Consider the following 72,089-nt stretch of genomic DNA (forward strand, 5'->3'; position numbering starts at 1 on the left):
GCAATTCAATAGAAAGGGGATTTATTTCGTATGTTGAAAGAACATGCAGTTATATAGCCAGTTTGGAGCAAATATTCTTGCTTATTTGTAGGAAAGCTTTAATTGCCAGAATGCACAAGAAACATTCATTCTCACCAAAAAACAAAACAAAGCAAACCCAATAAAAGAGTGTTTCCAAAAATAGCATCAATTCAATGTCATGGGATAATTTCCAGTTGTAGGTTTCTCTTGTATTTCTAGCCAACAAAATTTTAAAGTAGGTACATGGAAGAATCCATTGGAGTAATTGTGTTGCTATAATTCCATGTTAGGAATTTGTATTGGAACATTAACTTATAATAATTATCTTCTTGGCAAATGTAAACATATTTTTAAAACATTTCTGAGTGGTAAATCAGCTTTCTTTTGTGGAATCTCAAGAAAGAACTAATCTTTTAGTCTAAACTGTTTTTTTAGGAAATGAGAAAGCACAAAAGTGTTTTGAATGTTATCACTTTTCTTATATCACAATATATGTTATATAGAAATCTTCTGACGGTATGAAATTAAATATGAAATCTGGAATTACCAGTGCATGCTTCTTTTTTAGTCTTTTCCAGCAATTAGGTCAAAAACAAATGGCCTGCAGAAGAGAAGACATGCCTATTTCCACTTATACAAATACATTCACAACTGGCATACTCTACTGAGCTGTTCAAAGGTCCTTCAAAATTTATTCATTTCTGATGAACACTCCTGATCTGAGTGATAAGATCACAAGCTGAAACAAAAGTTCATAGGCCCAGATAAACTGTTGTCACATTGTAAATGTTAATACTGAAGCATAACTGATTTTTTTTTATGTAACTACATTAATTTTGATCTGGAAAACTACTAGCAATTAGATTCTACATTTTCTAGTCAAACAAGGTAACTTTCTCTATGACAAGTGGAGACATACCAACTCCTCTACCTCACAAATCACATGACACTCTCCACCGTAATTAATTAATTAATTAACTCAACAACAGTTGCCTCCACTACATATGCCCCTTTTTTTGTGCATGAAGTGAATGATAGGACAAAACGAGAAAGAGGAAATTAAGTGTTACTATCTCATGTATGACTAAGGATAAGAAATTAAACATTCAAAGTTTTTACTATCCCTAATTTTTATCACCAAAGATGCATTTTCTTGTTTCTTATCATCAAGTTATTACCAGAAAAATGTGACTTATTAAAATATGTTTATTAAGCAGCATTCAATGTTATTTCTTGTTATAGCTTTATCAAAGCTAGATGCCAATCTCAGCACTTGGTCGGAATGAGATCACCACTCTTACCACATCAATTAAATTCTACCATCAAAAGTGATGATACCAGCTGATAACAATCTTATTAATTGCAAGTAAAAACAATATTTTAGTAAGTCTGTTGGTCAGGAACACAGAAAAATAAAAATAAAAACAAAAGGAAATAAAAAATAGCACTTTCTGTGGGACAGGCACTATGATAAGTGATAATTTCATTGAGTCTATTCCTTCAGCCAAATGAACTGAATGCTGATATTATACAGATTTTACAGATGAAGAACTTAAGGCTTCAAAATGTATCCTCTAAGATTCTAGATCTAGCAAGTGTGAGATATAAGCTTAAAACACATGCAGTCTTACTACAGAACCCCATACCTTTACTCAGTAAGATACATTGACTTGTATAGATTTATCACAGATTTCCATTAGCTTTAGAAAATCTTGACAATATCTTTAAAATTCACAATGTTAACTTACAATTCTTACAGGAATCAATGTATGGAACTGTTTATTCCATAACCCTCATTTTTCACTGAAATAGTTATTGGTTTAAGAGACTATCTGGAAGTTCTTTATTAAGATCTTTATGTTTGTTTTTTGCTTTTGTTATTGATTTAGGTTTTTCTAATGTGAATAAGCTATCTGGCAGGGGCACAAGTAAACAAGATCACATGAAGAAAAATTTTCCTGCCAAATAACATTAAAGAGAGAATAAGAAAATTAAAAAAAAAATCAAACCTCTGCAATATATGAAATTGGAGCTCCATTTTACAAAAGTATAAATAGTTTGAGAAGTTGATAATACTACAACTCTGCCCTTTAAAAAAAAAACATTTTGGCCTTTAATGTGTTCTATTTCACAGACAAACTGTTGACATAAGTAAAATGACTTTCATTACAACAAGACCCATCTATTTTTAATTGCAATTTCCTTTACTTTGGATGCAACACTTATGTTTACTTTTTTATGACAATCTTTCAAACTACTTTTGTGCAAAGCTAACAGAGGCTTTGATACTAAATATATTCAATATAACCTTATTGATGATTGTAAACCATTTTGTTCAATTAAATTTTAGCTCCAGGGTTTATGCTGCATTCACTCATTTGTAGGTCATTAAATAATCACTTATTGATCATGTTTTAGACATTATTCTAAGCAATGGGGATGCAATGAGGTAAGAAATTAAAGATAAAATCTGTCATTCATGGTCTTTATTGTTTCATAGAACAGACATATATTTATACAAACAATTGTCATCAAATATGGTACATTCTATAGTAGAATTTGATATGGGATAGTATAGGAACACTCAAATGAAGGGAGCTTGTTTTGTTTTGTGTTTGTACAGGGTTGCATAATTGCCCCCCCAGAATTCATATTGGAACCTCAGAATGTGACCTTATTTGTAAATAGTCTTTGCTAGTGTAATCCATTAGTTTAAAATGAGGCTGTACTGGATTAGGATGGTTTCTAAATCCAATATGACTGGTATCCTTATTATAAAGAGGGAAATGTGGATACAGAGACAGAGGGAGATGTCCTTTGAAGAAGCAGGTAAATATTGTAGTTATGTGTACCAACTGGAGGAATGACTGGGGCCATTGGATACTGGAAGAGACAAGGAAGGATTCTTCTCTAGGGCCTTCAGAGGGAGCCTGGCCTTGCTTACACCTTGATTCCACACTTTAGCTTTGAGAACTGTGAGATAGTAATTTTGTTGTGTTAAGTCTCCTACTTTAGGGTAATTTTTACAGTGGTCCTCAAACACTAATGCAGATTTTGGTATCAGAAGTTGGATGGCTCTATAACAAATACCTAAAAATGTGGAAGTAGCTTTGAGAATTAGGTAATGAGTAGAAAGGCTGGAAGAATTTTGAGGTGCATGATTGAAAAATCTTAGATTGCCTTGATGAGAAAATTTATAGAAATGAGTTTTAGAGGTAATTTTGGTGAGGGATCAGAAGAAAGTAGAGAGTAAGATAAATCTATTGTCTTAAAGAATTATGTATATGATCATCAACAGAATATTGATGTAAATATTAGCACTAAAAATATTTCTAGTGAGGTATTAGAAGGAAAGAAGAAACTTGTAATTTAACATTGGATGGCAAGGGAGACTTGTCATAAGTAGCAGAAAACTGGCTAAATTCAGTTCTAGTATTGTGTGGAACATACAACTTGCAAACTATGAACTTGTGTTAGCTAAGGAGATTCCCACCAAATTGTGTAAAGTGTGGCCTGGTTTCATGTTAAGTTTATAGCAAAATTCAAGGAAGAGAGAAAAATAGAGGAAAGAATTTATAAGCATAAACAAGCAAGTATTTGGTGATTTGGGAAATTTTCACCCCACTTGGATAGAATGTTCTGGAAATATGTCCAAGGTTGTGGCTTAAAAAACTTTTGCTGAAGAGATGATGTATGTGACACATAGATATAATCACCCATCTCAGGAGGATCTAGGAATAGAGATAGGTTGTATGGGTAAAATCTGTAGAGAAGCTTCTAGTATAATGCTATGGATTCCATCAACATACATGGAAGACTGACAGATTTTTGAGAATGTTCTATCAACAGAAACACTGCCAGCTTGGACTGAAGGGACCAGAGATGGGGTGAAATGAAGGTAGGCTGTTGGATTCTGGGATTCTCTAAGCAGGAAACAAGTTGATACAACTACTCAGGGTAGCAGCATGTATTACCCTCAAGAAAAAAGAAAAATGTACTTCCCTCAAGGGAAGAGGCAGAGGTCAGGTAGGTAGGCAGGCCTAGAGGCATGGGATAATGGGAGTTCTGTAGGCAGAGAGGATGAGGTGATGAGGCCATATTGCACCCAGAAGACAGAGCCTCCATAAACCCAGGGGTGGATTGAACCACAGAAATTTTTCTCAGGGCTTAAAACCTAATGGAATTTGCCCTGTTGGATTCCAAATTTGCTTTACATAAGTGACTCCTTTCTTCATTTTCTCGCACTCAGAATATAAGTGTCTATCCTATGCCTGACCCACTGTTGTACTTTGGGATCAGATCATCTGTTTTCCAGTTTCACAGGTTCCAAGATGGTGACAAATTTTGTCCCAGAATTGATCATACCCAGAACTTACCCATAGATGATTTAGATTATTTAGATTATAAAATTTGGAACTTTTTGATTTGATATGTATATGAGATTTTGGATTTAGAGTTAATACTCAAATGGGGCTAAGCCTTTTGGGATACTGGGATTAGCTGAATGTATTTTGTGGGATGTGGGATAGATGTAAATTTTTGGTGGCCACAGGGTAGATTCCCCTGGGTTGAACAGCATCTCCTCAAAATTCTTGTCCAGGACTTCAAACTGTGAGCTTACTTGGAAATAGGGTCTTTGCAGATTTAATTAGTTAAGATAAGTTCAAATTGGACTAAAGCAACTCTAAATTCAGCATGACTGGTGTCCTTATAATAATAAGAGGAAAAGTGGATACAGAGACACAGACACATAGGGAGAAGGCAGCCATGTGAATGCAGAGGCACAAATTAGAGTTAAGCAACCGAAAGCTGGAAGAGGCAAGGAAGGAGACTTCTTTAAAACCTGTGGAAAGAGCATGCCCCTACTAACACCTTGCTTTCAGAGTCTGAGCTTCCAGAACTGTGAGAGAATAAATTTCTGTTTTTCCACCAAGTTTGTGGAAATTCATCATGACAGTCTTAGTAAACTAACACTATGGAGAATACATTAGGGAGGGCTTCACAGAGGAGGAAATATGTGAATTGGATTTTGAAAGATAAATATGTATTTTATAGGTAGAAAAGAGTAAGATGTGTGAGATAATAAATGGAGGCCCAAATAAAAAAAAAATAGAGAAGTGAGAAGCTTAATTTGGAAAGCAAGTGGTGGCTTCAGGAGTTCACAAGAATAACGCAAACAGAACAATATGTCAACACTGTTCAAATTTTTAAAACTTTATACCACTTGGGCAAATTTGTCACAGAACCCCTAGCAATGTGGCCTTTGTATGTTTGAACTTTTTAAGAAGTTGCCAAACTGTTTTCTAAAGTGACGGTTCAACTTTTACAGTTCGTCAGTTATATTGAAATATAACAGTTCCAATTTTTCCATGTCCTTGACAGTGGGTGGTATGGTCACTCTTTTTAATTTTAGCCATATTAGTGGAGGTGCAGTGGTATCTTACTGTGATATTAATTTGCAATTCTAATGGCTAATGATGTCAAATATCTTTTTTTGCCTTTGATATTTAAAAACTAAATAAAGTAAGTTAAAGTCAAAGATAAGACTTTGACCTCATTAGAGGTAAAAGGATAAAAATAAATGTTCTTACTTATCATGCCCAGTTATTTATCTTTCACAAATTATTTTTTTTTCCCTCCACTCCTCTTGATCTAAACTGCCTGCAGAGGTTAGCACAAAAAAAGTGAAGACACGAGTGAATATCTTTACAATTGAGGAATTGCTCTCATTGGTACACTTGAATTCTCAGTTTGGACCCTTTCTGCCAGGTTATATTTTGGATTACATCTTGATTAAGTGCTAAATTTAGATTATGTCAAAGAAATTGGCAGATTATTCTGAAGTATGTTGGTGTCACAGCTCTTCTAGGATTAGGTGACGTACAGCCCACTATCATCTGTATTAACAATACTGTCATTCTCTAGTATGCATTTGAATAGAACCACTAAGTGGTATTATCTTGTCTTTTTATTTCATTCCATCCATTGCATTTTCTGTAATTTTGATGGACAAGTGCATGAGTGATCTAAGTGCTATCACTTTGTGGCTACCTATGGGAATGATGATCAAGGCTCCCTGTCTTCAAATTCCATCTCTGCCACTTACTAGGTGTGTGACTTTGGGTAAATTGTGTAATTCCTCTGTGCCTCTGTGTCCTCATTTATAACATGGAGATTATAATGGTATCTGCCTTCTAAGATAATTAAGCATATTCGATAAACAACATACATAAATCACTTAGACTATATAATATGTGCTAAGTAAATGATATTTTTGTAGCTCTGCTATAGAAAACAATGATTTCAACTTCTGGAGATTATTGAAGGATTAATAAAATAATATAGAGGAAAGTACCTGGTCGTGGTATTTCCAATAAGTGAAGTACCTCTCTTCTTTACTGTCCCATTTCCATTGCAATAAAACCCAAGAGTTTCTCAAACTATGCTTTTGTGGCTGGATATGGAAAATCTGGTCATTATAAAGAAAGGATGATGCAGAAAGAGTTGATCTATATTGTTTTCTATTGTAAAGGCAATTTAAATTATAATAAGTTACATTTTGATAGATTTTCATTATTCTCTTAATACCCCTTTAGTTCAGCCATATGTGGCTAAGTGTCAATTCCAAAGTACTTCCCAGAAGGTCGGATCAATCAAAGTGCCTGTGTTCTTCACCTACTTTTTTGAGTGAATATATATGATACCACAAACAAAATAAATGAAAAAAATACCAATCTAGTTTCTTGATTGCTAAAGGAGTTGTAGCTTTGCATTCCTTAACTTATGTACACTCTTAAAGGTCAGCCATCACACTATGTATGAAAGAATGAATATACACAGTAAAAGGATCGGTGGTTAATTAAAAGTAAAAGAGAAGAGAGATATTTAAATTTTTACTTTCTTTTTTACTGCATGGAGGGTTCTCGTCTTTTAATAAGTGGTTAGGACAAATGCTTATTGATGCTAGTTGATAAAGGCATTGAAAGAGAGAATGAACTTTATTTGAGAAAAACATTTCAACTGGAAATACCTCATATTGTTTCCCCACAGGTAATTTTTACTTACAAAGAGCTCTGTAAAAAATGTATTTTTCCAATTTTAATTATATGACCATTAAGAAGAATGGTTTTCTCTTGCAGGCAGCTAAGAGAATTTCCAGTGCTTTAATGTGTATGGAGAACCCAAAACGAGTTATTATTTTATTTTTAATTCAAACTTGGCTTAGATTTGGTCCTCTAGGAGACATACTGGAAGACATTTGGTTTTGAAAAAATAATAAGAATAACAATATTAAGAGTTTATGTTATCCACTAATTGTTTTTTTTTCCCCATACCCTAACGGCTGAAAATGTCTCTTGGTGAATTTTCCAAATGTTTGCAGGTGCCTAATGCATCAACTTTGCACCTGCAGATTTACATGAATGTGCTTTCAGTAAGCTTCACGCTGAACAGTATATGGTAAGTGCAATAAAAACAGATGGACCTAGGGACAGCTGGAGTCTAGGAAGAAAGATGAAAATAACAACAAAAGCAACAGCCACAAAAATCTGGCAAATATATCAATGAAGTTCTCTTTCATTGGATTAGGGGGTGCGGTAGGTGTTTTCAGCATAAAATCACCAGCAGCTGAATTACAACTGGGAATAGAGTTTGCACAGGCTCCTCAAATCAATAACCCAGGTAAAGAAACATAGAATGATGATGTGTAATCCCAGGCACTTCTACAATAAACTAGGCACAATTCTCCGAGGGCCTCAAACTGTACCATTTATCTTGCCTTCTCTAAAGTCATTATGTGTTGTTTATCTTTTCATCAAGTTCTATAGATTCTTCCTTCAACTTGATTTTCTAATTACAGAAGTTACCCATTCCCATAGCCAGCAATTAGCCTCATTATTTCAAATCTGAGAAATTACAAAGACTTCTTGCCACTGGTAAGGCAAGATGGTGTCATGGAGACCATGCATGATTATTTTTAATGTAGTTCTGACCCTAACTCCAACACTTACTTGTTTAATCCTTACAAAGCTTAGCTACCTGATTTAAAAATAAGACTAATAATTCCTTCCTCCTACAACTGTGGAGGAATCAAAAGGATAAGACAAATGGAGTCTAAGTTGTACAGCTAGAAATACACTAAACTTGGCACCAAAGAATCCACTGTAGAACGTGGGACTTAAGGTTTCTTCCTGTTTCTGACTCAAATGCAAGACTGCTTTCACAAAAAATATTCTGCATCTTTTTTCCATTGAGGGTGAATAAAAGTCACATGTATTAAATATTGATTAAGCCTGTCATAACATATATTGTAGTTATCTTCCACTGCCTCTCCAGATCTGTTCCCATCATTCTCTAAATTTTATCTGCCCTGGGGTAAGAGGAAAGAAAAGTGTCAAGACAAGTTAGGAGGATATCATCATGGTTCAGACAATAGATAATGTAAGGATCATTTGAACTAAAGCGGGTATGGTGAGAACTCATGCAGTTTGAGAGGATATCAAATGCGAAGGAAAATGTGAGGGAGTGGGAAGTTTCCAAGATGATTCCTAAGATTCTTGTTTAGAGGAAAAAAAAAACATAGAAGGCCAAGTGATTTAGGAGTTTCAAAACCATAAGAGAACAAACTTAGGGGGTAGATACATATAATATCTGGAAGGAGATAGATACAATAGTTTTTTCATCCATATTGCATGATTTTAAACAGATTTTACCTTAATCATAGTATATCTGAATTTTTTGGATTTTAATGAGGATGTGTGTCTTTTATATTAATGTTAACAATACATTGCTTTTTATGCTGTCAACAAAAACAGACTTTATTTTTTTTAATTTTATTTTTTATTTTTTAAAATTTACAATCAAATTAGTTAGCATATAGTGCAACAATGATTTCAGAAGTAGATTCCTTAGTGCCCCTTACCCATTTAGCCCATCCCCCTCCCACAATCCCTCCAGTAACCCTCGGTTTGTTCTCCATATTTATGAGTCTCTTATGCTTTGTCCCCCTCACTGTTTTTATATTATTTTTGTTTCCCTTCCCTTATGTTCATCTGTTTTGTCTCTTAAAGTCCTCATATGAGTGAAGTCATATGATTTTTGTCTTTCTCTGACTGACTAATTTCACTTAGCATAATATCCTCCAGTTCCATCCATGTAGTTGCAAGATTTCATTCTTTTTTAACTGTTTTTTGTTTTTTTTTTTTTTTCAACGTTTTTTTTTTTTTTTTTTTTTTTTTTTTATTTATTTTTGGGACAGAGAGAGACAGAGCATGAACGGGGGAGGGGCAGAGAGAGAGGGAGACACAGAATCGGAAACAGGCTCCAGGCTCTGAGCCATCAGCCCAGAGCCCGACGCGGGGCTCGAACTCACGGACCGCGAGATCGTGACCTGGCTGAAGTCGGACGCTTAACCGACTGCGCCACCCAGGCGCCCCAAGATTTCATTCTTTTTGATTGCCAAGTAATACTCCATTGTGTGTGTATACATATATATATATATATATGTATATATATATATATATACATATATATATATATATATATATATATATATATATATATATGACATCTTCTTTATCCATTCATCCATCGATGGACATTTGGGCTCTTTCCATACTTTGGCTATTGTTGATAGTTCTGCTATAAATGTGGGGGTATACGTGTCCCTTTGAAACAACACACCTATATCCTGTGGGTAAATGCCTAGTCGTGCAATTGCTGGGTCATAGGGTTGTTCTATTTTTAGTTTTTTGAGGAACCTCCATACTGTTTTCCAGAGTGACTGCACCAGCTTGCGTTCCCACCAACAATGCAAAATAGATCCTCTTTCTCCGCATCCCCGCCAACATCTGTTGTTGCCTGAGTTGTTAATATTAGCCGTTCTGACAGGTGTGAGGTGGTATCCCCTTGTGGTTTTGATTTGTATTTCCCTGGTGATGAGTGATGTGGAGCATGTTTTCATGTGTTGGTTGTCCATCTGGATGTCTTCTTTGGAGAAGTGTCTATTCATGTCTTTTGCCCATTTCTTCACTGGATTATTTGTTTTTTGGGTGTTGAGTTTGTTAAGTCCTTTATAGATTTTGGATACTAATCCTTTATCTGATATTTCATTTGCAAATAACTTCTCCCATTCTGTTGGTTGCCTTTTAGTTTTGCTGATTGTTTCCTTCGCTGTGCAGAAGCTTTTTATTTTGAGGAGGTTCCAATAGTTCATTTTTGCTTTTGTTTCCCTTGCCTCTGGAGACGTGTTGAGTAAGAAGTTGCTGTGGCCAAGATCAAAGAGGTTTTTGCCTGCTTTCTCCTTGAGGATTTTGATGGCTTCCTGTCTTACATTGAGGTCTTTCATCCATTTTGAGTTTTTTTTTTTTGTATGGTGTAAGAAAGCGGTCCAGGTTCATTTTTCTGCATGTCGCTGTCCAGTTTTCCCAGCACCACTTGCTGAAGAGACTGTCTTTATTCCATTGGATAGTCTTTCTTGCGTTGTCAAAGATTAGTTGGCCACACGTTTGTGGGTCCATTTCTGGGTTCTCTATTCTGTTCCATTGATCTGAGTGTCTGTTCTTGTGCCACTACCATACTGTCTTGATTATAGCTTTGTAGTATAGCTTGAAGTCTGGGATCGTGATGCCTCCTGCTTTGGTTTTCTTTTTCAAGATTTCTTTGGCTATTCGGGGTCTTTTCTTGTTCCATACAAATTTTAGAATTAATTGTTCTAACTCTGTGAAGAATGCTAGTGTTATTTTGATAGGGATTGCACTGAATATGTAGATTGCTTTGGGTAGTATTGACATTTTAACAATATTTGTTCTTCCTATCCAAGAGCATGGAATCTTTTTCCATTTTTTTGTGTTTTCTTCAATTTCTTTCATAAGCTTTCTATAGTTTTCAGAGTACAGATTTTTCACCTCTTTGGTTAGATGTATTCCTAGGTATTTTATGTTTTTTTGTGCAACTGTAAATGGGATTGATTCCTTGATTTCTCTGTCACTTCATTGTTGGTGTATAGGACTGCAACCGATTTCTGTGCGTTGATTTTATATCCTGCAACTTTGCTGAATTCATGAATCAATTCCAGCAGTGTTTTGGTGGAATCTTTTGGGTTTTCCATATAGAGTATCATGTCATCTGCAAAGCGTGAAAGTTTGACCTTTTCCTGGCCGATTTGGATGCCTTTTATTTCTTTGTGTTGTCTGATTGCAGAGGCTAAGACTTCCAATACTATGTTGAATAACAGTGGTGACAGTGGACATCCCTATCTTGTTCCTGACCTTAGGGGGAAAGCTGTCAGGTTTTCCCCATTGAGGATGATATTAGCATTGGGTCGTTCATATATGGCTTTTATGATGTCGAGGTATGCTCCTTCTATCCCTACTTTCTTGAGGGTTTTTATCAAGATCAATATCAACATCAAAGGATGTTGTATTTTGTCAAATGCTTTCTCTGCATCTATTGAGAGGATCATATGGTTCTTTTCCTTCCTTTTATTGATGTGATGAATCACGTTAATTGTTTTGCAGATATTGAACCAGCCCTACATCCCAGGTATAAATCCCACTTGGTCGTGGTGAATAATTTTTTTAATGTATTGTTGGAGCCGGTTGACTAATATCTTGTTGAGGATTTTTGCATCCATCTTCATCAGGGAAATTGGTCTATAGTTCTCCTGTTTAGTGGGGTCTCTGGTTTTGGAATCAAGGTAATGCTGGCTTCATAGAGTTTGGAAGTTTTCCTTCCGTTATTATTTTTTGGAACAGCTTCAAGAGAATAGGTGTTAACTCTTCCTTAAATGTTTGGTAGAAATCCCCTGGAAAGCCATCTGGCCCTGGACTCTTGTTTTTTGGAGATTTTTTATTACCAATTCAATTTCCTTACTGGTTATGGGTCTGTTCAAATTTTCTATTTCTTCCTGTTTCAGTTTTGGTAGTATATATGTTTCTAGGAATTTGTCCATTTCTTCCAGATTGCCCATTTTATTGGCATATAATTGCTCATGATATTCTCTTATTATTGTTTTTATTTCTGCTGTGTTGGTTGTGATCTCTCCTCTTTCATTCTTGATTTTATTTATTTGGGGGCTTTCCTTTTTCTTTTTGATCAAACTGGCTAGTGGTTTATCAATTTTGTTAATTCTTTCAAAGAACCAACTTCTGGTTTCATTGATGTGTTCTACTGGTTTTTTTGTTCGTTTGTTTGTTTGTTTGTTTGTTTTGATGGCATTAATTTCTGCTCTAATCTTTATTATTCCCTCTTTTCTGCTGGTTTTGGGTTTCATTTGCTGTTCTTTTTCCAGCTCCTTAAGGCGTAAGGTTAGGTTGTGTATCTGAGATCTTTCTTCCCCCTTTAGGAAGGCCTGGATTGCTATATACTTTCCTCGTATGACTACCTTTGCTGTGTCCCAGAGGTTTTGGGATGTGGTGTTATCATTTTCATTTACTTCCATATACTTTTTAATCTTCTCTTTAACTTCTTGGTTTGCCCTTTCATTCTTTAGTAGGATGTTCTTCAGTCTCCAAGTATTTGTTACATTTCCAAATTTTTTCTTGTGGTTGATTTCAAGTTTCATAGCGTTGTAGTCTGAAAATACGCACAGTATGATCTCGATCTTTTTGTATTTGCTGAGGGTTGATTTGTGTCCCAGTATATGGTCTATTCTGAAGAACATTCCATGTGCACTGGAGAAGAATGTATATTCTGCTGCTTTAGAATGAAATGTTCTGAATATATCCATTAAGTCCATCCGGCCCAGTGTGTCATTCAAAGCCATTGTTTCCTTGTTGATTTTTTGATTAGATGATCTGTCCATTGCTGTGAGTGGGGTGTTGAAGTCTCCTACCATTATGGTATTATTATCAATGAGTTTCTTTATGTTTGTGATTAATTGATTTATATATTTGAGTGCTTCCACATTTGGCGCATAAATGTTTACAATCGTTAGGTCTTCTTGGTGGATACACCCCTTGATTATGACATAATGCCCTTCTGCATCTCTTAATACAGCCTTTATTTTAAAGTCTAGATTGTCTGAATTAAGTATGGCTACTCTGGCTTTCTTTTGTTGACCATTAGCATGATAGATGGTTCTCCATCCCCTTATTTTCAATCTGAAGGTGTCTTTAGGTCTAAAGTGGGTCTCTTATAAACAAAATATAGATGGATCTTGTTTTCTTATCTATTCTGTTACCCTATGTCTTTTTATTGGAGCATTGAGTCCATTGGAGAGTGGATTGGAGAGTGAGTGGAGTGATTGGAGAGTGAGTACTGAAAGATATGAATTTATTGCCATTATGATGCTTGTAGAGTTGGAGTTTCTGGTGGTGTTCTCTGGTCCTTTCTAATCTTTGTTGCTTTTGATATAAATCTGTGCTTCCTGGATTTTGATGTCTGTGTCTTTCCCAGGTTAGGAAAGTTTTCCACTATGATTTGCTCACATAACCCTTCTACCCCTATTTCTCTCTCTTCCTCTTCTGGGACCCCTATGATTCTGACATTGTTCCTTTTTAATCAGTCACTGATTTCTCTAATTCTTAAATCATGCCCTTTTGCCTTAATCTCCCTCTTTTTTTCTGCTTCATTTTTCTCTGTAAGTTTGTCCTCTATATCGCTGATTCTCTGTTCTGCCTCATCCATCCTTGCCGCTGCTGCATCCCTCTGTGATTGCAGCTCAGTATAGCATCTTTAATTTCATTCTGACAATTTTTTACTTCTTTTATCTCTGCAGAAGGAATTCTAATCTATTTTTGACTATATTCGACTAATAACACCAGTATTGTCATTATTGTGATTCTAAATTCTGGTTCAGACATCTTGCTTGTATCTGTGTTGGTTAAATGCCTGGCTGTCATTTCTTCATGCTTTCTTTTGGGGTGAATTCCTTCATTTGTCATTTTGAATGGAGGACAGGAATTAATGAGGTAGAAAAATTAAAATTAAAAATTAAAATTAAAAAATATTAAAATTAAAGTATTAAAAACACACACACAAAAATAGAATAAATGATGCTAGATTCTAGGTGTGTTTGGTATGGGTGTTGAAAGTGGTTTGACAGATTAGAGAAAAAAAGGGGGGGGAAGAGAGAAAAGAAGAAAATCGTTTGAGAATTTGAAAAAATGAATACACTGAAGTAGACTAAAATGAGATGATGGGATTAAAATAGAATTTGAAAAAATATAAACAAAAGTAAATCATATCGTAGAAAAAAAATTAAAGAAAAATATTTTTAATAAAAATAAAAATAAAAATGAATTTTTCTTTTTCTGTATTCAAGAAAAAGAAAAGAAATGAAAAAGAGAAAAAAGATTAAAAAAGAAACAAAGAAGAAATCGTTTGAAAATTTGAAAAAAGTGAATACACTATAGTAGACTAAAATAAAATGATGGAAGTAAAATACAATTGAAAAAATTTACATAAAAGCAAAAAATATAGTAAAAAATTAAGAAAAATATTTTTAATAGAAATTGAAAGTAAAAATTAAGTTTTTCTCTTTCTGCATTCAAGAAAAAGTAAAGAAACAAAAAAGAGAAAAAAGAAAAAGAAGAAAAAAAGAAAAATAAAAGGAAATTGTTTAAAAATTTGAAAAGGTGAATACACTGAAATAGACTAAAATGATGGAAGTGAAATAGAATTTGAAAAAATTTACACAAAATTTTAAAATATAGTAATAAAAATTAAAGAAAAATATTTTAAATAAAAATTGAAAATAAAAATGAATTTTTTCTCTTTCTGCACTCAAGAAAAAGAAAAGTGTAAAAAAAAAGAAAGAAAATTGAATAGATGGACCCAACAGATTGACTGAAATTACTTTGTTTTCCCCTAGAAGTCAGACTATGTAGTGCTTTATAGTCCATAAACTGAGCAGGCAGTGAGACTTGTGTTGTTGAAGAGTGAAGTTGGCCCAGTTGGGTGGGGATCAATGTAAGGGCTCTGCTCTCCACTAGATGGCGCTGTTAGCCTACAGGGGGTGGAGTGTCGCAGCACTCGTAGGTGCGTATGCGCATGCACGGGAGTGGTGAAAATGGCTCCACCCAGATACCCAGTCTCTACTTTTGGAACTCTGTTCTCCTGGATCAGCAATCATGCACCTGTCCTCTGTCTTCAGCTTTCTTCCACTCCCCGCTTTTTCACTCTCCGTGACCAGGCCCCAAGCAGTACCTCTCTCCTGAGTTTTGTCTCAGATGTGGCTGTTTTCCCTGGCCCTTACTTCCAAAGGACTGCAGCTTTGACCCGTTCGCCCCCCTGTGGGAGGGTCTCACCAAGCAATGGTCGAATGGGCAATGGCCAAATGTCAGCTGCACCCAGGAATGCTTGCTGGACCCTGCTGCTGCCGGTGCCCCAAGACTGTGGCCAGGTGCCAGCCTGCCCCAGAAAATGTTCGCGAGACAGTGTAGCAGCAGCACCTCAGGGATTATGGAAAATCACAACACACATCTGGCACCAGGCTTCACCCCCAATGACTTTGTTCTAGCACCAGAAAATGTGGCTGTTCTCTGGGGTCTGCTGAGCCCAGGTGGCCTCACAGCCCCTACCAAATGTCCTTCCAGCAGTGGAACCGCTTCTCCCCATGTAGCCCAAGAATCTCCTGGACCCCAATCTGCTCCTGGGGATTTGCCCTTCCCACCAGAGCACAGCCAGGTATTGAGCTGCAGAGTTGCAGACTTTGTGTCCCCCTTGTTTACAGTCTTAATGGAATTTAAACCATCTCCTTTCTCCTTTATCCCTTTTTAGTTTAGTCCCTGTGGGTGTTTCCAATATTCCACTTTCTCTCCAGCTGCTTTTGGGGAGGGGTGCTTTTCCTGTATTCTCCCCTGCCCCAGTCTCCATCCTCTCTCCATTCACAAAAGCACTTCCCTTCCTGCTCCTTCTCACTCCTCAAGTTCACCTCTCCACACCACATACCTGCTGAATTCTGTGGTTCAGGTCATGCAGATTGTTGTGTTAATCCTCCAATCAGTTTTCTAGGTGTGTAGGATGGCTTAGTTTTGGTCTGGCTGTATTTCATGGACATGAGACACACAAAAAACTTCCATGCTGTTCCGCCATCTTGTTCCTTCCCCACAAAAACAGACTTTAAAAACAAGGATAAAATAGATTATATATAAATAATAAAATATATACAATGAAAACACTAATGAAAATAAATCTTGAGGGACTGTACTAACAAAGTTAGACTTGGGAATGATAAATATTACTGGGTGCGGGGAGAAGGAATACTTCATGTTAATAAAAGGGACAATTCCTCAAGAGTACATAGCAATTTTAAGTGTGTATAAGCCTAGTTACTGTGCTTCACACTATTTGAAAATATCAAAATATATGAAAGGAGAAACAGAAAATCCACGATCATAGTATGATATCTCACCATTGCTCCCTCAGTAATAAAAAGAACAATTAGATTAAAATTCAATGATCCTATAGTACATTTGAACAACATGAGCAAGCAATATGATGTTCATAGAACACTTCAGCTACCCATCACAGAATGCACACTGTTCTCTAGTACACATGGAACATTCACCCAAACAGACCATATCCTGGGCTATAAAAGTAAGTCTTATTAATTTTAAAAGGATTGAAATCATAGAGATTATGTTATCTGACTACATTGGAATCAAACAATGACTCAATAGTAGAAAGATGACTGACAAAATTGAAATATTTTGAAATTCAACAGTATTTTTTAATAAGACCTATGTTACAGAGAAAAAAAATTCACAAAGAAATTTAGAAAATATTTTGAACTAAATGAAAATAAAAACACACTCAATTAAATTTGTGGTATCAAGCTAAAGCAATGTTTACAGGGAAATTAATAGCAGTGTTTATATTAAAGCAGGAAAAAAAAGATGAAAGGTAATGATGTAAGCTTCTACCTTAGGAAATGAGAATAAGTGAGTGAATTCAATTCAAAGTAAGCAGAAGGAAGAAAATAAACTTAAGAGCAGATATCAATGAATGAGAAAACAGAAAAATAATGAGTAAAATCATTGGAATGGTTAGGATGGGGGAAAGCCATTGATTGCAAAAGGATTTAAGTGATTGGAATATTCTTTTAATTTTTTTAACGTTTATTTATTATTGAGAGACAAAGCATTAGTATGGGAGGGGCAGAGAGAGGGGGGAGACACAGAATCTGAAGCAGGTTCCAGGCTCTGAGCTGTCAGCACAGAGTCCTACGCAGGGGCTCAAACTCATGAACCATGAGATCATGACCTGAGCTGAAGTTGGACGCTTAATTGATTGAGTCACCCAGGCACCCCTGTGATTGGAATATTCTTAATGTTGATTGTTCTGTTAGTCAAATGACCATACATTTTTGTCAAAACTAATCGAACAGTATCCTAAAAATGGATAACCTTATATATCAGAAAAGCTTCTTTTTAAAAATTACTTACATTATTACTTACATTATATATTCCAGATACAAGGGCTTTATTGTTTATATGTATTTTAACATATGCTCACATTCAATGGCTAGACTTTTCACTTTCCTGTAATATTTGCAATAAGATTTTTACATTAAAATAGTTTTAGATTTACAGAAAAGTTGCAAGGGTTGTTGTATACCCCCACATCCTGTTTTCCCTATTGTAAATATATCAGTATGGTACATTTGTCATAACTAATGAACTGATGTTGATACATTATCATTAATCATATTCACACTTTATTCATATTTCCTTAGTTTTTACTTAATGTTCTTTTCCCGTTCCATGATCCTATGCAGGATCCCAGAGTACATTTATCTGTCATGTGTGCTGAGCCTTGACCATAATGTTTCTCAGACCTTGATTTTGATAACCTTAGCAATTTTGAGGAGTTAGATATTTTTTAGATTGCCCCATAACTGAGATTTGCGTCATGTTTTTCTCATGATTAGGCTGGGATTATGTGTGATTTTTGGAGGAAGTCCATAGAAGTAAAGTTCCATTTTCATTCTAACACATCAAGAGTATACACTCTTGACTCATTAGCTAAAATTTGTTGGCTTTCTCCATTGTAGAGTAATTCTTTTTTTCCCTTTTCATGCTATGCTCTTTGGAAGGGAGTCAGTATGAGCAGCACATATTTAAAGAGTGGGGAAATATACTCAAGTCCTTGAGAGCAGAGTATCTGCATACATGTTTTGGAATTCTTCTCCATAGGAAATGTGCTTCTTCTGCCCCCATGCTACGGCCTGACTTTTGCATCTCCCCAAAACTCATGTTGAAATCTTAATATCCAATATGATGGTATTTGTAGGTAGCACCGTTAGGAAGTGCTTAGGTCATGAGGATGGATAAGTTTTATGAATGAGATTAGTATTCTTCTAAAAGGTCCCACAGAGCTCCCTAGCTCTTTCTGCTCTGTGAGGACATGGTGAAAAGATAGCTGTCTGTGAACCTGGAAGTCCTCAGCAAACACTGAATCTGCCGGCACCATCATCCTGAACTTCTCAGACTCCAGAACAGTGAGAAATAAATGTTATGTATAAGCCACACAGTTTATGGTGTTTTTGTTATAGCAGCCTAAATTAACTAAGAAACCCCATTTAGTTATTTATGTATTTAATCATTTATTGTTTTAAAATATTTTTAAGTGTTTACTTGTTTTTGAGATAGAGAGACAGAGTGCGACTGGGGTAGGGGCAGAGAGAGAGAATCACACAGAATCCGAAGCAGGCTCCAGTCTCTGAGCTGTCAGCACAGAGCCCATCTAGGGGCTTGAACTCACAAACCACAAGATCATGACCTAAGCTGAAGTTGGACGCTTAACTGACTGAGCCACCCAGATGCCCCAATTTTATCACTTACTATGGACTCACAGATATTAATTTTAAACTTCGGGTGACCAGCCAATATTTATTTATTTTGCTCGAACTGTTCCAGCTTTGGTCATTGAGAGCTCTTTCAAATGGCTCCTGTGCCCTTTTGACATACTCTCTTGGTTGTGTATTTTTGTGTGTTCATTTGTTTTCATTTTTTTAGTGCTTTCTTACTGTCTGGCACTAACAGATGCCCCAGGCTTATCTTGTGTTTTCACTATTACAGTCCTAGAATTACCTATTTCTCCAAGGAACTCTATAGGTGTGAATGTTGCCCAAATTTCAATTTTTTAATGTTGTGCTTAATAAAACTTTCACTGTTCCAAATCCATAGATATTTACATTATACTTTTTCAAAAGTGTATTGTTTTATTTCCCACAATTATTTACATTAGATCTTCAATCTTCCTGATTTTGTTATTTGCATATGTCATGATTTATGAGCCAAACTTCTTCTATACAAATATCTAACTGACCTACAATAATTTATTTAAAAGGCGAAACTTTTCCCATTTGTAACTGCTAATGAGTTTGTATCCTGAGTGTAAAAAGAACTCTTGCAAAGCAGTAATATTAGGGACAATAGCCTATAAGAAATAGGGTCCCAAAACTTGAACTTCTAATCATAAACTAAGGATTTATTACAGAATAAAAAATAGTTTCTTTCTGTCAGCGATTCAAGAAACGAAGGCCATGCATGAGCCATAGGTAGGGCTGGGGGCTAAAAGCTAGACTCAGGAGTGTCCATCAGGCACTAGTTCACAACCTCTAGCTCATGGGTCTCCTCCAGTGCAGCTGGCACCCACTCCTTGTCCACAGCTGCTTGTTCACTGCATGCTCCAAGGCATGGGTCCTTAGTGTAATGTGGACATCCCTCTTGAAATGCTAAGGAAGGGATTGCAAAAGCTTGACTTTGATGGACAGGCCAATAAAGGTGGCCATGCTGTGGTACAAAATGATATGTATGAAGGCAATGGCCACTGTGCTCTTGGAGTCACTCACCTGAACCTGGACTTTTTCTACTGCGTTCAGTTCTTCCAGCATCAGTGGATACTGTTGGTCATTGACAGAGGGAATCAGATTGAAGATCTCATAGAGTAATACTGCCTAAAACCTACTCATCCTCCTTACCCATGGTCACTAGCCACTTCTCAGAGCCTAGTAGATGAGGGAGTTAGTGTTCAATTAAAAAAAAAGTTTAAGGAATAATACACTGATTAAAACATTTTCACAACTTCTTCCCATAGATATAAATATATTTCAAAATATCTGTGCTTTTCCTCCATTTCATTCCATAAATAAAATATTCATTGGAGAACGTTAAATTACCAACTTAGTTTGATGCTGTTTTGTTTTGCTTTTTTCCTAATATTTCTCTCTATATACATGTTTATAGATATAAATACTTTGTGTATAAATAAGGATACTGTATAGAGATACCAAGTCATCAAATAATTATATGAAAATGACCTCTATTTCATTAGTTGTCAAGTGAAAATTAAAACTAAAATGAGATACCACCACATGATCATCAGAATGGTTCAAGTTTTAAAGACTGAAAAGTAATGTGGTGGCAAAGACATAATACAATTATAATTCTTATTAACTTCTGTGGATGGATTTATTGGTACAACCCCTTGAAAAACTATTAGCATTATCTACTAAATTTAAACATACTCAGTTATGGGGCACCCAGGTGGTTCAGTCTGTTAAGCATCCACCTCTTGAACAAGGCTCAGATCATGATCTCTTGGGTGGTGGAATCGAACCCCACATCAGGCTCTTCACTGACAGCATTGAGCCTGCTTGGGATTTTCTCTCTCTCCCTCAGTCTCTGCCCCTCCCCTGCTTTCTCTCTCTCCCTCTTCTTTCTCTCTCTCTCTCTCTCTCTCTCTCTCTCAAAAATAAATTAATTAATTAAAAACATAAAATTCTAAATATACTCAGGTATGTATTCTGTGGAAATATGTGCACCTGTGGCCAAAAGACATGTATAAGAATTGTCATAGCAGATTTAATAGCCCCTATGGGAATCAAACTAAATATACATTAAGAGTAGCATGAAAAAATTAATCATGTTATATTCATGCAATGCAATACTAAATTGTAATGAAAAAATGGTCAAAATATCAAATGTTTTAAAAAAGCCTACCTAATTTATAATTCCATTTACATAAAGTTCAAGGATAAGTAAAGTTTATATACTGTGTTAGAAATCAGAAAAATGCTTTCTCTGGGTTTGAAAAGGAGGGCAGTGTTTACAAGGAGCCTTGTCTATCTTTTTGGGTGTTGGTAACAGTTTATTTCTTGATCTTGGTTGTATTTCCATGAGTGTGAGAATTATCATAGATCTATGGACTTAAAGTTAAGCAATTTTCTGTACATATATGATGTTTTAATTAAAGAAAATTAAAAAGCAAATGTAAAAATAGGGATAAAGGGAATTAAAAGATCTATAAGCAAGGTGGTATGTCTGTCACTGAATAGCATGAAATTTGCCTCATCTGCCAATTGAAAAAAAAGTGTTACTTGGAATAAAGATAAATTTAGGGTTTTTCAAGATAAAGATACCAGAGGCATATTCTTTTAAAGGAAAGGTGTGCTTCAGAGAAAATTGCCAGGAATTATTATTTTTTTAAGATGAAATTTATTGTCAAATTGGTTTCCATACAACACCCAGTGCTCATCCCAACAGGTGCCCTCCTCAATGCCCATCACCCACTTTCCCCTCCCTCTAACCCCCCATCAACCCTCAGTTTATTCTCATTTTTTAAGAGTCTCTAATGGTTTGCCGCCCTCCCTCTCTAACTTTTTTTTCTTCCCCTTCCCCTTCCCCATGGTCTTCTGTTAAGTTTCTCAGGATCCACATAAGAGTGAAAACATATGGTATCTGTCTTTCTCTGTATGACTTATTTCAGTTAGCATAACACTCTCCAGTTCCATCCACGTTGCTACAAAAGGCCATACTTCATTCTTTCTCATTGCCCAGTAGTATTCCATTGCATATATAAACCACAACTTCTTTATCCATTCATCAGTTAGGCTCTTTCCATAATTTGGCTATAGTTGAAAGTGCTGCTATAAACATTGGGGTACCAGTGCCCCTATGCATCAGCACTCCTGTATTCCTTGGGTAAATTCCTAGCAGTGCTGTTGCTGGGTCCTAGGGTAGATCTATTTTTAATTTTTGAGGAAACTTCACACTGTTTTCCAGAGAGGCTGCACCAGTTTGCATTCCCACCAACAGTGCAAGAGGGTTCCCGTTTCTCCACATCCCCTCCAGCATCTATAGTCTCTTGATTTGTTCATTTTAGCCACTCTGACCGGTATGAGGTGGTATCTCAGTGTGGTTTTGATTTGTATTTCCCTGAAGAGGAGTGGTGTTGAGCATCTTTTCATGTGCCTGTTGGCCATCGGGATGTCTTCTTTAGAGAAGTGTCTATTCATGTCTTCTGCCCATTTCTTCACTGGATTATTTGTTTTTCTGGTGTGGAGTTTAGTGAGTTCTTTATAGATTTTCAATACTAGCCTTTGTCCAATATGTCATTTGCAAATATCTTTTCCCATTCCATCGGTTGCCTTTTAGTTTTGTTGATTGTTGCCTTTGCAGTGCAGAAGCTTTTTATCTTGATGAGGTCCCAATAGTTCATTTTTGCTTTTAATTCTCTTGCCTTTGGAGGTGTGTCAAGTAAGAAATTGCTGCGGCTGAGGTCAGAGAGGAATTAAAACAAACAACTTGTATACTCCGATTTAAAGTGTGCCTGTTATAAGGACCTAGAGTGTTGCATTCCTACCTTTAAAATAACTCGTAAACACAGAGAACAACAATAAAGGCAATAATTACAAAGATTTTTTTCTTTGTAAATCCATATTTCATGTGCATTAATAACCATTTAATTTATAAGGATTAATGATATTTTGATGAACACCAAAGCAATTACTGATTAATCTAGTTATTATAGAGTGCTTCTGCTTGAGGTAATGTTTTGCAATGCTGGCATTAGCACAATCCATCTGGCTGTTATATTTATGCATATTTAGACAGAAGTGCATGGAATGTTGTACGCTGAACACTAATAATGTATTTAGCAAATGCATTATTGCCAAACGAGATGTTTTTACTCTTTAAAAACATACCTCTTAGTAAATACATTAATTTTTTTAGTTCTTCCTGAACTTATGTGAGTTTGAGTTTACTGTTGGCTATGAGTTTCAGATGTGCAGCAGCCTAATTTATCTAGTAACGTAAGTTCATTTTTCCAATTTTTACTACCTATAGCCTAATCATTAAGACTATGAACTTAAACCATCCACTGGAAATTATTCTATATGATATTAGTAATCCCCGACTTTATTTAGTAATACCCTGCAAGAAAAAAATTCTTTTGATAACTGCTGAAGTGTGAATGAGTGCTTGCCCCACAATGAAAATAGCACTTTTGTCATTTCTTTTCTAATTTTTCTAAATTTTGTCATTTTAACATGAAAAGCAGTTACAGCCATCCAGCTTCTTCTAATCTCTTATCAACAATAGCGTCCAGAAAGTAGAATTATGAAATTAGAAATAATAAACAGGGGCACCTGGTGGCTCAGTTGGTTAAGCATTCGACTTCAGCTCAGGTCATGATTTTGCAATCCATGAGCTCGAGCCCGACATTGGGCTCTGTGCTGACAGCTCAGAGCCTGGAGCCTGCTTCGAGTTCTGTGTCTTCCTCTCTCTCTGCCCCTCCCTTGTTTACACTCTGTCTCTCAAAAATAAATAAACATTAAAAAAATTAAAAAAAAAAAGAATGATAAACAGTATGGAGTTTCCTCAAAAAATTTATAATAGAACTACAATGTGACACAGTCTTCCCACTTTTGGGTATTTATCCATAGGAATTAAAATCTAGAAGACCTATTTGCACTCCTGTGTTCTTTGTGGCATTGTTTAAAACAGGCAAGATGTTTGAAAACTTCAATTTACATTGATAGATGAATGGATAAAGAAAATGTAATATATACAAACAGTGGAATATTAGTCAAAAAAAAAAGAAGAGGAAATTCTGCCACATGCTACAACATAGATGAACCTTGAGACGGTACGCGAAGTGAAATAAGTCAGTCATAGTTGGACAAATGCTGCATGATTGTACTTTCATGAGTTATTTCAAAGAGTCAAACTCATAGAAGGTAGTAGAATGTCAGGAGCTGGGGTGGAGGAAATGGGGAGTTTCCTGTTCAGTAGGACTGACTGTTGTTCAACACTGTGATTAGAATTAACACTGTATCGTACACTTTGTTAACCACTTAGATCTTGCATTAAGTGTTCTTAGTACGATAAAAATATAAGAAATAAAACATTCAATGTACATAAAATTCGGACTCTGAAAGCATAGGATTAATAGCAACTTTTGGAAATGCAGTGTTCATTACATGTATAGGAGATACTTTCAGCCCAATTCCCGTTACTGTCTCTAGATACAGCCCTGTCACTGGAACTAAATACCCAGTCATTAGGACCTCCATGTTATGATTTTTAAGAGTTACTTTTTTATATCAACATTTTTATTTGGATAACAGATGGATTATGTTGTAGAAATTTATCTCTGGATAACATAGGCATATTTTCTAAAATTAGGAACTCTTAAGGAAATCTAGACTAAATATTAATTATATTTCTGTAACTTTTCTAAATTTATCTAATTACTCAACTCCTTGGATCAAAATGATTTGTTATTTTTGTTACATCATTAATTAACTTTAGATTTCACAAAGTAGAGTGAATTTCAAATCTATAACAGGAAATTATGTTATATGACTTCACATAAATTAAAAAAACAGACAAGAGAAAATAAACGTAGTTATTAAGCATAGTAATAACTAAATAAATTCAAATTGATTGATAGGATTTTTTATTTAAAAAGTTAGCAAAGGGGTGCCGGGGTGGCTCAGTCGATTGAGCTTCTGACTTCTGCTCAGGTCATGATCTTACAGTTTGTGAGTTCAAGCCCTACGTCGGGCTCTGTGCTGACAGCAAGCAGATTTGCTTCCGATTCTGTGTCTCCCTCTCTCTCTCTCTCTCTCTCTCTCTCTCTCTCTCTCTCTGCCCCTCCCCCGATTGTGCTGTGTGTCTCAAAAATAAATAAATGTTAAAAAAAAAAGTTCGTGAATTTATACAGTGATTACATTTTCCAACTTGCGTGGTGCTGTGGGCAAGAGTGTTCAGGGTATGGAATTAAGCCCTCTGTTTACCAACTATGTGACACTGGACAAGCAATTCAGTTTTGTTGTTGATGATGATTGCTTTGTTGTGTAAAGGAGATGACAGTCACCTTGTTGAGTTGTGCTAGGGAAGTAACACATCAAGCATCTTGTATTGGTGTGGTGCAGACTGCAATTTTTCAGGGTCTATAATCACATAGCAGAGATGAAGCCCATTATCCATTGGCTGTTCTCTCACACTGCCAATGGCTAGCTAGGCAGCCAGACAAGGGAGCAAGGGAAAAGAAAAGTGGAGAGAGATTGTGGCTATTCCCAAATAAAGAGTTAGAGGTCATTTTCTGTTACTCTGGTTATCCATCTGGTTCTGGGAATGTGGGGTGGATAGAAGACACTTTTTATTGTATGTTTCCATGTGTTATTTTATTGTACTATATCTATATTTCTATCTTAGATATGTGTGCTATTTGCATAACAAGAAAAAAGGATAATCTGCCATTTTCTTTAGAGTATTACAATTTTCTAGAGTATCACTAAAAATGGGCAGGAATCAGTGAGATGCCATTTGTAGTACTGAAATTTTGTTCAATTTTTTTTGAAAAATAGTTTGAGCTCCTCATGCATTTATATAAATTGTCCTTGTAATCTTCTGGAAATGTTTCATAATAAAAAATACAGAAGGAAAACAAACCTGTATGAGTAATAATGCCATTTTTAGGATATCGAGAGTTTAGCTAAGCTACTCCATAGTACTGCTGCCTTGGCATCCATTTTGTTTGGCCAGTAACTTCCCAGGAGTCTTAAGCTGCCACTAAACCTCTCATGCAAGTGTATGCTCTAGATAACAGCCCTCAGAGTCACAAGCAAATATAAGTTCTAGAAATGACTTCCCAATTGCCCTTCTGATTGAAGTCTCCCCTCCTCCTTGGGCCTTCTCGTGTGCCCCTAAGGCCCCACCCCCTGCTTAGAGTTTACCCAAACTCCACTCTTGGTTTGAATTGACCAATTGGGTCTTAACTGGGGCACCCCAAAGCACTCCACCCACAGACCCTAATAAGACCCTAATAAGATCATGTGGCCCAACTCTTATGGCTCTTTCTGCCTACCTCCTGCCTTGACTTCCCTGACATGCCTAATAGTTCCTCCGTGACCTGTGAGTAATAAATCTCTCTGTATCAATTTCTCTTGTGGTCTTTTGTTTTACATCCTGAACTATTTAACAAGGCTTTATTTAACAAATGTTAATGTAACAAAGTCATGCGATAGGTTTGCTCTTAATGCTAAAATTGGCAATAGGCTAAATGACCAATGATAGAAATATGATTAAATCATGCTTTATTTACCATATGGAATATTATGCACACATTAAAATATTTTTTGTGATGATATACCAAAATGCTTTTATTAAATGCTAACTAGGTAATTATAATATGAAAGTTCATGTAGATAATGACTTAAACTATGTAAAATACTAATGAAAGACATGACTGAAAAGAAACCCACAAATCACCAGATATAAATAGTGATCATTTTTGTTGATGAGATTATGTATTTTTCTTCTTGCTTATTGATAAATTTATTTCCAATATTTGTGCAATAAATATTTTTATAAATACATAAAATATCTTAGACGTTAAATAGAAGAGTTGTAATCTAACATAAGATATAACCTAGTAGAGTCAAATCAAATATATTTTATAAAAATCCAAGACAATAATGCCAAATGCCAGTTAAAGTAAAATATAATGACAGCTGCTAACATTATTTGCACATGTATTAAATTATAGACAATGTTCTAAGAAATTCACATATATTCATTATCTAAATTATGACAACCACCCTATGACATAGTATTATTCTCTCCTTCATTTAACATTTTAGGAAGATGAAGCAATTTATGAATAAGAAAATTGCTCAGCTAACGAGCATTGGAGTCAAGTTTCAAACTCAGGAAGTCTGGCTCCAATAAGCAAAACCCTAAAAGAATAAAATAAGCAGTGCTGATGCTTAATATATTCCAGTATTCCTAATCACTTTTCTTAAAAATATTATTTAAAAACCCACTAACAGTATTTTAACCTTCAGAGCTTTAGTCAAAGAAATATTTATACACACACATGCATATGTACAAACACACATATATACACAAATATAACCATAATGATTAATTTCTATGACATTCTGAATGCCCTTTGTGAATAATTTACAATGAATGAGTTATTTGTTCCATAAAAGATATGCATTTGTTAATTAAACCTGACTTTATTTATATGACTTCTATTTAATGGTGAAAATTTGCCATACAGCTTGATCCTAAAGATAGTGACATAAAAAAATGCAAGGATAAAATAAAATAAAACAGAAAGATTCAAATATATTCAAGCATCCATTCTAGACAACTGAGTCTAGACATACAAGAATTATTATGTTAGGTCTCCAGTTCCTTACTTAATTTACCTAATGTGTTTTTTGAGGACCTTACATCACTAAATTCTCAGACAATCCTCCTCCTCCATTCTAGACATGAACTTTTGCCAAAAAAAAAGTGGTGAAACAATCTGAAATTTCCATTATTTTAAAAAATGTTCCAGTTTTAATTAAAAGTATTAATGTCACATGAAAGAGCTTGCTTTAATAAGCAATTCATTACCACTTAACCTTGAGTCTTACTCAAAACACACACATTTCTAGATACAATTGCCTTTAAAATGTTCTAATAAGTTGGGAGAGTGTACATAGGATTCTGGTAGTAGCTAATTCTCAACTATTAAATATATTACCTTTCCTTGGTTCAAAAAGTAACATGATTTTGACATCAGAAGGTTATGCATACATTTTATGTGTAAACATCTGCAATGAGAGAAAGCAGTATGTGTGGGATAGAGATTAAGAATCTCATGTCAGCTCTTCATTGGAGTCATTCTTTTCAATGGTTTTCAAAATCTAGTGGGTTTACTTCATTCACTGAAATAGTTATTGCCTGACAGGGCTCCAGTGGATTGAAAGAGTTAATGAAGCTTCCAAGTGACACAGAATCAGCAAACAATGTCTTACTAATTGAAAGATTCTAACAAACTACCCATTTCTCAAACAATAACCTTTAAGGAAATTTTACTTCAGGTGAATACTGAGACACAGAGATCAACTCCCTGAGCAAAGTTGCCATGCTATCCAAACAAAAATACTATTCGCTTAGATAAACTTGCAGCCAATCCACCCAAATTTCTAATCCTAAGAAAACCAAACCTTGCAGAAAAGTTTCTCAGACACGTAATCCATCATATTTTTTCTTTCTGATATTAACCTGTGTTACTGATATTTGCCGTCTACGCTGCCAAATTATACTTTTTAAACTTTCATCCACTTTTTTAAATACTAGGGATATAGAGCAACACAAAATGTCTCTTTGCAAAGAAATGAAGAAACTCTGAAACCAAATTCTTTAGTATTGTGACCTTGAAAAATAGTTTAATTATTCCGAGCCCTTTTTTGTCATTTCTATAATAACATAGTTATTGCTGTGTTCTTTCTAGCATTAATATTCAATGATTCTTATTTGGTTTGTGTATATGTGTGCAATGCACGTGTTTTCTAGGTCTTATTTTCACAACTTCAACATTCCATTATTAACAATATTGTTCTAAGTGATAAACTCACACAATTAAATACCGTATCATGGCCACAGAGGCAACACTGGTCATCTTGCTTCCAGCAGGATGATAGGAATTAATTTTCTTTGTCAAGGCATGGTATACTTCTGTTCTAAACTCTTACTGTGTATCTACTTTGGACACAACATTCCCAGAAATGACAATGAAACCAGATTTACACTAAGGCATGTAATCCAACTGTAATGTTGGATCAGAAAGTCAGGAAAAGACCAGGCAAACATTTACATAATCCCAAGTAGTGGGAGAGATAGACTCATATAATGAATGCAACACTGGCATTATGATGATACAGACATGATTTGGAGTCCTGATTTGCTATCCTAATTGTGTGAATTTAGGAAAATAATTAACCTCACTTATTCTTGGTTTCCTCTGTTATAAAGGTAGAGGATAATAACTGAACTGCATGTTTTTATGTAAAGACTAAATGGGGTAATATATAAAAAATGCTGGCATATAGTAGGGGTGTTGCTTGTGATTTTCCTGATTTTTCCTGTGAGAATCTCCTGTCTTTGTTATCTTAGTAAATGGCAACTGCATCTTTTCAGCTACACAGTCCAGATGTGGACTTACTACTGACTCTTGTCTTTGACACACACACCACATCTCATGTCTGCAGAAAACTTTTTTGTTCCACTTTCTGTATACTGGTCTCTATCTACCATTACCTTGGCCCTAAGGCACCCATGTCTCTTATCTATCCTCGTTTCTATACAGTTTATTCTCAATACAACCATCAGAATGACATTTGAAAAATCGAAGTCCAGCCAAGTCACTCTTATTTGAGCATCTTAAATTATTAATTTAAATTATTTGACCATCTTCTCAACTCACTTGGATCGAAAATCAAAGTCTTAAAATGGTTTATAATGTCCAGAATGATTAGACTTTCATCCTCAATACCTCCCACCTTTTCTCTGGCCCCATTATCTACCACTTTATCTCCCTGCTTCTTGTTCCAGGCAACATGGCCATATTTCTGAACATGACAAGGAAGTCTCTGCCTCAGGATCTTTGCTCTTACTTTGTCTGCTTTAAAGGCTTTTGCCTAACATTAGTATGACTCATTTCTTTCAGGTACTAGTTAAAATGCCACTCTATTGGAGAAGTCTTTTCTGATCATCTAATTTATATTAGTCACATGTTCTGTTACCACTTGGCCTTAATTTTCTCCATTGTCCCACCTAACACAGTCTCACCACACAGCTGGCTTATGTTCTGTTATTTCTACATGTAGTAGAAGGAAAAGTATTTTGTCTGCTTTTCTTTCTTCTATATACAGGGTTTAGTGAATGTCTGATACAGGATAGGCACATGATGAATATTTCTTTAAAAAATAAGTGAATAGATCATATACCAGAATGTAAGTTTGTAACATTTCACATGTAAAAGGAAAAATCTGAAACAAAAGAACTCAGAAGAGAAAGTAATTATGCTTGCAAAATATATTCAGGAGAATCCAGATTATATAAAAACTGGTCCATCAGGGAAACACACACACACACACACACACACACACACATTGAAATAATATCTACCTCCTAAATACTAAGTAGAGTGCTAACACAGAGAAGGTTGGTCAATAATCATTTGTTAAACGGATGGGCAAAGTAAAAGATAAATGGAGGTGGATGGGTGGATGGATGGATGATGTGGGAATAAAGGAATTAAACTATGGGAATGAAAATTGGTCCAGTCACTCGGGAAAACAGTTAAAAATAGAACTACCTTATGTCCTAGCAATTGCACTACTAGGTATTTATCCAAGGGATATAGGTGTGCTGTTTTGAAGGGGCAGATGCACTCCAATGTTTATAGAAGTGCTATCTACAATAAACAAAGTGTGGAAAGAGCCTAAATGTCCACTGGCAGATGAATGGATAAAGAAGAGGTGATATATGGAATATTACTTGGCGATCAAAAAGAATTAAATCTTGCCATTTGCGATTATGTGGATGGAACTAGAGGCTATTATGCTAAGCGAAATGAGTCAGTCAGAGAAAGACAAATATATGATTTCACTCATATGAGGAATTTAAGATACAAAACAGATGAACATAAAGGAAGGGAAGTAAAAATAATATAAAAACAGGGAGGGGGACAAAACAGAAGAGACTCTTAAATATAGAGAACAGAGGGTTACTGGAGGGTTTGTGGGAGGGGAATGGTTTCAATGGGTAAGGGGCATTAAGGAATCTACTCCTGAAATCGTTGATACCCTATATGCTAACTAACTTGGATGTAAATTAAACAATAAATAAAAAGAGAGAGAGAAAGAGAGAGACAGAGAAAGAGACACAGAATCCGAAGCAGGTTCTAGGCTCTGAGCTGTCAGCACAAAGTCCCACATGGGGTTCAAACCCATGAACTGTGAGGTTCAAACCCAAGAACTGTGAGGTCACAACCTGAGCTGAAGTCAGATGCTGACCTGACTGAGCCACCCAAGTGCCCTGGTCTTGCTGTCTTTTAAGGGTGGGGACTCCCTTCCTGATGCCCTCAGGGCTCTACCAGAGCTGAGCATGCTGGTTTTTAAAATTCTAGGTTTTAAATCCCACTGTTTGCAAGAGCTCAGGAAATTAGGCCCCTTTTGCTTTCAAAGACAAATGTTATGGGAATTCGTCCTCCTCATTCAAACAATAATAAATAAATAAAGGAATTAAACTAAAATATTACTGAGTCTAAAATAAGTGAAGAAGGGGTGCCTGGGTGGCTCAGTCAGCTAAGCGTCAGACTTCAGCCCGGGTCATGATCTCATGGTTCCTGAGTTCAAGCCCACTTCCGGCTCTGTGCTGACCTCTCAGAGCCTGGAGCCTGCTTCAGATTCTGTGTCTCCCTGTCTCTTTGTCCTTCCCCCACTTGTGTTCTCTTGATCCTTCTTTCTCTCTCTCTCAAAAATTAAACATTAAAAAATATTTAAAAAAATAAGTGGAGAAGAATATGGAGGCCCACTAGGTGTGTTATTTCCATTAATGAAAACATGACCATTAGATAGTCATGAGCATAGTAAGGATATTGTTCTTCTTGCTGGCAGAAATTTATGATAAGAGGCAATTTTGCATAGTAGAAAAGGTACATGTTTGGGAGCTAAATCTGATTTTATTTCACAAGTCTGCCACTCTGTATATGAATATAAGTACATTTCTTAACCTACACAAGCCTCAGTGTTCCCATCTGCAAACATAGGTATTTATGTTATGTTGTTGTCGCAGTTCTTGACATAGTGCATGAAAAGTGCTGAAATATAATAGATGTTCATAAACAGTAACTAATATGATGTGATGAGGACAACCATTGCCATACCCTGTTATCTTTGGTAAACCACCTAACCTTGAACTCTATGATGCCCCTTAAAAAGAAACTAAAAATAATATATATATATATATATATATATATATATATATATATAAAGAAATCAGTGGAATGTCAAGTTTTTGGAAAAGAAAAATTCATTTCATAGAATTCCACGTTTTCTGAACTGATTAAATAATGCACTACTTTCGGGAATATGATATTTTACACATCAGCTAGTTCCGGGTTAAAATGTATCATACTCGTTAAACAGACGCTTTATAATCAGACTTGTGTTTCATTTCCTGCTCTGCCACACACACCTGTTTGACATTGGGAAAGTTAATTAACTTTCTAAGCCTCAGTGATCTCATCTCTAAAATAAGGATTAAAAATGCCTATATCTTAGGGTTGTTTTGAAGCCTGAAAAGTACATTTTACACAAGGCTCCTAACCTCATGTAAATGAGCTTACATTCAATTATTCTTCACAACAAACTATGAGGTAAGTAATATTATTATCCCCATTTGCAGAAGAAAATAGGAGGCACTGAGCGAGGAAGTAATCTGCTCAAGGACACAAACCTAAGGGAATGAAAGCCTGGATGTGTACCTAGAGAATCTGGTTCTAGAATACTCCTAACCACTTAGTTGTATTGTTCCGCTATGCTTTCCTTGTGGGGATATACCATGACATTGAAGCCATTTGAAAAAGGAAGGAGTGCAACATTTTTTTTATATTTCTGGAAACCAGCAAAAGCCCCTCTTTTATTACCTTAGTTGGGGCACTAGGACTTTTAAATAAAGGCTTCTCCGGTAAGAATTGGAAACTCGGGATAGTGCAGATTGTTTTTCCCATGGGAAAGTATTTTCAATTTCATTTTAGAATTCAAAAGAGTAACATGATTTGCTGTAGTAAGCCGTGACTTTCATCAAATTGCTGAATTTTATCTAGTCTATAATATGACAGATATTCATACTGATATGTATAATATCTGGGAAAATGGGAAGTGGCAAGTTTGGAAGGAAGCTGTAACAAATGTACTTTTATGACAATGTGTCTATGGTCACGTTCTGACATCTATCAGCTCTGTGACTTGGGATGATTCCCTTCACCTCTGTGATCTTCAGTTTCCTTGTGTGTAAAATCCAGACATAACGATTTACAGAGTTGTGACCACCAAATGACATCAATATATACTAAAACCGTTTTCCAAGTGGAAGCATCGACTGGTTGCTTAGCACAGTTAGTGATAAATCATTCCAATCTCAGTTTTGAATACATGGTGTCCTCAACCCAAACTCTGCTTTCCATTTCTGTCTTTGGGAGACGAGCTTTTACCAGACAGCAGTTCCTTTAAAACACATTTAAGCCAGGCAGTTTGAAAGAAAAAAGTAGCCCATTTCCCTCCTCAGAGATACTCATCTAATATTTGACACACAGCCATGGCTCTTTAAACATAATATATGGAACCAAATTTAGCTTTTTTCTTAATGACTTCTCACTTGCAAGAAACACAAGTGACTAAACGGAGTGTCAGGTAGTGACCCCATGAGAGGCGAGGGGAGTGAGGACCTGCTGTGGTAGAGTCTCTGCTTTTTGGTACCTTTGGTCACATTGTCACCCACTTCACCTCCCCCGCCTAGGATCTTTAGGACTAAATTTAGCTTCCCATCAATTCTTCTGACTTATTGTCCGTAATATACTATGGGAGAAAATATTTCAAGACAAGTGCATTAAGATTATTACAGCAGCATCATTGAGTTAAGTCTGGAGCAAGAGTCAAGAGTCTCTTCGAGAATAAGGCATGTAGTTTGGGTGGGGGGTGGTGGGGAAGGAAAGAAAAAGGAGATTGGATGATGGCTGGTGAATCTCCATAGAGATTGGGTCTTAGTTGACTCACCAGTTTTGCAGGAAATCTTAACCCCGGGTAACTAAGTGTCTAATGCACTTCCCGAGTATTGGCAACATCAAATATCTTGGCAGGCTAGAAAGAATTTATGAATTCCTCTCATAAGAGGTTATGAAATAGTTCAGAAAAACAGGCAAAAAACTTAGGCTTAATTATTAAAACCACACAGTTACTTCGTGCCAAAAAGAGTCCTGACACTGGTATAGAAATGCCCTGCTCCAGCTGAAAGTTATTGAATGGGGAAGACACTAATTTAATTTTTATATCTAGAAAAAGACCAAAAAAAAAAAAAGAGAGAGAGAAATAACTGATTGATTTTAAATACATGTTCTGCTTGCTTTAAAAAACAAATGTTTTTAGATACTGCAAAGATCATTTTCAACACATTTAGATATTTGGGCTTGATATATGCAAACAACTTTCTGAATTTTAAAACAAAGAACGCAGGAAAACATTTCATTTAAAAATATATTTGACAATTTTAGATTACTGGGAAGAAAATCCCTCTTTGGGGCTTTCAGAGTTGTCTGCGGCATATGCCTAATTACCCCTCCTACATGAAGGAGGGGGGTTTTGTTTAGCCCTATTTATAATGTGTTCTTACTTTCAAATTGCATGTTTAACCACAGCAACGTTAGGCACAATGAATGTCATGTTGCTTTCATCCCAAATAGAGAAGTGAATGAGAGAGTGTATATGGTTCAGTTGTCTGGCCAAGATCTGCCACTTTTATTTGTTTTTCTACAAATTCTTCAAGTTTTTCTGTTATGCTCTGTGCTTATCTAATAATAGAGTATTACAAAGCAAATTATTTTGGTTTGTCACGATTATTTTAAAGGTACAGCTTCCTAAAAAAAATAATAATAAATAAAGGTACAGCTTCCTGGGAGTAATTTCCATTATAAAAATAGCTCGAACTGCAGGAGCAATCTGAAGAAGTTTGTGGATAATAAATGGACCAAAGATAAAAGCTTTCTCACTAATGAGAGAAAAAGAAATATTCAGTTCTGCTGACCTGTGGTGGGTTTTTATCTTCCTTCAAGAAAAGTGATTTTACTTGCAAGTACTTTTCAAGCCGTTATTAATTCTTAACTATGAAAGATTTTGAAAATTATTATACATTTTCTGAGGTCAGTATATTCTCAGAAGATGTTGAGTTACCTAAAATATAATAGAACAAATTATATAAAAGTATTAATGTCATGAATCTTTGCATCACAAAGTTATTGTTCTATTTGGGATTTGTCAATAATGTAGAAATATCTCATTTCTTATGTGTTAATCATTCAAATGAGAAAACGTAAAAGTTTTAGTAAAAACTTTCAAAGATGGTGGGTGGATATAGGGGTAACTGTAACCATCGATAACCAATTTTGGTTGGAAAGATCTTTAGGTGTCCTTGCAGAACACCTTGCAGAACGTGGCTGTTAGTCTTATTATGTTGGGTCTATTAAACAGTTATTTAAACAAATGATGAAAGAAACAGGTAAATTGAGTTTCATGTTATTTTTCTAATCTCTGCCTCTTTCCTTTCAGAATACAAGCAAAGTGACATTTATCACATATTATAAGCCTCATGAAAGTACAGAGAAAGAGAGAGAATGAAAATTATGGGAAAAATTGAACTGAGGAATTCATTCTAAGAATATTTTATTTATTTAGTACATTAAAATTTAATGTTAGTTCAGGTTTAATTTTTGTCTTTAACTTCTTGCCAGAAGTTTTAAGGGTTTGAAATGTTAGGTTAATAATTTCCAACTAAGGTCATATAGCTGTAAAATTAAAGCTACAGAAGTTACTGGTTAAGTTATAGCAAAGTATGAAAAGATCCTTCCTCCTTTTTTTCATTATTTATTATAGAAATGCCTGTGGTGATTTTAGAACTGAGCAATTCTTGTGCTGATTGATATCATTAACCTCTTCCAGATTAGTCTTTCCAAAATACGGCCATTATCAAAACAAAACTCTGGTCAGATATCTCCATTTCTCCACTATACATTAGGCCAGGAAAAGAGCAGATAATGCAAATCTTCAGTAATGCTGTCCCAATTTATCATTCCATTCTTGTTGACTGTTAACCTCTTTTGCATACACACAAGCTCTTCAATAAAGTGAAGCTACTTGCCATTCTGTAAATATGCACTTTCTGTGCGTGTGCGTGTCGGCACATCTACTTGAAATCTTCATACTCTATATTCATAGTTCACCTCAACTCTAGCTTGTTAATTCCTCCTGTTTCTCATCCTTTCTTTCGGCAGTAATCACCTCTTTCCTGAACTGTCCTGGTGCTTCAATTCTTTCAAATGGCATGGGACCTACTTAATTTATATATGCAGCAGATAAATATATAATTTATTTTTATATATGATATGTAAATATATAATTTATTTATATATGTGATATATAAATATATATGCACGTATATATGATATAAGTAAACGGGAATATAAGTGTGCATATATGTGTATGTTTCAGCGTTCGGTCTGGGGTCAAGGTTTAAATCTTGACTTCTCCCCATAATGTGTGAGTGTTCTTGTGTAAATTCTCTAACCTCTTTGTGCCTCCATGTCCTCATGTAAAAATGCAGTTGATAAAGGTACTTACTTTATAGTGTCATTATGGACATCAGATAACACAGGTAAGAGTCTGAGGATTGCACCTAGCTTATACCTTGAGCTCAATAAATGTTAGCTTTTCTTATTATTATATGTCACAAATTCATATTATTTTATTTATTACATATATTTCACATGATTTTTATGAAATAACATCTTTAGTACATCTATTTGTGTTCATGTATTTGTCACCAAAATGTTTATACAAATGTCCTCATGAAGTATTTATACATAGCACACCCCCCAAAAAAAAAATATATATATATATAATTTTAAATTTGAAAGGATTTTCAAACAACTGCTGTGAGAAAAATTAGGTTTATATAAAATTTTATCAAAAGCAAATACCACTTTACTAATAGGCACGTTAGGAAAAAACCCCAAAGCCGGACACATATTTAAGACAGTCATTAGCACTAAACATACAGAATGCTAGTGTGAAAGTATCAGCCCGAATATATATTTAGAGACAGCCTCCAAAGTTCCAGATGTTCTAGGGGTGATGTGACACCAGTGAGGTCTCGTGCTGTGGTGCAACCACCCATTTCCCAACTCTGCCGTCACATTCGGTGGCATGTGAGGGATGCTGACAGAACTGCATGTCCTCCAAGATGACCAGCGCTTGAGCCACCTGTAACCCCAGAAGACTCACCACTGAAGCCAGTCTGCAGGAAGTTGTGATTAGAATCAATTATCCATGCTTAATTAAAAGACAATGAAGATATTCTTGTCACACTTCTTTACCTCAGTTCTGACCCAACTCTCTAAGCTGTCAGCTGGATTTCTGTCCCTTGTGTACATCTCCTAATCTCAAACTTCCCCAACTCCTAGAGCCCTTCTCCCATGCCCTCTAATACATGTGGTCTAAAACAGATCTTCTACACTGTAAGCCTCCACTCCAAACATTCTTTCCCACAACACCTCTCTGTAAATTGGAGTGACAAAGCCCCGAAGCTCTCTTAAGGGTGACTACTCCTTTCTCTCACACTACATACTTTCCATGGGGCTGGGGCTGAAGGTGGAGGAGTATTCTATTTGCTCTCATTCCTGGCTCCGAATGAGTTCTCATCACTCCCCGTCTTAATAAGCTTGGGCTGCTATGGCTTAACATCACAGACTAGGTGACTTAAAACACTGACATGTATTTCTCACAGTTCTTAAGGCTTGGAAGTCAAAAATGAAGGTGCCATTTCTTGGTGAGGGCTCTCTTCTTTGATTTCCGGTAGCTGCTATCTCACTGCGTGCTCACACTACGTTTTTTGTTTTTGTTTTTGTTTTTGTTTTTTGTGCACAGGAGACAGAGAACTCTCATGTCTCTTCTTATAGGGCACTAAACTCATCATGAGGGCACCCTGCACATGACCTCATCTAACCCCAATTAACTTCTAAAGACCCAGACTCCACATACCTTCACACTCGGAGTTAGGGCTTCAACAGAAGAATTGAAGGGGACACACAGTCATGTAATTCATAACACTCCCTTAAATCCCAACTATTTTGAAATTCACGTTATCTGACTATACTACATAACATTTTGAAATTTTGTACTCAATAGAAATTATTCACTTAAGTATTAACACCTGAGTCATTCTCCTCTTTACCTGTAATTGTTGCTTATTATATGGTCTTCAGCATTTAGTAGGTTGAAGGTTCATGTCACTGGGGCTTTCAGATCTTGTCATCCTTATTTAAAATTTATTTGATATAAATTTTTCCTCTTGCCTGTCTATCCACTTCATCTCATAGTAATTTCTAGATTTTTTTTTACTTCCAATAAATATATAACATCTCAAATCTTGATTTAAAGTATCCTCTCTTGGGGTGCCTGGGTGGCTCAGTAGGTTAAGCATCCAGCTTCAGCTCAGGTCATGATCTCACGGTTTGGGAGTTCGAGCCCACATTGGGCTCTGTGCTGACAGCTCAGAACCTGGATCCTGCTTTGGGTTGTGTGTGTGTCTCTCTCTCTGCCCTTCCCCCATTCATGCTCTGTCTCTCTGGTCTCTCAAAAATGAATAAACATTAAAAATTTTTTTTAATAAATAAAATATCCTCTCTTACTACAGCCTTCTAACATTTAAAAAAATTTTTTTATGTTTTATTTTTTTTGAGAGAGAGTGAGAGAGAGCAGGGGAGGGACAGAGAGAGAGGGAGACACAGAATCCAAAGACAGGCTCTGGGCTCTGAGCTAGCTGTCAGCACAGAGCCTGACGTGGGTCTGGAACTCGCAAACTGCGACATCATGACCTGAGCCAAAGTCTGACACTTAACCAACTAAGCCACCCAGGAGCCCCTAATCTTCTAACATTTCAACTCACTGACTTTGCATACATTTCAACAATTCTTTTCTTTCCCTGAATCGTACAATCCATTAAATTTATCACTTTTTTAAATGTTTACCAGCATACCCAATCTGTGGTCTGATATGTACTCTTGTACACAACTTATATTCCTTTATCCATCACCATAATTTCTTGCTCAATATAATCAAGATACATAACCCACTATTCCTCTGGGTTTCTCACTTGGCAAAATCCCAACTGTGATTACATGCAAAACTTCACCTAACTTCCAGAAATAAGGACTGAAACTGATTTGCCTCCCTTTAAATTTATAACTACAAATTTGGCATGCATGATCACGGGAGCCTGTCAATAATACTTGTTTTCATTGGCAATTCCCTTTTCTAGTTTTAGAGACAATAATTTTATACTTTCTCCTCTCAAGGAGAAATTCTCAGATTGACTCCTGGAATTCTAATTCTGCAGCAATATTTTCTCTCACGTGTTTTGACATTGTGGTTTCTTCTCACTTTACTTCTGAAGATTATATTGTATATATTCTTTATATTCTGAGACTAAACATTTCAAGCCCATTGTTAATATTTCTCCTTCAAATGTTATTATTTTAAATTTCTATCTGCTATTTATATATATCTCTCTCTTTCTCTCTCTCACTCTCATCTCATTGTATGCAGAGCAAGAGAGAATAAAAGTATATGTTCAGAACATCATCTTGCTCTAATCCCATTTTTTTCTGAATTAATGTTTTTTTTATACTTTGAACATAATCATGTGTGTGTAATCTTAAAATATATAGTTTGAGCTTTGATATATTTCCTATCATTCAGACTCTGTCTACTGTACATAATTGTTTAGATTTTTTCAAACACATCTTAAACACAGCATATCCAAAAATAAACTAATTTTGTTCCTAAACGCAATCCCCTTTTTTAAAAAGTATAGATTTCAAAGAATGGCAGCACTATCTAGTCTGAGCACACCATTGATGCCTCCTCTCCATTACCCTCACTTCTCACCATCAATCATTCCCAGGTCACTATCATAGACTACCATGTCTTATCTTGATTATGGAAATAGCATCTAATTAGATTCCATGCTTCTAGTCTTCCTCTTCTTTGGTTTATTTTCTAGGTATTTAGAAAGGCTATTCTAAAATAAAACTTTATCAATGTAATATTCTCATTAAAAGCTTCAAAACATTTTAATGCTCTTAGTCCACCATGAAAAACATTATCAATTACCCAACCAACAGCCATTCCTCCCATTTTTCTGGCCAGAGGAGCCTATCCCCTATAATACTCACTGAAAATGATACTTCCTTTCCTAGATGTGCTTGCAGCTTGAGAGTCAGCAAATAACTCAATCTTGGCCAACTGAACCTGAGACATGACCTATTACAGAGCTTCTCACATTTTCCTCCTTGACAAAATGAGAGTGATGAGTAAAGATTATTGTATTAGCTCCTACTGCCCCTTCTGGCTCTGTTCTTGCTTCTCTGTAGTCTATTCCTAATATGGCAGCCATTTAAAAAGGAAAACCTTTAAAAGGAGGTCAAATCATGATGCATCTTTACTCACAACCTCAGGTGGCTTCCTGTCTCACTCTAAATGGCAAAGTACATAGACTAGCCTATAAATTTCTATATAATCTACACACCCCCATTCTCGCTGATGCCATGCTTAAGATGGCAGCCCAATATGTATGAGACACAAAATTGAGAAGCTGAGGAGTATGTAAATACAACCTGTATTTTATTTATTTTATTTTATTTTATTTTATTTTATTTTATTTTATTTGTTTGTTTTAGAGAAGGAGAGAGCACATGCGAGTGAGCAGGGGAGGTACAGAGGGAGGGAAGAGAGAGAATTTTAAGCAGGCTCTATGCCTGATGCAGGGCTCAATCTCATGACCATGAGATCATGATCTGAGCCAAAATCAAGAGTCGGACACTTAACCACTGAGTCACCCAGGTGCCCTGCAACCTGTATTTTAACATTTTTTTTTTTTTTAATTTTTGGGACAGAGAGAGACAGAGCATGAACGGGGGAGGGGCAGAGAGAGAGGGAGACACAGAATCGGAAACAGGCTCCAGGCTCCGAGCCATCAGCCCAGAGCCTGACGCGGGGCTCGAACTCACGGACCGCGAGATCGTGACCTGGCTGAAGTCGGACGCTTAACCGACTGCGCCACCCAGGCGCCCCGCAACCTGTATTTTAAAGAAAGCTGCAAAGAATTGGGATCATAACTTTTTAAGAACTTACTAAAAAATTATTGAATGGGCTTTGGTATACTTAGATATCAACTTAATTTTTCCACACCCTTTTTGGCCACCTGAATAAGCAAATGACAGGGGAGAAGGAAAAAAAAAAGGAGAACTGTGGGACTTGTGCCAAATGGAGAGCTGTGTGTTTTCCTTCCTGATCCCCATGGGAGATGCCTTACCCTAAAGCCAAAGTGAGAAGGCTTCCAAGAGCCACTGATAGGAATTGGAAGTATTTGCAAAAAGGGGAAACTGGTGTCGTTAATTTGAACATTCTCTAATGCAGACGTGCTAACCTGTTTCCTGTGCTTATTTAGCAGCAAAAAGATTTAGACAGAGATGGCCAGATGTAAAGAAGGGATGTCAGTGAACAACCTGCACACATACTCCTCTCCCAACAGGAGGTGACAAGGGTGAAATTTTGTATGGGTGCAGTGCAATTGCAGAATATAGCTGTAATCGATACGCCTTGCTGTTGCCTCAACCCACATGATCCATTTGATGTGAGCTGACAGAGTAAGAAGCGTGGAATATGCATCAAATGATGAGAGTCAAAGTAAGAGGCTGGCGAAGAGGTTCATATTGAGCTAGATGTCTCCAGAGAATCATGTAGTGTGTTTTAGCAGTGCATGTACCCACTGACAGAAGTAGCTTTTGAATGCCTGCTACACAAAGGATATTGGCAATGACACTTTGCCAAAAATTCTGCTTTATGGCACCAGTATCTGAGAACCTAGAACCAAAAGAAGGATGAAAGGAGTGAACAAGACCACTACCTTTCCAAACCATGAAAGAAGAAAAGAAATATAATTAAAACAGATATGAAATGGAGGGATAACTGAGTTAATTAGGACTCCTAAATAATTAAAATTGCACAGAAAGTCATTAGATCTGAAAAACGTGATTGCATACTGAGGGCACAGAGATTTTACATATCACAATTGGTGGCACAGACCAATAATATAGAATCATTTTACATTTGTATCGCCATAAGTTTTCATATTGCCCAATATGGCAATCCTTTAGATAGATGCTTTGTTTTATATTGCACCCTCCTTCTGGGGAGCACAGTGTTTTTCTCATTTATCAAATAATCGTAATTCATAGAGAAATTAAGACTGAAAAAGTTGATTTCCCCCAAGAGGATAATTATAGGCTTGGTCATAAGCTGTCTCAAATACTTTACTCATTTGAATTCATACACTCCATCTTTGATAATAAAGGCAGTTTTTGTGTAAATCTAAGTTTCACTCTTACATAAGGAATTCTCAGACACTTTTAGTGGAAATAATTTTACTATTTTAATTTTCTCATTCTTAAAAATATGAAGTTTCCCTGGAGATGTAAACTGGTGCAGCCACTCTGGAAAACAGTATGTAGAGTCCTCAAAAAAAACTAAAAATAGAATTACCCTATGACCCAGCAATTGAATTACTAGGTATTTATCCAAGGGATACAGGCGTGCTGTTTCAAAAGGACACATGCACCCCAATGTTTATAGAAGCACTATCAGCAATAACCAAAGTATGGAAAGAGCCCAAATGTCCATCGATGGATGAATGGGTAAAGAAGGTGTGGGTATATATATATATATATATATATACAGTGGAGTATTACTCAGAAATCTTGCCATTTGCAACTACGTGGATGGAACTAGAGGGTATTATGCTCAGTGAAATTAGAGAAAGACAAATATCATATGAATTCACTAATACTAGGAGTTTAAGAGACAAAACAGATGTTCAAACATAAGGGAAGGGAAACAAAAATAATATAAAAACAGGGAGGGGGACAAAGCATAAGAGACTCATAAATATGGAGAACAGAGGGTTACTGGAGGGGGTATGGGAGGGGGGGGAAGAGCCAGATAGGTAAGGGGCATTAAGGAATATACTCCTGAAATCATTGTTGCACTATATGCTAACTAATTTGGATGTAAATTAAAAAAAATAAAATTTAAAAATATATGAACTTTACCAACTTTTTTAGAAATCACTTATGTTTCTGAATGTGTTGAGTGAGATTGTATCAGACCAATACTAACAACTTAACTATTCTAAGGAGTCTGAGGGTTCTCCATACAATCAAAATCTGAGAGGGTAGGTAGGAGGGAAACACAGAGAGAGGAGCATGGCACTTAACTCCTTTTTCCCTCTAGATGCATCTGTTCGTTCCAAATGTGGAGAGGGGACTGAAAAGATGAATCTTTTCTAGTGGTTCCACTAGACTGCAGAGACAGAAATTGGGCATCACACCTGCTAAGATAGAAAGGCCTCATAAAACAAGCCAGGCCTAGAGGAGTTCAAAAACTGGAAGTTTTTCCCTTCTAGAGAAAGATAACATGATATAGAACTTCTAATAATCTTTATAAAATTTTATTAAAATTTTCCAGTACTTAATGACAATTAGCCCAGCAGTTTGGAGTTATTAAGTGGGAATATTAAAACAAGTGTGACTAAAATGTTCAATAAAACAATGAGAAGGAGAATTTTGGCAGAGAATGACAATCTATGAGGAAAAAGTTAAAAGCATGTAACTGGAAAATCCAAGATAGAAAGCTAAGAACAAGTTAAGTGGATATGATAATCAAAGGGACACAGCTGAAGAGAGAATTAAGGAAACTGAAGACAGGTTACCAGAAAATATCTAGACTGACACAAGAATTGTCTTGTTTGCTTGATTTGCCACTATGCATAGAGTAACTAGCACAATTCTTAAACATAGTAGGCATCTACCACTTCTACTACTAGTACTTATTATTACTGCTTATTATTACTACTATTACTATCAATACCACTATTTCTAGCTTCAAAATACCGGTTAGCAATTATTGAACACTCACTATGTGCTGGGCATGATTATGAAAACTTGAATGTGTTAATCCATTTGATTTATACTAGAATTTAATTAAGAGATAACTAGTGTTGTCCTCATTTGATAGATGATAAACTGGAGCACAGAAGATTAAGTAAGGGCGTCTGAATAGCTCAGTCAGTGGAACATGTGATCTCGGGGTTGTAGGTTCTAGCCCCACTCTGGGTGTAGAGATTACTTAAAAATAATAAAAATGACTAAGTTGTTTGAGGTCATATATTTAGTGAATAGTCAATATCAACTCTTAATCAAATTAATCCTATTATACTGATTCTCAAAAAGATAAGTGTCAATAAGCTGATGAAAAAAAAAACAAGCAAAAAGGATTTGAGGGAGAGAATGGGAAAGAGGAAGAGAAGGATGCCTGTTTAACTACTTGCTCAGTTATCTTTTCAAAGTTTTCCATTTCTTTTCTACATGTAAAAGGAAGTGTTCCTGTGAAAGTAAAATCTTGATCATTTTGATCATATTAGTATAGGATGGGGAAAGGAAAAAATGGCATCTGGTCTACATCCCTAACTTTATTATCCATAATATTATTTAACATCATCATAGTTTCTATAACTTTCAATAGCAAGCAACTTAATGCTAATTTTTTACTGTGGATTTTTGTACTGAGAATAATAGAGTCACTTGTCTATAACTTGTCAGAAAGTCTAGATTAATGAGCTAACGTTGAGGAAGCATATGAAATGCAAAGTAGACATTTGAGAGATTGTCTAAAGGTTTTATTAAAAACAAGCAGAGGGAGTTCTATTGAACACACATGGAATATATGCTGATATTGAGTAGTGACAGTATCCTCAAGGTTCCGCATCCCCAACTTTGAGAGAATTTGAAGTCTTGAAAATTGAAAAGTCACTGACACAACAAATAATTTGTATTTCTACATTTTATGCTCTAAAAATGCTAGTGTTTGAAATATTTCATCACAGTGTTTAAAATTGTGAACTACTTGAAAAATGAGAGTTACAAGCATCACATAGATAATCCATTTGACTATAAATGTTTGGGGTTTTGGGGATACAAATATTTAAAACTGCCAGGTCTCACTCAAAGAAACATATTTTATATCCCCTGTAGCCTTAATACATGTCTTCTGTTCTTGTTGACCTTCCTAAAAGTATCTATTCACTTTCTGTTCTTTAACAAATTGTCCAATACAGACCATTAATAAAAAAAAAAAAAAAAAGAGTAGAGATTTTCTCTCAGAAGTGCCTGAAAAAGATTTCTTTGACTTACCAAATAAATATTAATTACATTCATTGTATTAGATATTCTTAAGTCATTTAGAATGGATTTTCTAAAATAGGTTAAGTAGGAAATATGTAATCTAATGAAGCAGGGTCACTATATTTTACACCCAAATAAAACTAAGCATGCAAATAGGAAAGTGACATTTAATTATACAAACAGAAATTAGAAAAAAAAGAATGAAAAAGAGCATTTTACTTTTTTCATAGTTACCAGGATTTTATTAACAGAGATATTTAAAACATGAAAAAATGATTTAATTCTTATTTAAACCTATTCATAACACTGCAATTATGTTTAAGTCATTTAATGTGTTAATGATAATCACCATTATTAATATTTTTTTATGCTTCTGCACACTCTAAGGTCAAAAGAAGTGATGAAAGACAGCCCCAGTTGTGCTTTGTATCTTCCAAATTTAAAAATTTGATTAACAGTATTCAGAATCAGTGAACTATTTAAATCTTACAAAAATACTCACTTTTCTAAGATGGTCCTGAAAAAGCTTGTTCCTTTATTTGGAAAGTGTTGAGAGTCTATTACATGCCAATACCTTTGTAGACCCTGGAACCATAGTAGTAAATAATACAGAGAAAACCCTGCCCTCGTGGAGCTTATAATTCACTCAAGGGAAAATAGACATAAAAAATTACATCTGCTGGCAGAGCCGAGATGCGTGCCCCAAGCGGTCCGCCTCCGCTGCCTGTAGCCCGCGGCCCCAGCAGCAGCGCCCCCACCGGGTGGAACATCTTCCCCCCACAACCTCAGGGCAGCCGGCACCTGCCAGGATGCGGCCATTGTGTGCTATAAGGACTCGCCTTCTATCTGCCCGCAGTCCCAGGGAAAACCGTGATCAGCATCATGCCAGCTGAGGTTGGTGTCCTAGTTGGAAAAGACAGGTCAAGTTTTCTTCGTGAATGAGCTGACACTTGGGGGCCAAAAATATTGTTATCCAGGACTCGCTGCTGCAGAATGGGGAATTCACCGCGGATCTTGCTACCGGAAGGGCTGGTGGAGCTCTCACTTTCAGAGCCACTATCACCACGACTGCCAAGACGCCAGTCGTGCTGATGGGCAAAGAAGGTGTCCCCTGTGGTGTGATCAACAAGAAATGTTATGAAATGGCCTCCCACCTGCCATGTTCCCAGTGCTGACCTCTCTGTCCCTTTCCCCAACTACTCCCCACTGGTTTTCCACCCGTCTCCTTCCCATGCAGAACATACATCATTTTTATTTGGCAGGGGGCATTACCCCACATCCGTTATTGCTGCCAAAACCGCGCGGGCTAGGGGCTGGGGCTGGGGCTGGATGCACACACACCTCCCCCTCCCCTCACCCCTCCTGTGTGTGGTTGGAAAACTTTTTTGTTTGGGTTTTTTTTTTCCCCCTGAATAAAAATGAGTCTACGAAAAAAAAAAAATTAAGTCTTATGAAGATTATGAACAATGTGAGTGTGAGTTGGGCTAGGAGCAATTTAAGTATGCAAATATGGCTTGCAGAGGTGGTGATCTATGAGCAGAGACCAGATGACAAAAAGCAACCGAGGCTATGAGCAGGTAGCAGAGCCCCCCAGCAGAGGAACAGCAGGCCCTTCACCCAAAGGAGATTCACATGTTTGAGTAACGGAAAGAAGTTCCTGTGGCGGGAGCACCGAGAGGCAGCTGTGTAGGAGATGGATCATAGAAGAACAAGGAAGGCAGCCTTCAGACCATTAGGGAGCTATCTGCATAGTCCAGGTGAGGATGCTAAACTGATGCGCAGACCAGGTGGTAATGGTAGAGATCGAGCAGAGCAGCCAACACTCAGAATAGATTCATTGCTTGGCTTTTAAGTCTTCAATTAAATTGAACCTCTGCGAGTATTTGCTCCTGATATTACATTTTTAGATTCTCGTGTATCCCTTCAATTAGTTTTCATTCCTAATTAATATAATTTATTTGTTTTTCATTTAATCGTGGACAGCGTCGACCAGGTTGGAAAGAAAACCACATCTGGATCTTAATAAATCAGTATATGTGAGACTATTTATACTTTCACTTCTGAGCCTGGAATAGAAAAGGAGGAATGTAATTTTTAAAAATATAATTTTCTTTCATATATATTATATATGGTGAGTTTGGCAGCTCTTTCAGGGTTGGAGGCCAATTTGCTGAATAAGTTCTTTTGACAAACTAAGATTTGAAATATGACCAAGAAAGTTATTTGTGAATTTTTAGTTTTTCCTTTAACAAAGATTTCTAAGTGCATCTTTATAATCTCTTTCACAAAGCCTTTAACAAGAGATCATTTTAGTGGAAGAAATTTTATATGTCAGTATTACTGTACATAATTCTACCTTTTTAAATGCACATCTATGGCCCATTTCTAACTTTTAATTTTAGAAGTTGGAAATCCCCATTATACATGGAAGAAATATAGCCTATGAATATATAATATATATTTTCATGTTAAAGGACAAAAGTCATATATTTGGAGATCTAAAATCAGCTCCAACTATTTCTACTCCAGCTCCTTTCTTTGAGGCAGAACTTTCTTCAAGCCATGCTAAATAATTTTCTACTGTAGCTCAAGCCCTCTTGTGCCTGTAATAGCCATGTACAGAATAATAGAACACTAAATCTCTCTAACTGGCTTTGGTTTTTTTAAATATGGTTAATTCAATATTTAATTTAATATAAAGAGAATGTCTGGAAAAATAATACATTTTTATATCCAAGCTGTCACTTTTACAAAACTACATTACTTCCAGCTCCTACATCCTCAACATTTCCTAATAATTTAACGTTTATATTGATAGTTTCAATAAAATCTCAACGTAATCTATATTTTTAACTCATTGCAAGCTGCTTTTTCTGGGCCTTCTTGTCCAATCTACTCAAACTCGTCTGAAAAAAACCCTGAATATTCCAATCTCTGAGTTAGTGCACATTATCAGTCATGGTTTTCACATCAAAATATCCCCTGTTCCTCTAGAACCTTCTAAATACTAATCTGTCAAAGCTGAACAAAGATCCATGTCCTCTCTGACACCTTTTTTGACTATTCAGTCAGTTGTGTCTCTTCCTACATTATTCTGTAAGATTCACGTGAGACTTAGTTAATAACTGTCCTTTTTTGCTTCTTTGTTTTGGTACATGTTTATCTCTCACTTCTTGACTGTAGGAGTTCTTTTTGTTGTCATTGTTGTTTAGTTTGAATGCATTCCGAAGAAACATATATTCTCCATTTGAACAGAGTTCCTAGAATATCCCACAGATGTATACCCATTCTATTTATTTTCTTGCTGACCACTGTGGGTGCTTAATTTGATGATTCTATTCTGTATATCTTCCTTAGAGTACAGAACAGAGATAAGTTTCTCACTCCACTAAACTGAGAGATGGAGGGAGCTTTACATTGTCTTCTAGTCATCATTCAGTTGGACAGGGATAAGAAATGTGTTGCTCACATTTCAGAAGTAAGAATTTTTTTTTTGTCACCCTTGACTTCTCTTTGGATATGGAGAGAGCAAAGGGCATAAAAGAACTCCATGAAGAAGTCAGGGGAAGAATATCTGACTTGCAAATCCCAACCTGTGTCAGGAGAAGCCAAAGAAAAATAGAAGGCTTCTAGTAAACTAAAGTTACAAAGAATCTCAGTGAATAGGACCAAACAAAAAAGATCTGTGGAAGATAAAGCTTCCTGTTCAGAAAATACAGCACAAGGCAATGGAGGAGTAAGACTTTGGAAGAAGGTACTGATTCCTTCAGTACTTTCTGAAGTTCCACCAGCCAACCTCCTTCGTGGAGACATCCTGTGGGCCTGGTGCCAACAGCAAAAGCTGAGTACCAAAGGCCGGAAATTAGATGCACGTAAGCAACTCTGTGAATATGCTTACCCTGATCAAAATAAGAACGTTCCTATCACCACAAAGGAGGCCAGGAATCTCACAGTCAGAAAGAAGACCAAAGACAGACAAGAGGGAAATGTCCCTGGAAAGTTCTGGAAAAAAGGTATCTTCTGATGGAATGCACACCCCTGAAGTGGCTGCTCCCCCTAAGGGTCGGGGGTGCCTGCCTCCTGAAGGGAATCCATACCATTGTTGTGACAATGTTGGGCCCAGATGCTGTGATTACCTCCTGGTCCAGAACTGCAACCAGGACTGGGAAGATGGAGACAATGGAATAGCCACAGGAAGCCTATGGTGTCAGATAGTTTCATTGGGAGAAGTCTGCCTGAAGACACAGAGGGTTGGGTTCACCTGCAATTTCATGCAGGACAAGCCTGAGTACCTGAAAAACGGGAGAGTATGTGTTCTCTTCTGGCTTCTGGCCTGCAATTTTCTACCCGCCCCCCCCCCACACACCTGGAGGACAATATGCTGTACCCCAAATGTGTTCAGAAGAATAAAGTATTAATGAAAAGCCTCAATGAGATTATAATACCAGGAAAAGAGGTACATCTGTGATTATAATTTTTTATTTTTATTTATTTTTGAGAGTGAGCATGCAGGCGTAAGGGAGGAGTAGAGAGAGAGGGAAAGAGAGAGTTGTAAGCGGGCTCCCTGCTGTCAGCACAGAGCCCAATGTAAGGCTTGATCTCACTGTTCATGAGATCAGGACATGAGCCGAAATCAAGAGTTGGGTGCTCAACCGATTGAGCCACCCAGGTGCCCCATGATGTGATTATAATTAACGGTGGGAAGGGAACCATGATCAACTCCATAGTACACTGACAGCTGGATGGAAGGCTGCTCCACACCTCCCATGCTTCCTGCTTACAGAACACACAAGCTGGTGGGTTACAGGTGTTATCCTCAGACCCTCAACAAGGCCTGAGGCTTCGTGGGTTGGGGTACAGAGGTTCTTATGTTTGAAATTGGAAAAGCATTACAGCAATTACCATTCATTCCAGTTAATAAAAATAAAAGGTCATTCATACTACCAAATGTTTACCCTTCTGAAATTGAAGTGGGAGCCTGAGCTGCCACCATCATGGCAGGGGTGAAATGGAAAACAGCTGTGTTTCCATGTTGGCTCTCCCTTCTCTTGGGATTCTCTTGGGAGGCGGCTACCTTCTCAGTTTCCTGACTTCAAGCTGTTGAGTATTTTATTTGTTAATGTTTTACTTTATTTATTGAGAGAGAGAGAGAGAGAGAGAGGAGAGAGAAAATCACAAGCAGGCTCCCAGCTATCAGTGTGGACTCCTACGTGGGGCTTGATCCAACGAATCATGAGACCATAACCTGAGCCAAAATCAGGAGTCAGATGCTTAACCAACTGAGCCATCCAGACAACCTTAAACTGTTGAGTATTTTAAACCAAAGGGAAAGCAGTTATCCTTTCCCCACTCCCCAAAACATACTGTTAATATAAAAAACAACATTTTTTGATGTTTTCTTAAGAACCTGAGACTGCTGTGCTGTGTCTCTGGGATAAAAACACAGGGCACTTTGCCCGTATTATTTCCACTTGTAACTGTTATGTATGTTTCTGCTACTTAAAAATGTTTAAGATTACTTCTGAATCAGAAATATATTATGTATTTGGTTTTTAAATGTATATATAAAATCATCTATTGTTTATAGCAGACCACATGCCTTGTGGGCAGATTATTGTTAATATTCTTAACTCAGAATTAAGCCAGAACAATGATTTTCTTTGGCATGATTCTTTTATTTTTTTAAACCACTCAAATGAGGTGTGATCAACACAAAAAGCTATACATTTAAAGCATAGAATTTGATAAGTTGGCTTCATTTTTACTTTTTTGTGTACTTCCTGAATTCATAGTTCTGTGACTCTTAGAAAAGATGTGTTTTGAGGCATCTGGGTGGCTTAGTCACTTCAGCATCCAACTTCGGCTCAGGTCATGATCTCGCGGCTTCAAGACCGCCTTGGGCTCTGTGCTGACAGCTCAGAGGCTGGAGCCTGCTTCAGATTCTCTCTCTCTCTCTCTCTCTCTCTCTCTCTCTCTCTGCCCTTCCCTTACTCGCGCTCTATTTCCCACAAAAATAAACATTTTTAAAAAAAGATTAAAAAGAAAAGAAAAGATGTGTTTTTCACTTTTTTGTGTTTCATGGCAGTTTCCAACATTGTTTTATTATGGATTTTGAGATTATGAGACTTTTTCCCCCTTCCAAAATGTACTAGAAGGCGCCATAGAGTTGAAAGTTTGTAATCATCATGATATAGACAAATTTGGACAAGAATCCTCACTAAACATTAAAAACTAGGAAAAAAAAAAGAAAGAAATGTCTTGCTCAATGAAAGATACACAGCAAAGCAGAGGAGAGTAGGGACTAACTGGGTTCTATGTGCTTCTAGTTTTTTGTTCATACAATTAATACAGGATTCATAACATTGTAAGTGCTTGTTAATGTGAGACTCTTCATTAGAACAAGAACTGTGTATTTGAATTGTCAGCTCAATGCCCAGCATATAGTAAGCATTGAATAAACAAGGGTTAAATTATTTTTCCAGCATATCAGGTGGAAATTAATTTGCTTTAATGTTTTTCTCATTCTCCTAGATATCCCTTTTTCTCATTGTTTCTTTTCATTTTTGAATCTTTTTTCAATTTGCCCTATATTTTCATTGACTTTAAGGTGGGAAATAAAAAAAAAAAAGATTGTTAATTTATTTGGGGCTTTCATCATCTTGGTGCATCAGCTGGAAAAGGCCAAATGCAAATATGTTTGCCAAAACAGCTTATGTATTCCTGTCAATTTCTGCCTGCTCAAAACATACTTCTTTCACAGCAGCCAGCAATGAAGAGATTTGGAGCAAGAAAGCAATGAGTCTGCCTTCCTTTCCAGCTCATATCATGTTGTGCATTTGGAACCAAGAGCTAAGATATTTTATTTATCTCTTATCACCAAAAGAAGCTTAACTGTTTTATAATGCCTTTCAGTGCAGGTGATTGGTGAACCTCAAATAAGTATTATATATGATTTTACCATGAATTCTTGAAACATTTCATCAAGTTCCCTGAAGATGCACTGTTTTTAAAAGGAACAATTCACTTAGCAACCCCTAAAAAAAAATTCTGTAAAACTTACTAATCAAGAAGAAAACAAGTAGGCAGTATGGCTGTGCAAATCCCAGCCTAGACCATAGTTCCAACATCCCGATGATCTAATCCTTGTAGTCACAAGGATATATACGGTCTATCCATTATATAACCATAAGCGTGTATCTGTGACAAGGGTATGGTGTGCAGCATTTTATGCCTCTGAGAATGACAGAGCTAAATTTAACACTGAAAATGTATTTGACACACATGCAGTTTTAACAATTACAAACGATCTTCTAGGAGCAGTTCCAATAATTGCATCTCATTCAAAAATACATGGCAAGGCCACATGTTTGCCAGTACCCTGGGTACTGCTTGAGAGTACAGTGTCCCCACCCTGGAGTTTGGCAGTGTGGTAGCCCTCATGCACAGAAGACAGGATCAAAAAAGTTTTTCCTAAATATTTTGGATGTTAAAGATATACACACTCTGTCTCTCACACACACACACTCCCTACTTCCCCCCTCATATTATATATGTGATGTGTGTGTAGGTATAAGTATATAGATATAGGTATAGATGTATCTATATCTGTACTTGTATTTATGCCTTCATCTATATCTTTGTTTATACCTATACTTATACATCTATATCTCTTTTTTAAAAAAATAAATGTTTATTCATTTTTGAGACAGAGAATGTAAGCAGAGGAGGGGCAGAGAGAGAGGGAGACAGAGGACCCAAAGCAGGCTCCATGCTGACCGTAGCAAGCCTGATGTAGAACTCAAACTCACAAACCCTGAGATCATGATCTGAAGTTGGACACTCAAAGGACTGAGCCACCCAGGCCCCTCTATCTTTATCTTTATATCACTCTATCATCTGTCATCTATTTATTTTTATCTATCTATCATCTATCTATCTATCTATCTCTATCATTTACCTACCTATCATCTATCAATCATCATCTCTCATCTACCTACCTGTCTAATTTCTACCGTCTATCAATCTATCTAGAGAACCAAGCATCCTGTATACATTTTAACCTAGCTGACAATGCCCAATAGAGTTTCTATGTATAATTTTTAATTTAATGTAAGTTTCATTTTATACATTTTATAATTTGCAGGTGTTTTCTTAAAAAGTCACTCATTTAGGAGTTCTTGGCTGGCTCAGTCAATGGAGCATGCGACTCTTGATCTTGGGGTTGTACGTTTGAGCCTCACATTGCATGCAGAGATTAAAAATAAAAAATCTTTTTTAAAAAAGTTACTTACTTAAATTAAGGTGCTTCCAAATTGTGTTCAATACATTGTTATTTCTTTTTTTTAATTTTTTTTTCAACGTTTTTTATTTATTTTTGGGACAGAGAGAGACAGAGCATGAACGGGGGAGGGGCAGAGAGAGAGAGGGAGACACAGAATCGGAAACAGGCTCCAGGCTCCGAGCCATCAGCCCAGAGCCCGACGCAGGGCTCGAACTCACGGACCGCGAGATCGTGACCTGGCTGAAGTCGGACGCTTAACCGACTGCGCCACCCAGGCGCCCCAATACATTGTTATTTCATAAAGGATTGAGTGATAGTAAAAACAAAAAAATTGACACAGAATTTTTTTTTCAAAATGTTTTGTAGAATTTATTCATTTTTGAGAGACAGAACATGAGTGGGGAGGGGCAGAAAGAGAGCGAGAGACAGAATCCAAAGCAGGCCCCAGGCTCTGAGCTGTCAGCACAGAGCCTGATGCAGGGCTTAAATCCATGAACCATGAGGTCATGACCTGAGCCGAAGTCAGATGCTTAGCTGACTGAGCCACACAGACACCCCTAATTGACCCAGAATTTTAATGACCATTATAAATTATTACGATTCTTTAAATATATTCATAAATCTACTCAATTATTTTATATTTAATTATTATTTTTTTATTATTTTTCACACCACTAGATTTCCCCTCTTTTGACTTTTGGTGTAGATAAAAAATTTTGAGATAAGTAATTCAGAGATAAATAATTTTAAGGACATACTTAAGAATATTGTATGGGAGGGCGCCTGTGTGGCTCGGTTGGTTGAGCATCTGACTTTGGCTCAGGTTATGATTTCACGGTTTGTGGGTTCTAGCCCTGAGATGGGCTCTGTGTTGACAGCTCAGAGCCTGGAGCCTGCTTCACATTCTGTGTCTCCCTCTCTCTCTGCCCCTCCCATCATTCTCTGTATCTCTCTCTAAGATAAATAATAAACATTAAAAAAAATTTTTTAAGAGAATATTGTATGAGAATGAATCACTGAAATTTGGGAAAATAAAAATTGAAACAAATACGCTTATGGAAAAACTCAAGAATGTAATTAAAACTTCTGAGATTACATGTTAACTTTATTTCTCTTATAACTCTTAGCAAATAGTGTGTAAGTTCAGGTACTAACTTGCTCTTTTTTTTTCCAGCCTACAGAAAGATATAGGTTAATTTGTTCTAGTATTAAGTAAATGCTTAGTCCAATTTAAATTCATAAAAATCATTACATTAAAAAAGAGACTGTATATATCACCTAACTAATAAAATAAAAAATATATATATTTCAACCTAATCACCTAATAAAGCTATAGTTTATTTTTCCCCATACCATTAATGAAAGTTTATATTTTTCCCTTTTACTTTTTAACGTTGTCTGTCTGTAGTCTCCTAAAATGTGGTGAAAGATTAAATTAACATCATTCAGTATTCAATTAAAAACCAAGATAAATATGATTTTATGAATTCATAGTGCCTTAATATATTATTTGGCCTTTTTAATAAACCTATCAATATATGGATTAAAAAATTAATTGTATTAGCGGTTCTCAAAATTTGGTCCCAGATCATCAGCAACAACATCACCTGAAAAATTCTGAGAAATGCAAATTATTGGAACCAATTTAAGACCTATTGAGTCAGAAACTTTGTGGTGGGCCCCAGAAATCTTTCTTTAAGAAAAGAAGAAAGACCCTGATTTATAGTATTTGTCTATTTCTGTGGTATAAATACTCCCACCACAGTCAATTTCAAGATGCAAATGTAACATCGCTGGGTCCAGAGCTGGGAAGTGATTTATACCACTGCCTGTAGATGATATTGATGCACAGTATAGTTTGAAAATCACAATGTTGAACTGCAGGAAAGTGGATAAGAGCATAGGCTGGGGCAGCGGGGGAAAGCACAGACTTGAACATCAGATATGTTTCAGTTTGTTGGATAAGGTAGGTCTCTGCCACTTCCTGGATTCCTAATTTGGTCTTGGGCAAGTTACATTAGTTCTGTATTTATTCATTTCCTTTTCCTAAGAGTCAATGAAAGTGTCTGCATAATGGTGTGAGAATCAAATGAGCTAATTTGAATAGAGTGGAGTTGCATCTCATACAGGATTTAAGTCGTGAAGTCAATACTTAGGGCATTATTCTCTATAGACCAAAATCACCCTAGCGAATTCCTTACGCATGTCTGAATGACCATTCTTCCATCATAGAAAGAGATCTCTCTTTCTTCAGTCAAGTACCAGATACAACCCTTAGGTTGTATTTAAACTGCATTATATAAAAAGTTATTTTTGCTATTTTTATTATTTTTAAAAATTTTTTTACAGTGAACACTCTAGAGAGCATGAGTGGGGAGAGAGAGAGTGAGGCAGAAAAACTTAAGCAGGCCCCACACCCAGGGCAGGGCTTGATTTCATGATCCTGAGATCATGACCTGAGCCAAAATCAAGAGGCAGACCGAACTGACTGAACCACCCAGGCACCCCATCCCAAAAGTTATTTTTAACACAAGACCTACACAGAGTGCAGCGTGGCTTATTCTGTGGTAGGGCCATGAACTGAGTCTAATGAAGGTGCAATTAATTCATACTTTACACTCTTAGTTCTCTCCTGTGCATAAGGGAATTAAAATAATTTTTTCTATTGTTGTCATTATTGCTGTTGTTGTTTGCTGTTGTGTCATTATTTTTTGTCTGTTTTTTTCTCTTTTAAGGAATGCGGAGTAAAATTCATTTGAATCCAAATACTGGAATTCTTTACACTGAAGTATTTAATACAGCTTAATTAATGCGGTTTTATTACAATCCAAATGACATATCATAGACTATCCATATAGTACTTAATGTTATTTTTTTTGGTGGATGCATCTTACTTAAAATCTAAAATGAACAGATCCTCAGAGATTATTCAAAGACCTCCACCTCTCCACGCATATATACACACAAAATTGTTGTAAAAACAGTAGCAGTGAAAGCATAAAACATCCAGTTTCCACCACTCATCGAGTAAAGTTTAACACATGTCTTAGAACTAAGTCAGTCCATTCTAGTTTTACTACTTTCCTACAAAGACTGTGTATATCTTACAGTTCAAATTTCACCAAATATCCCTTTTTCTATATTTCATCTCAACACTCTCAGCTGTCTAATACCTCATACCAAAATAAATAATTCCTCTTTTACTTTGACATTTGCTCTATTCAAATATGTGTACAAATTAACCTATTCCCCCTTCAGCTGAGCTATAAATATGTATTCCCTTTAATCTTTCCTGATAAGGCAACCCTCTAATCAATTTTGGTGTTCTCATTTCAGAGCTAAATTCAATACACTGTGTAATTTAACTCTTATGAGAGAGTTGACCAGACCGAAAGTAACGCTTTTTAGTCTGAATTGGAAGGTTTGGGGCACACTTAGAAAACCACTCACCACTGTAAATGTATAATGAAGATTAACCTGAAAGACATTGATTTTTATCTTGATATATATTCTGAAGCTCACTGGTATTTGAACACTTTCAGCTCTTGTGTACCTAAAGCAATAATACATTTTTCCCCCTGGCCTTTCAAGAATTAATGAAGCTTCCGATAGCCATCATATTTGAGCAAAATCAATAAACCTCAGGTTTTTAAGGCTGCTGTAATACCTGTTAGAGATATTGGCTATTTAGATGTTTCTTATTTAATCACTGGATTTGATAGCTAATGGTTCTTGAGAAACTGAGTGGCAAATACAACAAGGAAGCTTATGTAGTAATTAGAAGAGCTTTATAGTGAGATTTGTATTCATTTAATCCTATATAGAGGTAATTAGAAATGCTTGCTGATAGCTAATATTCTAGATCACCAAAGCCATAAAAATCCTAATAATTTCCAGTAACGGAGACTTCTTGAATCTCATATCTCTTGAACAAGAATTTGAAATTCTTTTATTTTTGTATATTTTATTTTAATAACATATTATTTAATATGTTTAATAATTTTTAATTATTTAATAATTTTTAATTATTTAATTATATTTATTTTATATATTAATTATATTTATTTATATATTATTTAATTATATTATTTAATACTATTTTAATAAGAGATGGGGCCCCCTTTTAAAATATATATTTTTAACTATTTATTTTTGAGAGAGAATGTTAGTGGGGGTGGGGCCGAGAGAGAGGGGGAAAGAGGATCTTTGCACTGACAGCAGAGAGCCAGATACGGGACTCAAACTCACAAACTGTGATGAGATAGTGACCTGAGCCAAAGTCATGTATTTTTTCCAATATTTGCTTCTCAGAGTGACTTTCCATAAACATCCCACTTTAAATGACACCTCTAGAACTCTATTTGTCATGAAAGTATAGGTTCTGAGGATAAAGACTTTCTCTCTTTTGCGTATCAATGTAAGAAGCACCCACCCTCCACGCAGCCAAAAATCCGCATACAGCTTTTGAGCCCACCAAAACCTTAACCAATAAGAGCCTACTGTGGACTAGAAGACTTACCCATAACACAAGGAGTCAATTAACACATATTTTGTATATATTGAATTCTCACAATAAAAAATAAAGAAAATGCTGTTAAAATCATAAGGAAGAAAAAAACATTTATAGTACAGTACTATATTTATAAAATAAAAACCCACGTATAAGTGGATACATGCAGTTCCAGACTGTGTTGCTCAAGGGTCAACCATATGTATGCATACATGCATGGTTTTATTTGCCACTGTGAACTACAAACTGCCTTGACATACACTTTTTACCAAAAAAAAAAAAAAGTTATTTACGTGTGATTTACATATCATAAAATGTTCTAAGTGAACATTTTAATGAATTTTTAAAATATACAGACACTCATATATCCATCACCATAATTGATAAAATATTTCCGTTACTTCAGAAAGTTCCTTTGTGGCACTTCCCAGTTAATCCCTACTCTATGCCTGGTTTCATGCAGCCACAGAGTATCTGCCCAATGGATTATATATATATATTTAAACTTATTTATTTATTTTGAGAAAGGGAGAGAGTGAGAGAGGGTGAGAGCAGGTAGGGGCAGAGAGAGGGAGAGAGAGAGAGAGAGAGAGAATCCCAAGCAGGGTCCTGCTGTCAGCACAGAGACTGATGCTGGGCTCAAATTCACCAACTGTGAGATCATGACCTGAGCCAAAACCAAGAGGTTGATGCTTAACCTACTGAGTTACCCAGGTGCCCCAGATCGAAAGTCATATAAATGGAATCATACAGTATGCATTTTGGTCAGCTTCTTTCAATCAGCATAATATTCTTGAAATTTATCCATGTTACCGTGTATATGAAATTCATCACTGAGTGGTATTCCACCGTGCCAATATTCTACTTTTGTTTATCTTTTCAACAATAAAAGAGATGGGGATGTTTCCATTTTGGAGTTACTATGGCAGAAACTGCTATGAGCAGTCATGCATAAATCTGGTATGAACATGTTTTGCAGCTCTGATATTCCAGTAAGCAGATGCTGAGACAGAGTTAGGAGTGCAAAACCTCTACTTGGAGGTAAAACCCATGTAATACAAAGGGTTGGGTGGGTCAGAGGATTGCAGAGGACTACAGTGCAGATCTGGAGCTTGCAAAGGAAAAAGGAAATAAAGCAAAGTTGGGCAGGAAGAGTCTCCAACTCAAATATAGACCCGACAAAGTTTCAACCAACCCAATAGTAAGTGCTGGCGCAAAGATTTCTTGTGAGAGGGAGGAGTCATGCCCTATTAGTTTAGGTGTTTCTGAGAAGCAGGTGCCAAGTTAGATTAGACATATGGGAGCCTTATTGGACCACCTGGGTTGGATGAAAAGACTCTTTTCACTTCTGCCTGGCCCTGATGCAAAATTCTTTCAGTGTCAATTAATATAGGGGCTGGAACATAATTCCTACATGTGGCATATATATGCCTTGGGAATTTATGTGTGCCTACCATGGATTTTTGCTTCCCTCGTTGTGGCATGGGATGAACGATTCAGGAAATCTTCCCAATTTATAGGGGATGTGCCAGCATGCTCTTAACAACTGGACTTCTAACAACTTTACTTATGTTGCAGGCTCCTAAATAATCATGGAGCTTACATTCAACCTTCTGGGGTCTATGTGTTTTCCCAAGGCCTCCCTCATGCTAGCCACTTCCTGCTGGTCCTGCCCCATCATCACATGTCATTGATTTAATAATTCAATGTGATGTCCAAATCTCTTCTGAATAGTATGACAAAGAGGAAGATGTTGCTAGACCTGGAGCAAACTCTAAATATGTATTGATGACAATGCTGTGCCAATTCAACTTCATTATTTTGTAATATTTTGTTTTCATTTGGATCAGTTATATTGAGTTATACTTTATATGTTTTTTTTTACATTTTAAGTGTACAATTTATTTTCTTTTTTAAATTTAGTTTATTTTTTTTATTTTAGAAAGATAGAGCGCACGAGTTGGGGAGAGTGGCAGAGGGAGAGAGAGAATCTTAAGCAAACTACACTCTCAGCATGGAGCCTGACGTGGGGTTCAATCCCACAACCCTGGATCATGACCTAAGCCGAAATCAAAAGTCAGACACTCAACTGACTGAGTCATCCAGATGCCCCAGTTTAAGTGTATAATTAAATCTATTTTACAAATACATACAGTCAAGTAATCACCACTACCACAAAAGATATGTAACATTTCTGTAACTACAAAAAATTGCATTATTCCCCTTTAAATTCAACCACATTCCCACATCCCAGCTTCAGGAAGCCACTAATCTGGTTTCTATTAGTATAGGCTTTCCTCATATTTCATATAAATGGGATAATATAATATGTAACCTATTGTGTCTGGCTTCTTTCACTTAATATAAAGCTTTTGAGATTCATTCACATTGTTGCAGCCTTTTTTATTGTTGAGTATTACTCCATTGTCTGAGTAAAACACAATTTCTTTACCAAGTTATAAATTGATGGTTATACCAAAATATGTTTACTATTGTTCCCAGAGGATTGATGTTTTCCCATTTTTTACTACTAAGAATAAAGCTGCTATGAATATTTGCATACAAGCCTTTGTGTAGACATGTGTCATCTTGGAAAAATACAGAGCGGTAGAATAGATGGGTCCGATGGGAAGCATATTTTTAACTTTCTAGTAAAATGCTAAACTGATTTTCAATCAGTTATATACGATGGTTCTACTTGTTCCACATCCACACTAATACTTGGCATTGTCAGTCCTTTTACGTTTAGTCTTTTTAATACGTGCTGGGATATCTCATTGGAGAATTCATTTGCATTTCCTCGGTAATTAAGGTGTGCATCTTTTTCTGGATTAGTTTCTCAGCTTTGCAACTCTTTTGCAGAAGTGTCTGTTCAAATGTTTACCTATTTTTTTATTGAATGTTTGTCTTCTTTGGTTGTTGTTATTGAATTTTAAGAGTTTATATATATATTCCAGAAATGATTTGTAGTTGAGATACATGCTTTACAAATAATTTCATCCAGTATCTGACTTGCCTTTTTAATTTATTAACAATGTCTTTTAAAATATCTCTTCTAGGGGCGCCTGGGTGGCTCAGTCAGTTGAGCTTCCGACTTCAGCTCAGGTCACCATCTCACGGTTCTTGAGTTCGAGCCCCGAGTCGGGCTCTGGGCTGATGGCTCAGAGCCCGGACCCTGCTTCCGATCCTGTGTCTCCCTCTCTCTCTGCCCCTCCCCAATTCATGCTCTGTCTCTCTCTGTCTCAAAAATAAATAAACATTAAAAAAATTAAAAAAAAATATCTCTTCTATGTATAATTGAAGCACATTAAGCTATACATATTAGAAGTGTGCTATTTTATCAATCTTTACTTATATATGTGTACACACACACACACAAATGCACACAAAATTTGAAACCATGAAAATAACCAAATAAATAAACACTTCTGTCATCCCCCAATTTTTCTTTTGCTCTATTGTAACTTATGTCTACATCCACTCATGTCAACAGGCAAGCAATTATTTGATTTCTGCCATTATACATTAGCTTGAATTTCCTGAAACGTTATATAAATGGAATCATAGTATGTACGTATTTTTGCTTGGTTGCATTCACTGGACATAATGCTTTTGAAATTCATCCATGTAGTTTTTTTTTCTTTTTTTTAATTTTTTTTTTTTTAACGTTTATTTATTTTTGAGACAGAGAGAGACAGAGCATGAACGGGGGAGGGTCAGAGAGACGGAGACACAGAATCTGAAACAGGCTCCAGGCTCTGAGCTGTCAGCACAGAGCCCGACGCGGGGCTCGAACTCACGGACCATGAGATCATGACCTGAGCCGAAGTCGGACGCTTAACCGACCAAGCCACCCAGGCGCCCCATCCATGTAGTTTTTTTAATCAATAGTTCATTTTTTTTTTTTAATAGTTCATTTTTATAGCAGAATGCTATTATTCCATTTAAGGTCTGTATAAAAATGTGTATATTAATGCACTATTGATGAACATTAACATTGTTTCAAATGTTCCTATTACAAATGATGATGCATGAATGTTTGCATACAAGCTTTTTTATGTGTGTGTGTGTGTATGCTATTTCATTGTGTTTTTAATTTGCTTTTACTTAATGATTAGTGATTTTGAGCATCTTTTCTTGGATTTATTGGCCACTTGTATATTTTCTTTAAAAAAATGACTATTCAAATTCTTGTCTCATTTTTAAATTGGTTGTTGTTTTTCTGTTGTTGACTTTTAGAAGTTCCCCAATTTGTTCTAAATGTACATCCTTTATCAGATATATGCTTTCCAAATATTTTCTTCCATTCTGTGGATGCTCTATTTTTATGTGTATGGTATGAAGTCAAAGGCAATGTTTGTTTGTTTGTTTGTTTGTTTTCATATAAGTTGCAGGCTTCTGTATACTTTCCATAAATACTTCAGTATGTTTATTGTTACCTAATGTTCAGTATTTATTTGTCAATTCTATGCAAAATTTATATACATTGAAATGCACAGATCTTAGTTTATTTGCTTAGTTTTTTGAAATGCATATACCCATGTAAACAAAATGCCTGTCAAGGTACAGAATATTACTACCATCCAAGAAAGTTCTCCATTGTTACTCCCCAGTTACTTCCCACCATCTTGTACCCAATGTAACCATATCACTCTCTTTTTTAACCATAGATTTCATTTGACTGTCCTAGAGCTTCAGAAAAAAATAAGAAAAAAAGAGAATATGCACTCTTGTGTGTATGGTTTGTTCCACTTTGATAAGTTAGATTAGATTCATCCAGGAGCACCTGGGTGTTCAGTCAGTTAAGCATCTGACTCTTGGTTTTGGCTCAGGTCATGATCTCACAGGTTTGTGAGTTTGAGCCTCATGTCCCGCTCTGCACTGATAATGTGGAGCCTGCTTGGGATTCTCTCTCTCCTCTCTCTCTCAAAAATAGTAAACATTAAAAACAAAGATTAGGGGCGCCTGGGTGGCTCAGTCGGTTGGGTGGCCGACTTCGGCTCAGGTCATGATCTCACGGTCCGTGAGTTCGAGCCCCGCGTCGGGCTTTGTGCTGACAGCTCAGAGCCTGGAGCCTGTTTCGGATTCTGTGTCTCCCTCTCTCTCTCTGACCCTCGCCTGTTCATGCTCTGTCTCTCTCTGTCTCAAAAATAAATAAACGTTAAAAAAATCATTAAAAACAAAGATTAGATTCATCCATGTTGTTACATATAATCAGTAGTCTGTACCTTCATCATGTCAGTTATGCTTCATTCTGTGAATATACCACCATTTTCTCATCCTTCATTAGTTCCAATTTAGGGTATTTAAATTTTTTGGCTGTCATGATCATTTTTGTATAAGTCTTCTTTTGTGAATACATATTTTCATTTCTCTTGGATAAATAATATTTGAATTTCTAGTCATAGGCTAGGTATATCTTTAATTCTGTATGAAAGTGACTGAACTTTTTATAAAGTAGTTGTATTTTTTTAAATATGTCCACCAACAATGGATAAAAGTATCAGTTGTTCCACTTTGGTGTTATTAGATTTTTATACTTTGTCCATCTGACAGGCACCCTGAGAGGTGTGTAGCAATATCTCATTATGGTTCTATTTACATTTCCATCATAAATAATAATACTGAACACTTTTCCAGGTGCTTATTGTCCATGTTTATACCTTCTTTCTTGAGTTGATTGTTCAAATCATTTGCCTAATTTTTACTACATTTTCACTTATTTTATTATTTAATTATGATAATTTTTAATATACCCCAAATAATTTCATTTTATTATTGATGTCTTTTGATGAGGAGACATTTCTAACTTTGAAGGAGATTGATGTATTTTTTTTCTGTTTATGGTTTTCAGTGACTTCTATATATTTTATTTTAATTTTGGTTATTTTTATTATCTTATTTTTTTATTATTTTTATTTAATATTTTATTTAATATTTAATATATTTATTTATATTTATGTTTATATATTTATATATTATATATTTATATATTATAAATATTTATTTATTTATTTATTTATTTAATATTTAATATATTTATTTTATTTTATTATTTTTTTATTATTGGGGTTATTTATTTTGAGAAAGAGAGAGAGAGCACAATCAGATTAGGGGCAGAATGCCAAGCAGGCTCTATGTCATCAGTGCAGAGCCCAATGACGGCTTGAACTCACAAATCGTGAGCTCATGACCTTAACTGAGATCAAGAGTTGGACACTTAACTGACTGAGCCATGCAGGTACCCTATTCAGTGACCTCTTTAAAGAAATATTGCTTATTACCAAATCACAAAGAAATTAGTCGCCTTTATCTCTATAATCTTTATGCTTTTGCTCTCAAATTTAGGCTCACAATCTATTAGAAGTTAGCTGCTGTTTCAGATGTGAGGTAGGAATAGAGGTGTGGGTTTTGTTCATAGGTAGCCAGTTCTTCCAAGATCATTTATAGCAACTTTTCCTTTCCCTACTGGATGGTTATGGTGCCCTCATCAAAAATCAAATAGCCGTTTTAGTTTAGCTGTATTTCATGGCTTACTCCTATGTTTCATTTATCTACTTACTCATCCTAATACCAGTACCAAACTTTCTTAATTATTGTATCTTTTTAGTAAATCTTGAAGTCAAATTTTGCTCTTTGTTTCTAAAATTGCTTTGTATATAATAAGCTCTTCCCTTTTCACATACAATTTAAAAGCAGATTTTCAGCTTCTATTAAATATTTTTTGGGGAAAATGATTTTTCTTGTATTAAATCTGTAGATCCATTTGTAGAAAATTGGCATCTTAACAATGCTGTGCTTTTCAGTACATGAATATGATATGTTTTTACGTGGATTTCATGATTCTTTAATTTTGCTCATTTGGTCATTTTTAGTGTAAGTATCTGTTAAATTTATTCTTCAGAATTTTTATTTGAAAACATTACAAATGGGTCTTTAAAATCTAATTCTGAGGTGATTTCTATATCTTGACTATTATGAATACTGCTGCAATGAACACAGGAGCACAGATTTCCCTGAAATAGTGATTTTTGTTTTCTTTGGATTTATATTTAGAAATGGGATTGATGGATCATATGGCAGGTCTACTTTTAATTTTTTGAGGAACCTCCAGAGTGTTTTACATAGTGACCTCACCAATTTACATTCCCACCGAGTGCACAAGGTTCCCTTTTTTCCACACTTCACACCTCACAAGTATCTCAAGTAGCAGATACCTGCATCTCTTGTCTTTTTTAAAATAGCCTTCTAATAGGTGTGAGGTGATATCTCATTGTGTTTTGGATTTGCATGTCCCTAATGACTAGTGACATTTAGAAGGTTTTCATGTGTCTGTTGGCCATCTGTATATCTTCCTTAGGAAAATGTCCCCTCCACCCTTTACTCATTTTTTTTTCAACGTTTTTTATTTATTTTTGGGACAGAGAGAGACAGAGCATGAACGGGGGAGGGGCAGAGAGAGAGGGAGACACAGAATCGGAAACAGGCTCCAGGCTCCAGGCTCCGAGCCGTCAGCCCAGAGCCTGACGCGGGGCTCGAACTCACGGACCGCGAGATTGTGACCTGGCTGAAGTCGGACGCTCAACCGACTGCGCCACCCAGGCGCCCCCCTTTACTCATTTTTAATGGGGCTATTTAGTTTTGTTATTTGTTTTTGGCTTCGGTTTTATTTTGTTTGCCTATTGAGTTGTATGAGTTCTATATATATTTTGGATTTTAACTCTTTATCACATGTATGGTTTGCAAATATATTCTCCCATTCCATAGATTGCCTTCTCATTTCATTGTTTCCTTTCTGTGCAGGAGCTTTTTAGTTTGATATAATCCCACTTGTTTATTTTAGCATTTGTTGCCAGTGCTTTTGCCATTATATACTTAAAAAAATCATTCTGAGAGTAAACATACGATCCAATCATGTAATCCCACTTTGGGTTAAATATCCAAAGGAAATAAAATTAGTATCTTGAAAAGATACCTGAGGGTGCCTCAGTAGCTCCGTCAATTAAGCATCTGACTCTTGATTTCAGCTCAAGTCATAATTTCACCATTCATGAGATTGAGCCCTGTATCCGGCTTTGTGCTGACAGTTCAGAGCCTCCTTGGGATTCTCTCTCTCCCTCTCTCTCTCTCCCTCTCTCTCTCTCAAAATAAGTAAATAAGCATTTAAAAAAAAAGAAAAAAGAAAAGATATCTGTATTCACATGTTCATTGCAGCATTATTCACAGTAGTCAAAATATGGGAACAACAAAGTGTCCATTGAAGATTTAATGAATAAAGAAAATGTGATATATAAATATAGATTTAGCTGTAGACACAATGGGATATTCTTCAGCCATACAAAATAAAGAAATCTTTCCATTTGTAATAACATGGATGAAGTCAGAGGGCATTATGCTAAGTAGAACAAGCAAGACAGAGAAAGACAAATACTGCATGGTATCACTTATACAAGAAATCTAAACAACAACAAAAAAGTTGCTCTCTTAGAAACAGATAGTAAAATGGTGATTACCAGGGTCTGAGGAGTGGGAGAAATGGGGAAGTTGGTTAAAGGATATACAAATTCCAGTTAAAATAAGCTCTCAGGATCTAATGTACAATCATGGTGACTATAGTTAATAATACTGTATTGTATAAATTAAATTTGCTAAGAGTAGGTCTCAAGCATTCTAACCAAAAAAAAAAAAAAAAAGTAATTAGGTGAGTTGATGGATATTAATTAACTTATTGTGAGAAGCATTTCACAAGTACACACATATCAAATCATCAAATCATCACATTGTATACTTTAGATTACTACAATTTTCTTCAATTACACCTCAATAAAGCTAGAGAAAAAGATAACTCTGATCTTAATCTACTTAACTCACTGAGACTCTCAGACTCTGATTATTAAGCACCAACTCTGTGCAGATCACAATGCAAGACACTGAAGATAGAGAGTTGTATAAATTCAACCCCAGGGCGCCGGAGCGGCTCAGCCCATTAAGCAATTGACTCGATTTCAGCTCAGGTCCTGATCTGGGTTCTTGAGACCAAGCCCTGTGTCTACTTGGGATTCTCTCTCTCCATCTCTCTCTGCCCCTCCCCCACTGGTTCTCTCTCTCTCTCTCTCTCTCTCTCTCTCTCTCTGTCTCTCTGTCTCTTTCAAAATAAATAGACATTTAAAGATCCCTAATAAAACACCTATTTTAAAAGATGATAATCATAGAAGGATGCATATATTAAATGTCCAATATTGACTGCGTGGTTGCCACAGTGGAATGATAATGTGATTGAGTGAATGACATCAATAGATAAAATCATAAGATAAAAGATCTTTTTTAAAATTTTTTTCTAATGTTTATTTATTTTTGAGAGGGACACATACACACACGGAGCACGAGCAGGGAGGGGTAGAAAGAGAGGGAAACGCAGAATTAGAATTATGCTCCAGACTCTGAGCTGTCAGCACAGAGCCTGACATGGGGCTCAAACCCACAAACCACGAGATCATGACCTGAGCCAAAGTTGGACGCTTAACAGATTGAGCCACCCGGGCACCCCATAAGATATAAGATCTCTTAATATGGGTAAATAGTTCTGGTGTAAAATGATTTCTCCTTCATTGAATCTGTAGATCAATTTGGAGAAACTTGGCATCTTAAAATTGGCATTTCCCCATCTGTAAAATGAGGGCCGTCATCCCACTCTCCTGTCCCCCTGGGATTATCAAGAGGCTCTGAGAGGATGATTTGAGTCCCTAGACAGAGGAGAGGTGCTAGGAGGGGATGCTACCCCTCCCATTCCTCCCTCACCACTCACTGCAGCCCTCGCTGTTTTCCAACAGTATGGGTCTCATGAATGAGATGTTCCATGCAGATGAAAACTGAAATTTTCCTCAGATACTGCAGCACTGCTGGTTGGAGTTAAGCATCTCTGGTCTTCAAGGTACCATGGGAGACGTGCCACTGCCCACATCACCCTATCATTCTTAGAACTCATCAATTCTCAATCTACTTTTACTAATTCCACTGGGTTTTTGCCCTCTACTGATTTTCTGTCTCATTGAGAGACTCTTGAATACCTGTTCACCTATCTATCAGGTACATTTACATGATAACATCCATAGCACATTTCCAAGAAACTACAGTGCAAATAGGTAAATTGAAAGTTAATAAGTGAATTGAAAGCGATTTTCTAGAAGTAAACAAGACCAATTTTCTGTCAACAAGACCTGCTTTTAGGCTTCTCACAGTCTGTCTCAAAGTCTGTCATTCAAAAGTAGCTGGTATCAGTGTTAAGGAGTTTAATCGAGGGAGCAGGGTTTGTTTGTTTGTTTGTTTTTTAATAACACATTAGCTGAAAATAAGACCATAAACAAAAGAGATGATCTGGCTTTTAAGAAAATATCTTTAATGCATGGAGGGGTAGGAGGTTCCAGAGAGGGAATAATGACTGGAAAGGTCTTGAAAGCAAGGACTGTGTTCTTGTTCATACTCTACACACAGGTGACAGTTCAATGAGTCTGCTGAGGTTAGGTTGTGTAAGATTCCATTTGGTTCTTTGTACCTGCTGCCCATGCTACAACTCCATTAATATACTTTCAAAAGTTCACACTGCCAGTGAATTTCAAGATAAAAAGAAGAAAGGGGTACCTGGGTGGCTCAGTCGGTTAAGCATCTGACTTTGGCTCAGGTCATGATCTCACAGTTTGTGAGTTCAAGCCCTGCATCGGGCTCTGTGCTGTCAGTACAGAGCCCACTTCAGATCCTCTGTCCCCCTTTCTCTCTCTTCCCCTCCTCTGCTGGTTCTCTCTCTCCATCTCTCTCAAAATAAATAAATAAACTTAAAAAAAAAGAAGAAAATATTAAAGTCCTTTGTGGCAGGAACAAAAGACTCATCAATCCTCCTAGGAAACACTTTATAGATGGTTGAGGACGAGGAAATTTCTAATGCAAAAAGCAAAAATAAAAGTGTAATATTCTAGAATTAATAACCTGGGGGATCTGTAGCATTTTTATTAGATTTAAATGAAATTTATTTACTTTAGAATTTTGATTTAAAGACTTACCAGCAGTAGCATGCAGCGCAAGCAAAAAACAAAAACAATGAAACTCAAATTATTTCATTTTATATATACTTATTTTGATTTTTATTCAAATTGTTACCACAATTAATGCTTGTGAATAATATTTTTGTATAATGACATATGAAGGGAATCCTCTCTGGTGGCATTTCATTTATTGTTTTCCCACTAATAAAAACTATCACTTATTAGTTCCTAATACCAACTGTTTTCCAAGTGTGCACATTATTTATTATAAATAACAACAATGTTTTACTAATAGGTTTTTAATGAGGAGTGAATAATTGCTCCATTAATATAAGCACACTACTGTTTATTTTTCATGAACTTAATCCTCAACTTGTCTTGCAATCTTGTTATAGGATTCTAAATTATGTTTATTGGTTTTATTTTATATGCAAACAATAATCTTATAAATACATGTAAGTTTACACTCACTTTATGTGGCCCAAATTGCTGTATTTTTTTCCAATCTTTGGAAATTGATCCTTGAATTATGTGATAATTACTATTCAGTGATAGGGTAATTATAGAGTAATTGCTAAGTCATTATTGAGTAATAACATTGTAACACCATGAAATTACAGGGTAGATAAATGCATGCCAATTTTTACATACTAAAGCACAATAAAATACAGAAAATCCAATAATTATATTTTGTTGCACTTAAGGAAGGAATATAATAAATCATACTAATCACTTTCAGCATTGAGATATATTAGTGAAATTGCTTCAAAATAAAACCTTTATTACTTTTCAGATGGAATCAACGGGCTTAATTTTTGTGGAAAAGTTTTAATGGTGAAGAAAGAGTGTGAGATAAGCTTTTCTGTTTTCTTTTTAAATATTACTGTTCATATTACCTTTTACATTTAAGTAAATTGTATTACAAAGCACAAATGAGATTTCTTAGGAAAATAAACAGTGCTATTATTTTTAAAGTAGTTATCCACTGAATTGGGCACAAACTAGAAAGAACTAGCCTTTATCATTCTAATTTATATTCTGAATTTACATACACATTCCCACTTGTATGAAACACACAAAAACATGCTTCTATGGGAAAAGCAGTTATTAAAACATCAACTGTATACTTTTGCAAGGCTTCAGTGTCATGAAAGGCAGAAAATTCTTGGAGAAATTACCTTAGATTAAGAGAGAATTAAATTCATTACAAGTAAAAGTAAATGATTCTAGCTTACAGATGCTGGGTCATAAAAAAAATAACAGCTATAGTGTATTATTGAGAGAACTGGGGAAATTAGAATCTGGGTTATAGATTAAGTAGAAGTATTACATATATGTTAATTTTACAGACTGTGTTTATTTTATTATTTTATTACAGAGTGTGTTTATTGTTTTATTTTATTTTGGAGAATATACTTGTTCATTGGTAATATATGCCTCACTAATAACCCTAATGCTCTCCCTCTTAGGAAAAATAATGTGTGTCTACACACACACACACACACACACTCACAAGCACACACTTATGGAGAAAGAGAAGGAGAAGGATGAAAAGGAGGGAGAAAGAAGGCAACAATAGTGAATGTTGACAACAAGAAGAGAAATATATAGATGATAGTACATAAATGGTCATTGTAGTATTCTTATGTTAGTTTGAAACCTTAGGAGCTTCCTGGGTATAATCCGAAACCAGACCCTGTATGTTGAGGGCTAGGAGAAAATGAAGAAAGAGGCAGGCCACTCCAGATAGGTTTGTTAGGTGGCAGGTTTAGTAAGCAAGAGAACTTACATACCAGGCTTGCCTTAGATGGCCTTAAGAGTAGATGTCTGCACCTGCCCACTAAATCTTAAAAGCTTATACAGAGGCCTTAACTGAGCTTAGTCAGGTATACCATTCTGTTGGTCTCAACATCACATTACTACCTCAAGGCTGTGTCTTGGGCAGCTTTTAGCACAGGAAGCAAGCAGAATGTACATTCCAAAGACAGGGGTAGAGGTAAGGGTAATGTAAAGGCCTGCGTCTGGCTCACAGGCCAATTGGCAGTCGTGTCCACTCCATGATCTTTTCCGACATTTCAACCCTATGAGCAGTTCTTATGATCTCATATGCCCCCCTCTTTTGCAATGTGTCCTGAGCAGTCAGCAAGAGGTTTTGGTAGCATGGAGGTGGCTCCTTTGGCAGCTGTCTGGCTGCAGTGGAGCAGATGCCACAGCAACAATATAGGTACATGCAAGAGGAAACACAGATTAAGAAATTGATTCCCCAAATCAGTGGCAACTTTTCCTATCAAGAGCCCTATGATCCAAATCATTGACTTATTAAGTTCCCTAGGCTATGGGTCAGATCACACAGGGCATTCACTTGTGTCCTCATGTGATTAAATGGAGATCATTTATTAGCGGACTCATCAAGTATGAACATATAACATCCATTTGGATAATGGCACAGGTGCCTCCTTGCTAGGCAGTGATAATATTGAAGGCCATCCTATTTTGGATGACAACATTTCTCTTAGAGGCATTTCAGTATTCAGTAAGGACAAGCTGTCATTTAAGGCCTACTGTGTAAATATAGTAAGGGCTTTTATGTGTGATATAACATCTTCCAGGCCAATGGAGGGAACAAAAATGATGGTCAAATGATCATACCAGTGGAAACCAGAGCATGCCCATCTGGCCTTGGAGAAAGTAAGGTTGGCAATTGTTACCGTGAAGCAGATTCTCCCCTGTGCCCTGGGAAAACCCCAGGTGTAGCAGCCTAATCACCCAGATGGAAGCCACAGCTAAAGATCTGTGCCACATAACCACCGGGTTCCATCTGCAATGATCCAATAAATATCTGGGCAGCACAACCAGTCATTGCCAAACCAACAACTGCCTTTAAATGTGACAGAATGGCTACACAGTTCCAATGATATCCATTCCATATTTCTAGTACAATTGGGTTGGTTTTGTTTAGAGTGATTTTTGTTGTCTTGTTCTCAACATAGGGATGCCTGGGTGTTTAAATATTCATAACCCAGGGTAAGCCAGATAAACCCATCCCAATTCTGAGCACAGCCACTCATAGCTCTTGATGGTGGCATTTCTA

At 36.1% G+C, this 72,089-nt stretch overlaps 2 pseudogenes; both read left to right on the plus strand.

The window, feature by feature from the left end:
• Positions 1-14,954: 14,954 nt before the first annotated feature.
• On the plus strand, positions 14,955-46,404 carry LOC131486641 (profilin-1-like; annotated as a pseudogene).
• Positions 46,405-46,718: 314 nt separating this feature from the next.
• Positions 46,719-49,639, plus strand: LOC131486642 (developmental pluripotency-associated protein 4-like; annotated as a pseudogene).
• Positions 49,640-72,089: the final 22,450 nt, after the last annotated feature.

Source organism: Neofelis nebulosa, chromosome 10, assembly GCF_028018385.1.
Source record: "Neofelis nebulosa isolate mNeoNeb1 chromosome 10, mNeoNeb1.pri, whole genome shotgun sequence".
In the NCBI taxonomy this organism is placed as follows: Eukaryota; Metazoa; Chordata; class Mammalia; order Carnivora; family Felidae; genus Neofelis; species Neofelis nebulosa.